This window comes from Ambystoma mexicanum, chromosome 6p (assembly GCF_040938575.1).
Source record: "Ambystoma mexicanum isolate Mex_15411 chromosome 6p, UKY_AmexF1_1, whole genome shotgun sequence".
Lineage (NCBI taxonomy): Eukaryota > Metazoa > Chordata > Amphibia > Caudata > Ambystomatidae > Ambystoma > Ambystoma mexicanum.
This window is the reverse complement of record NC_090935.1, coordinates 986735279-986807367: the sequence shown is the minus strand read 5'-3', so window position 1 is coordinate 986807367 and position 72089 is coordinate 986735279.

Sequence of the window (72089 nt, the reverse complement as noted above, 5' to 3'; positions counted from 1 at the left end):
ATTGGGCTCCAGACTTACGCATACTTCCTACCACCACACTAACACTATTAGGCATACCATCATGTCTCCACCCACTACAACAGCCCATGCCACCTCACCATACTCACCCACAACAAACAGCAACCCATCCACTAACACACCACCTACCCCTATGATCCAGGGGGATTTGATTAATGCCAGGTCACTTAGTGTACATGCACTCGACATGGCTGACCTTATCCTTACAAACAATCTTGACTTTATTGCCATCACAGAAACTTGGCTCTACCCTGCCTCAGGACCACTCCTATCTCCAGCTATCCCTACAGACTATACCATCATTAGAAACAATTGCAATACCAATCAAACTAAAGGAGGTGGTACTGCATTAATTCATAAAAGTTTTATTAATCTTCACATCGCCAACTCAATGCAAATCTCGTCAGCTGAAATTCTCACAGCCAAATTAACTCTAACCCCTAGTCAGACTATCACACTCCATTTAATCTACAGGCCTCCTGGCTCCATCTCCACATTTGCTGAAGACCTATCTCACATTATTGCCACCAACACTAAAACAAATCCCAAATCATAGTACTAATGTCAATCTGGGTCTTCAATGATTCCCCAGCACACGACATTCCAAACTTGCTTACCAACATAGGCTTTACACAACACATTAACGAGCCAACACATTCCAAGGGCAGAATCCTCAACTGGGTATCTGGCCTCAACTGTGAAATAAATGTTGGTTCTAACCAACCGTGCGTCTGGACAGACCACCATCTAATCACGTTTAGCATCTCTGCCAAAATTACCCGTACCAAGCCTGAGATCGCACCTGCTATCTTCACTAGACATAAGAGAGATATAACATGTGCTAAACTGCTCCCACTTATCCTCCCCACTCACAATGATCATGTCTCTAGCTACACTGACCCCACTGTCATGGTAGATCTGTTTAACCAGACTATACCAAAAGCACTAAACCAAATTGCACCCATCAACCTTAGAAAACCGAAACCACGGGCCCACTTCAACTCTTGGTTCACACCTCAGTTGAGAGTCCTACGCAAGGACAAACGTAATCTAGAAGCACGATGGAAAAGCAATCCCACCGAAAGGAACAAAGCAAGTCTAGCTTTAGCCACCTTGAATTACAAAGAGGGTATACTTCAGGCGAAAAAAGATACTTATAACAAGCGCATTGAACAAGCCAAATCTAAACCCAAGGAGATTTTCATAATAATAAAAGAATTGGAATCACCGGTCCCTCCTCCTGACACCTGTATCAAAGACAGCTCCTGGTGTGTCAACATACAAAAGGCACTCCTTGGTAAAATAGCCACTCTCTAAACCAAAATCAATAACAAAAAAATTAGCTTGCAGTTCGACCCTCTTGACAAATCTCACCAGATTATCAGAAACTCCAACCTCCATCCCCAGAAACCATTTAACTTCTCTCCCCTCACTATCTCTGAAGTCGAAAATACTATCAACAATCTTAAACCCTCTAATTGTCAAGGAGACGCTTGTCTGGCTACTATTATCAAGGAGGCTTTTCATAAGCTAGCACCTTTCTTTTTTTTTTTTTTTTTTTTTTTTTTTTTATTTATTTATATTGCGCACCAGACCCTTAGGTTACCGGGCGCAGCAACAAGTATATGCGAAGCTTACAATGTTACAATGTTATATAAATGAATTTACAATATTACACCATATTACACAAATTACTAGAATGTACAGATAAAGAATTGCCGTATTTACATGAATGTACAGTTAACAATATACTTTCATCACTGCATTTAAAACTCCTCCTTCAGCTCCGGGACTGTCCCTGACAATGTCAAGGACGCCTGGGTCATGCCGCTCCTTAAAAAACCGTTGTTGGTTGCCAACATACCCACCAATTACAGGCCTATCACCACTGTGCCTTTCCTGCTAAAAATCCTGGATCGAGCGGCCTATCTGCAGATCCAAGACTACTTGGAAACTAACAAACTCTTAGGACTCAGACAATCGGGGTTCTGGCCGCGTCATGGTACCAAAACCGCCCTGATTGATCTTAAAATACAGATTGAGGGCCTAAAAGACAGGGGCAAACTTGCCCTCTTACTCCTACTCGATTTATCTGCTGTGTTTGACCTAGTAAATTGCCAAATCCTTTGCCGACACCTTAAACTAACAGCCCATTTCTCTGACAAAGCTACAGCTTGGATTAGCTCCTTTCTGGACAACAGGTCTATGAGAGTCTTTTCCCTGTCCACGTCTGCTGAACCTTCACCTGTCACATGTGGAGTACCGCAAGGATCATACGTTTCACCTACACTTTATAATGTGTTTACAAAGCCACAGTTCGATATCTTGGATTATCTGGGTGTCATCTATACTAACTATGCGGATGACACCCAGATACTCATACCCATCACTGGAGACCATACAGCTGACTCTTTCGCTGTTAACTCAATCTACGAAATCACCCAAGCCTGGATGGCGCAACATGAAATCTGTCTGAATGATGAAAAGACAGAGCTTCTCATCCTAGGCACTCATCAAAGGCTCAACAAACTTGATCCTGCCTTCAAATCATTCACTATTGACGGAAATATCATTAAAGTTACAAAGGACACTAAAACTCTAGGCATCTACATCGATTCCACTCTCTCTCTCTCTCTCTCTCTAGGCAAACCAACGCAGTATCTTCCACTGCAGCCTACACATGCAAGCTCATTACAGCCTGGCGACCCTTTTTATCCCCAGCCAACTGTACCACACTAGCTAGGACCTGGTAATGTCCAAAAATGACTACTGCAATGCTTTCTACCATGGCACTAACCATTGTAAAATTAACAAGTTACAAATTATACAGAACAATGCCATCAGAGCTGCATTAAACATCATTAGGAATCACCACATCACTGACACCAGACAAAGTCTCCGCTTGTTATCCACTGGTTATCAGTAACTCAAAGAATATCACTAATAACCCTTGTTCTTACTCTTACTCTTACTCATAAATGCATCACTAATCAAGCTCCTAGCTACCTCGCAAACAGATTTACTATCCCTACTTCTAACAGACCCCTCAGAAATGCCCAGTCCAATTGTCTAGCCATTCCCCACTTCAACCTTCAGAGATCAGGGGGAACCAGCTTCCCTGTCCTCGCGGCGAAACTATGGAACCCACTACCCAACCCCCTCCTTCCATGAGTTTAAGAGGCAAGTCAAAGCCTGGCTATCTGGCCGGAACCTCCGCTGAGCTAGACTACTAACCAACCACATGTCTAGACAAACCGTTGTACATTTGAAGTGCTGCTCTCTATTTTAATGTATAACTATTGTTTAACTATTGTTTATTTAAATTTTTTTTTTTACTTGTGTTAAATTGTATTACAATTTTTACAAGGTCTTTCCGTCACTTCCAAACAAGTTCCCTTTGATTATTTGTTTGTTTATATCATCCGATAGTCTTCTATTATATACTTTTCTTCTTGAGAGTCAGCAGTTTTTCTATTTGTTTCCGGTTATCCTTTCTTCCAACTTCAGGCTTTCCAGGAATATTGCTGTTGCTACAGTCAAAGTTGTGGAATCTCCACACATTAGATTATTCCACCAAATTTCTTCGCTTGCAGTCAAATCTGTGTGGACGGAGGTAAATTTGTCTGAGTTTGTCCGTTCCTGTACAGTGAAGAAGTAGGTTATTGTTCTTCGTCTGCTTTCTGAGGAAAAGGATCTCGTTCGTCTTCAATATGTTTAGACGTGCTCTCAGAAAGATTGTTGGCAGTCTTTCATCTGGGAACTTTTTTAGGTAGTTTCTTACTTCGTCTATCTTTTGTGTATTCGTTGTGTGATGGGTCGAGACTGTGTGTTCTTCTGCTTTTTCTAGCGTCTTGATCCAGTCTTGTACTTTTAGTTTTTTCTTTAGTTTTCCTTGGATACGTTCTATGTCCCATTCGGAGCATCCCATTTTTTCTGCTTGTTCCAGTAGGCTGTTGTACCAAGTTGTTATCATGAGGTTTTTTTCCCTCTTCATTTCTTTAAAAATGATGTCCAAGATTTTTGGTCGAGGCTGTCTTAAGATTTTTCCTAAGAGCAGTAGACTGTTTCTCTCTACCACTGATGTTAGTGATTGCAAACTCAGTTCCCGTCTGATGTTTGCCATGGGAGTGGAGTTCTGCAGTCGTAACACCCTGCGCCAAAATATGCCTTCCAATTTTGTCCACAACGTCTTCGGGAGGTATGGCATTGCCTCTGCTCCATAGGTCAAGGCTGGGGTGGCTTTTGCTTTAAAGAATTTTATTGTCTGTAGAATTGAAAATTTACCAAATTTTCTTTCCAAAGATAGTGCTTGGGCTGCTAATGTTTTTGCCTTAGAGAAAAGGTGCTCTTGCATCGTTATTTCGGTTCTGCTGCAAGATAGTTTCACCCCCAAGTATGTAAAACTCTTTACTGTGTCTAATTTTTCTGAGTTTGCGAACCACTGTGATCTTTTACTTGGTCTTGATGATTTTGGTCTTTGAAGTATTCAGTTCCAGATCATTTTTCTTTAGGTAGGTTGTGAGACTATCTATTTGTCTCTGAAGTCCAATGGCCGTTTGGTCCAGCAGTAGAATGTCGTCCGCGTATAGCAGGCGTGTCACGTTCATCTCTCCTATTTGGGGAGGAAATGAACGGGTGTCGTTTTCTGTGTTCACTATGTCTGCCATATATTCCTTTTACAGCGCCGGGGCCAGGGACAGCCTTGTTTGACCCCTCTGGCCGTCTTTATGATTTTTGATAAAAAGCCAGCTTCATTAAGCCGGACTCTGATTGAAGTGTCGCTGTACAAGGCCTTCAGAGGTTCTAGGAGGAATGATGGACATTTTGGTTTTTCCAATTTTCTCCATAGTTTTCATCTGTTTACGCGGTCAAACGCTTGGACCAAATCAATCGTGGCAATGAATATTGTTGGGTGTCCCTCGAAGACTTTTGATTTCAAATGCTGATCAGCATAATATTGACAGAGGTGCCTAGGTTCTTTTCGAATCCTGATTGTAGTGGATCCGCTGTTTTTGCCTCCTTCTGCCATGTCTGAAATTCGTCCAACACCAAGGAGCTGAAGAGTTTACCGAGTACATCCAATAATGCGATTGGCCTATAATTTTTTGTATCGTCCCTCGGGCCCTTCTTGTAAATTGGAACGATGTTTGCTGTTTTCCACGTGTCCGGAATAGATCTTGAAATCCTGCATCTTCGTAAAATTTCCGTTATTAACGGTGCCCAAGTTTTCGCGTCCTGTTTGAGGTGGGCATTGGAAATTCCGTCTGGACTAGGGGCACGAGAATTGTTTGACTTCTTGATCTTTTCCAGAATGGCCTGCTCAGAGCATACTATCCATTTGGATGTATCTCGTTTGACCATTTTGTTTTCTATTGGCGTTGGTTCTTTAAAAAAGTCAGTGAAATGTTCCACCCATTTCTCTTCTGAAACACTGTTGGTAATTGTCATGTCTGTGACTGATAGTTTGTTCTTTATTATCGTCCAGAAATCTTGCAAGTTCTTTCTGCACACTGCTCTCAACATGGTCTCTGCATCTTCTTGATACAGTTCCCAATGAACTGATTGGAGCCATGCTTTATAACCTTTTTTCTGTGTGGTTGCCAATTTAAGGTTTTCTTGTGTTGGATTTGTTTGTGCCTGCTGTGGAGCTTTTCGTAAATTGGATTTCTTTATCCTCAGTTCTTCGTTGTATTTATGCAGGTGGGTTTTTTCCCGTCTTTTTTTGTGTCTTGGACATAAGTAAGGAATGAGAAGAGGGCGGTAATCCAGTTTTCTTGTGGAATCGTTTGCACTGATTTGTCCATTGTAAATTGCTGTAATGGAAATTAAGGCGTCTGTTGTCCTTTTCAGCCGGTTCCCTTGTGAGTTTGTTTCTATCTTTTGTGACATTGTCACCGGCAAGTGTTTCATTGCAGACCATGTCGCGATCGCTGCGGGTGGTTTTCACTACCTCAAAACTCTCAATTATTGAATATAGCGATTTGGAAGCAAAGATGTAGTCAATAGTACTTTTGTTTCCTTCACTTTCCCATGTTGGGATCCTGGGTTTGGCAGTTTCTAAGGAATTCAGGTTGTGCAGGTCACGCGATTTCATCAGCTCATGCCATGCTAGGCCTCTTGCTATTGATTGTGAGCTAGCCTTGTTTCGAAATGTCTTTTTCACATTGGAAGTAGGACAAGTAGCGTTCAGATCACCACATATTAAAATGTGGTCCACGTCGTAAGTTTCAGAGACGTCTGTTGATATTTTTTCCGTGTTGTTCACAAATTCATTCGTTTTGGTTGTCGTTGGGTTCCAATAAATGTTCAATAGGAGGATAAGGTCATGGTTAGGTTTTTTCTGTGGTGTTTCACCTTTCTCCCATTCCAACAATGTTGCCTGAATTGCCAAGGATGATATCAGGTTATGTGCTATGCGCAAGGTTCCACAGCTGTTAAAAGGCCTGATGTAGGGCGACCTCTTTCCCCTTTTTGGGCGGGAGAAAGTAGAACCTCAAAGCCATCTAAACTGGGCAGAAGAAGCAACCAAGTCTCTTGTAAACTTATTAAGTCAAATCGGCCGAGGTTTATCTCGCCTGGTTGAGTCAGGTGAATGTGGCCTCTGGTGTTCCATGAGCCGATGATGATGTTTTGTTCCGGCTTCTGTACACAGTGTTTCTCCTTTGATGTGTCCCTTCCGTAACTCGCAAAGGGACGATTTGATTGCTATTTCCTGACGTAGCGCGTCAGTACCGACGGGATCCATGCCCGTTTTTTAGGGTCTTTTTCAGCCTTGACTACTTGTTTCAGAGTCGAAGGCTTCTCTCGCTCAATGCGTGTTTCTTTTCCTCTTGCGGACTGCGTACAAATTACGCCCTTTGGTTTTCTAGTTGACACTCTTTCTGTATCCTCCTCATTTGTTTTCCAATGACCTTTAATGGAAAAGTTTTCTTCAGTCTTTACTCTTTCTTTATCTCTTCTGGTGTATGACGAGGTTAAGCCTGTGGTTTCCCGAGATCCTCGTCTTTCATCTGTTTCTTTTCGCTCATCTTTCTCTGATGTTTGGTTATATTTTCTCTTCGTTCTAGATGAGTCTTTCATATTTGGCGTTCTCTGTGTCAATTTCCATCTTTCTTTTTCATTGGTCTCATTGTTACGTTCTTGTTTTGTTGTGTTTAAGTTGTCTCTCCTATGACCTCTTTCTTCTGATGTTGTTTCTCTTAAGAGGTTCCCTCTTTTTGACAATTCTCCAGCCGCCAAGAGCAGACGTTTTTTCACTGTTTGTGACGTAATGTGCAGAAAGATGCTGTCCGTCCGGGCTATATGTGCGAACTCCACTATGTTTATAACCACACTTCTGATTTAGTCTCCTTTGTGGATTCTTTCTAGAAGCTTCATTGTAGCTCTTCTATTTAGGACAATTTTTTCTCCCGTACTATCATGTCTTTCTAATTTCAACGTACGTGATGCGTTACTCTTGTGACTAAAAATTGCAGATGTTCGAGACGGGTTTTGCTGTGAAGATGAGTCAGAAAATCTTCGGTTTGATCTGGTTGTCGTTTCCAAGAATTTATCTCTTCGTCTATTTTCTTCTGTCCAATGGCTGGTTTTTCTGTCTGTTGGTGTATTGATCTTTTTTCGGTTAGCTCTTTGGCTAGACAGATGGTTTTGTCTGTACCGAGTTTCGCTGTTTGGCGTTTCTTCGGCCTTTCAACCTCTAGCTTTTTCTTAAAGCTCTTTGAGCGATCGTCTTTGTTTCCTCCATGTTAAAATTCTGTTTTGTTTATCCTTGTATTGGCCAATCGGAACAGCATTTTCCTCTCTGAAGTAATCCGGCATCTTCTATCGCTTATGTCTTCTGCTTTGCCTGTCTCTTTTGTTGAGGTTGTGTTTTGGTTCTGATGAGGTATTTCTGACTCCGTGTTTTCAATAGAATAGACACTTAAGTTTGATATATCGAGCGAAGTGTCCTCCCAGCCTTGACTCGACTCTATTATTTCGTTATTCTGTTGAGGATCGTTCTCCATAGGTTTTGATTTTTGATCAATCACAGTTATCCACTTTGTCATAAGCTTGTTTGCATTACTTTCAGTTGTCGTTTTTTTCTGTGTTTGTTGTGCTTTTGTGCTTTGTTTTTCTTTCAATGATGAGCTGTTTTTTATAATCTTTTGTCTCGGTTGTTGTTGGTTCCTCTCGTTGTTATAAGGTTTGGACTGAACTTCTTCCTTTCGGTCTTTTGTATTCTTTTCCGTTTCATGTGACTTTGCATTTAAGCTCTTGTTGCTTTTTGTAGTGCGTAATTGTCATGAATACTCCTCAAGTTCTTCTTTGTTAGAAGTAGATGTCGGTCCCGCACTGGTTTTAGCTGAAGTCGCAAGTTGGTCTTCTTCGTTGTTTTTTTCATCGTTCTCAGTCTGGTCAGTTTGAGAACTGATAGTCACTGTTTTTTTTTTAAACTGGAACACCTCTGGATTTTCAGTCATGGTGCCTTGCTCTTTTGTATTTGCCTTCCATGCTTCTAAGGCCGTTATATATCATTCAAGATGGGTTAGCTTCAAGTTACACACCGCTAATAATGAAGTATGGTCCTTCAGTGTGTCATTGATGGTTTCATATAGCTTCCCGAATGGTGCAAGAGCGATGGTCACGGCTGACATGACAGGTAATATATCAGCATTTTTAACAGGTGTATTTTTTTGTTTTCTCATTTGGGTCTCATTTTCCATCTTAATTTTATGTGGAGCAGAGAGAAGTAATCATAGTGCATCCACTGAAGCGTCATCCTTTCTTTGCTGAGGAGTGGCCTTCCAACCTGAAGTTATCTCTCTATCTTTTAACATGTTTTTATAGTTTAATATTGCCTCCGCCAATTTGATTTCTTCCTGATTCCTCTGATGGTTTGGTTGGTGCTTCATTGAGCTGTCTTCTCTTTTTTTCTCCTTTGCAATTTTAATTTCGTTGTATGATTCATCTTTGTTCGTTTCATCTGACAATTCTAGTTGTATTGGCGGTGGTTTTTGGTTTGAGGTAAATTCTGCCGCTTTTGTTTCTTCATGATTTCTTTCATCAGTAGAATCTGACTTTGATACAGTTTCTTGTTTATTCCCTTCCCCTTCTGTAGCTACAGCTGTTTTTTCCAGTACGTTTTTTCTCTCTTTGTCATGGCTCTCCAACCTTTGCTCCATGGTTCTGAAATCTGTACTAAGTTTAGTTGATTCTGTTTTCAGTTGAGGAATAGATTGGTTGAAGTGCCCGCGTATTTGAGGTAGAAAACCGCCATTTTTAGATGGATGTACTGAAACCGGTTGTTTGAATACGTTTCTTTGGGGGGATGATGGAATCCCTTCCAAAATTTCCAAATCGGAAAGTTCAAATCGGTTCACTGTGGGCGTCTTCCCTAATTTTTCAAAGAACCTTCCAATCGGATTTTTGGTCGGAGCTGTCAATTTGCCTGTTTTTTTCATTTGTAGCTTTGGTGGTAACCTATTGTTAGGTGTCGATGAGCCAGTTGGATTAGATTTTTTGATTCCTTGTCTTTTTGGGTTTTGGTTAAGAGGAGTTTCATTTGGTTTGAACTCAAGGATATTTTCTTTTTCCTCATTGTCTTTTTGGACATTAAGTAAGTGATTTACTTCTGTTTTGCGCTGGTTCCCACCTTGAGTTTCTGTTGTTGAGTAAGTGTGTGTTGAAACCCAATTGTGTTCTCTCAGGATGTTTAATTCATCTGTTTCTTCTTCGTCCTGTTCCTCCGAATATGACAGAGTTTTGTTAAAGCAGTTGTTGTCTCTGCTGTCCGTTAAGTTCAAATCAGGGCTTGGTAAATCAGCTCTTATTGTCACTGGATGGATCTCACTTTCGAATTTCAATTTTTGGAGGGGTACGTTTATTTCTGCCCCAGTGTCTTTATTTAAAAGAATTTTATCTAAAAACTCTTTTAATCCTTTTTCAGTGGTTAGGTTTTGGTCATTTACTTTGACTGTGTTAGTCATTTCACGTGGCGTCTCTCTCATGCCACCAGAGGGCGAACCACAGCCGCGTTCTTTCTCGGGCTCTCCCTCTCTCCCTTCCTGGAGCGCCGAGCTCTGCCCCGGATGCTTTTTGATGTGGCCCACCCTCGTCTCCTTCTCCTCCTCACCTCGGTCTTCGGCTCGAAAGCTGCCGAGGATCCCAATGGAGTCCAGCTCGGAGGGCGGCGAGACAGTCCCTGTCCCTTCCAGAGACCCCCCGTCCACTCCCGCAGTCAATTTCGCGGCAAGGAGCCAGTGGCGGCACGCCGTCCCAGGAGGGAGTGCTCCCGCCAGAAGTCCGTGGTGCACCGTTGCCGGCAGGTTCGACCTCCGATGGCGCAACTTTCCTCCAAGGTAGGCCGTACTGATGGGGGGATCTGAGGGGCGGATTGAGGGTGAATATTTGGAGTTTCCTGATTGCTGCGTGTCAATTGTTTTGTTTGTACACGTGTTTTCTTGTTTTATGCGTGCGTGGGATTCAGTTGGCATTTTCGTTTTGAGAATGCCACTTCTTAGCACACAGCCAGTTTCTTCGGAATCAGTTGGCCAAAGCCCTTCTACCAGGGGGGGCCCTCCATGAACACGCAATTAACAGATGTTGTTAAGATGTTTCTGTGTTGTCCCCACAGCTGTTTATACATAGTTTCTCACACAAGTTTTAAGTCTTAAGTTTCTTGGGCTTAGTGGACTTAATGAACTTTGCGGGGTGCAGTCATCCAGTCACCCAGCACGCCAGCAGCCGGACTGCCAGACTGCACCTCCTCGCAGCTCTCCGCGGCCGCTCCGTGGCCAAAATGGGGTTTTAAATCCTATGCCTCAATGAAAGGCAAAAAAAGACTTCAGGAAGCAGAAGAAAAGTTCTGGACTCTCTGCCAGACTGCACCTCCTCGCAGCTCTCCATTTATTTGTCACTTGATGACCTCTTCTGTATATTATATGTAAATGCCTCTTGTATATTATTTGCAATGTCTATCTTTTCTGTATTCCAAGTTATGCGCCCGGATGCCTTTGGGACAGGTGCGCTTTACAAATAAATAAAATACAAAAAATACAAATAAGGATGCATTAGAGCTAGAAGATCTTATCAAAAGTTCAAAGTTCTCCATCCTAAATACCGAACCTACACACTCAGGTGGCAACATATTAGATTGGGAGCATCCATAAACATTCTGATGGGCATCCTAAATACCAAGGGTTTGTGCCTGGTCTGACCACAACTTTGTGAAGTGTTGTGTACATCTCCCCAGCAAACACATAATTAGACATAATTAGAAGTACATCATTTGCCAAAGAAAATAGCAGAAATTTTAATAATAAAATCAACTCTGCTGATTTAAACCACTGTCTCAAACTTGTTATGGAAAATACTCTAGACACAGATCCTCCTGAAACACTGGTAAATTTCTATACTGTAAAGTTAAACAAGCTATTAGACAGAGATGCCCCTTTAAATCCTAAATCGGTCAGGGACAGAACATGCCAACATTCTTTGTTCTCCCCGATCCTGACTAACTTAAGAGATAAAAGGAAGGCCATACAGATCTGGAAAAAAAATGGATTAAAATTCCATTTGTAAATTGCAAAAAAAAAATATATATATATATATATATATATATATATATATATACAGTTCTGGAGACCAAAAGACATTTTTATAATGATGAAATTAAAAGGGCAGGTAATTGGCCCAAGAACTTATTTGAGACCCACAAAAATCTTGAGAAACCTATGCCCAGAGCCCAAATGTTCCTGCCCCCCAGGGAAGATTGCATTTTGGTCCAAGAAGCCTTTGCTAAGAGGGCTAGAATTGCCAATGTATCCGAGTATGATACCAATTGTGAAGATTTGTCTTCCTTAGGTATTGGATAGTGAAATGCATTTTATGCTCAGTACAAGGCATCCTACTAACTGCCCAGGTGAAACTCTTCCATCCAAGATTATTTTGATTTATCCTTCCATCCAGGGGCTATAGCCCCTGATCTTTTGGTTGTAGCCCCGGATAGAATCTCAGGAGCTACAGCCAAAAGCCTAGTTAGCCCCCAGTCCCAACAGTTCTGACATCAGCTTAGCCCCGGGTCTTTTCCAGACTTAGCAACTCCCCTGCTTCCATCTTTGTTCCTTTCCAGGTGCGCTTTGTAAATTCCTCCTTCACCCATGGAATCATTTTAGATGCCATCAAACAAGTTCTGGTCTTCCCTTTGCCGAAAAAGCCAAATCTCAGTCTAAAGGATCCCAGTTACTTGTGACCTATCACTAATGCATTGTTTCTTTTAAAGGTCACTGATAAAATAGCCACATACCAGTTACAAAATGATCTAGAAAGCTTGGGCATTCTACATCCGATATAATCCAGCGCTCTTTTACACCTTCAATCTCATATGTTAGAGATTCTAGAAAAGGGCAAATCTGGCATGTTGATACTCTTGGACCTATCGGCGGCCTTTGATCTGCTCGATCCTAGGAGACTCTTAGACACCACAATGATTATTGGTGAGTGCTCTAGCAAAGCCACATATCGGATTAGCTCCTTCTTGAGCAACAGGCAATCCTCTGTGTGTTGGGGAAATACTGCATCGAACACTGAGCTGATACTTTATGGAATTCCACAGGGAGCTTGTCTGTCACCATCTCTGTTCAGCCTATATGTAAAATCCTTTTCCGATCTTCTAGACACCCTTGGTGTTTATTTTACTAACTATGCTGATGACACGCAGGTCCTGGTGGAAAAGAGTGGGGACTACAGTGCAGACTCGACCAGACTGGCCGACATCTATGGTGCCATAAAGGATGGATGTACCAAACTGGATGTGTTTAAATTCTATCTCATGAGTTTTGGCTCTTCCCAAGCCAGAGTCACACTCAGCTCTGAATATACAAAGTAGAAGATAGATGGCCACTGCCTGAGTGTCCTAAATAATGTGAAGACATTGGGTGTCAATGAGGATGCCTTCCTTAATGCGATGCCCATGTAGGGAGCAGTGATAAACAGCTCACAATACCATCTAAATGTGCTGAGACATATCGAGCCTTTCCTATCTCAGAAAAACCGGGGAGTGCTAGTTCATTATCCCCCGTTTGGATTACTGTACCACCCTCCTTTTGGGTGCCAGTAAAAAAAACATAAATCAACTCCAAATGTTACAAAACAAGGCTGTCTAGACTATTTTTGAAATTCCAAAATGTGAACATATTTTGCAGGCAAGAAGAAGGCTGCATTGGCTCCCTATCTCAGCAAGACTAAAATTCAAAGCTCTTTCAATAATACAAAGGTGCATCCATGGCAATGCTCTTTCCTATCTTAAGGAACACTTGAGGCCACATAATCACTCAAGGTTTGCTAACCATTCCGAAGGCCAGATTATCCCGGGGCCTAACACGATCGTTTGTTGTTCTAGCGGCTCAGGCTCTATCTACCAAGCTGCGCCTGGAGCCTTGTTATCTGGTGTTTAGAAAGCAACTGAAAACCCTGTTATTTTATTAACAGTTGTATTTTTCAGCCTCTTGTTGTTGAATTTAAGGATTAGGTATCTGTTGTCCCGTCACTCGCAGTCGCTGTGTTTTTGTTCAAGTGCCCTGGTGCCTTTGGGCTTTTGGCGCTATATAAATAAATGAATACATAAATAAATGAATGAATGTACTGGGTGTGGATCTTGTTCTTCAATATCGTCCTATGTTATTCAGGTGTGTGCTTCCTAGCATATGTGTACAGCTTGCTCATTTTAATTTTAAATGCACTGTAAACGTATCAGTATCTTTGCCTCCAATGTGCTTCATGTTTTCACGATTTATCTGATGTCCTATATTCGGCGGACAGAAAGTTTCTGCTTGGTATTATAGTAGGGGTGTCCCGGTATTAGTTTTATGACGGTACGATAACCTTCTTGCCAAATGACGGTATATCATAGTTATCACGGTATAGCAGGTGGAGTTGACTAACCTTAACAAATATTTTCTAAAAGGTCATAAATTGCCAGATTTATCATCACAAACAAAACCAGACACCCAGGGACAGAATTGGGGTTTTCAACATACTTTCCATTGAAATGCTAACCTTAACAAATATTTTCTAAAAGGTCATAAATTGTCAGATTAATCATCACAAACACCAGACACCCAGGGACAGAATTGGGGTTTTCAACATACTTTCCACTGAAATGCCACCCCTTGCTTCCACCAAACACAAACACACGTGTGGAGAGGAGGGGGGGGGAGCCCTGTGACGACTGGCAAAGCAAACTGAATTGCTTTTCTTAAGTGGTAATTTAGGCTCGGGCCAAAAGGTGTTAAGTAATCATAGACATGTTACCCTTTGGTATGGCAGCAGGGAATACCCACAGAGATTAGTGAATTTCGCAGTGTGACTTATTATATGTAAATTCAATGATAGAACCAGGGAAATCCCCTATTGTCATATGTTTAGAGAACATTATCCATTATAAATATATAAACCCCAAAGCCGGCAACCCAAAGTAAACCCTTTTCCTTCTTGACACTGTATCTATTCTTCCTATTGCTAACATATTGATTTTGTGTCAGGCACGTGTGGTTTATGGAATGGCATTAAGAACTGCTCCAACTGAAACTACTTGGCAGATGGCACATCCAACAGTGCAAGACCAAGACTGCGCAGCACTTGCTTACTGCAGCCTTTCCAAATCAGATTGAAAAGCACACTTAACGGTATAAACGGTATAACAGTATAAACAATGTGACGGTTATTATTGTTCAATTAAGTGGTTCACGGTATTGTTAACGGTATACCGTTATACTGTTACATCCCTATATTATAGTGGTATTCCCTCTCCTTGAATACCACACCACACTGTTATTTCTTGTTGCAAATAGTTTAGACATCATAAGAACAGCACCAGTAGTCAACTGGAAAAGTATTTTTACCATTCATTTGTGGTATTGTACCACTTGTTTTTGCCACATCTAGCATAAGGAAGCATTGGCAATGCCAACAGTTTGGGCTTTTGTGCAGGCATGTGAAAGGCACTTCCAGGCACTGCCGTAGTTGTACTAACTGAATACAGAACAAAAATAGAATGAGGATGTTATTATAATACAACAATTATGTCATTAAAATGTTATTTGTTTTTTAAAGCCGCGATAGGAGACTTTTAGTTCCTTGGATACACATAATAAACACAATAAATTACCAATAAAAACATCACAGTATACATACACACAAAAAACCTCAAGGTGCAATGTGCAAGAAGGTGCTAGTGTTAACCACAGAAATCCTCAGCTTAAATACCTTTACGTAAGTGTCTTAGTGAATCAAAGAAACCACAGTCTACTAGGCCAGAAGGCTATTCAGACAACTGTCTTCCAAATTCTAATGGATCTCTTCTGAAGGTGGTGATTATTTTCCTCTTCGTCCTAGTTTCAACATCTCTCCTGCGCTAGGAAATGTTTTCACCAGGACATGTTTTACATTATTGATTAAATTGCAAAAAGTGTATGGATCCAGTTGGTTGTCATAAATCACTCAACCGAACCAGCGCCTCCAAAACATCATGGAATGTGTTCTCACTTTCATAGCTCATCACAGATTATAATTTCTACAGGCGCTGAAAATCACTGTATAGTAGGTCCACCAATTAGAAAAAGATGCAAAGTTATGTTTCTTTATTTGTGTAGGTAATTCCTGGAAGAATCCTATGGACACAAAGATGAAATATCTAAAATAAATTATGTAGGTCATCTTCTACACATATAAACATTCTAGTACATCCCCTGAGGAATGACTTTCATATTAGGGCCCTACGACAGAACATGTTCATAAATATATCATGAAGGAGTGTACAGAGATATCCATGACCATTAGGGTTAGCTCTGACATTCCAGTTTTTAAAGTTCTAAGCGAGAACTATATACCTTGAGTACTTATATATATGGAAGGTACATTGTATGTGTACTTTGATTTAAATTTGTATGATTTGTTTTACTGTATTTGTGGTTTTAATACATTTTAAGATTTTTTATGATGTTCCCATGAACTCTAAAAGTACTTCGTGTTTGAATTCATATGTACCAGAGGTTAGGTCAGGAATTGTTAAACGTGTGTCGACTTTCTGGGTTTAAATAAATAAATAAATAAACATAACTTAGTTTCTTTTTCTACTTTTTGCCCCTTGTCAACAATTGGAAATATACATAGTTACATTTCTCTCTTATTGGTGTACCTGGATGAAATTTCTCAGATAACCATCAACTGTTAATGTTGTCAAAAAATACCTTCATTACTTTGTGTGGTTCAATCCCACACCATACTGCTACTCTGAAATACAAAAAAAAACACACAACCACAAATCCCTTAAGTAAAGTGATGTCTGAGTGAATGGTAATTTACAAATCGTAACTCCTTTGGGCTTACCTATTCCAATGGTTAAGGGGTCGCTCATATAAAAGTTGTGCCCATCTCCTGGTATTCTGTTCTATCTCTTGCAGCATCTCTGCCAACTATTATCTGAAAATGGATGAGAAAAGAAAAGTGGGTATGCAATGTTCTCAGACTAACACATATAGTCCCACTATATGCATTTAAAAGGCAAACGGTATCGGCCTCTGTCGTCCCCACCAAACGTACTTGCAATGGCTGGTTCTCAGGGCTCCTCTTGTGAAAATATGGAGAGAAAAAACGTGTCTCCAAATGTGCTTATAATGGCGGCTCACAGGGTTACTCTTATGAGAATATAGAGAAAAAACATGTCCCCAAATGACCTACAAATTACAAAAATGTGCTGTGCACATTACTATTAGGCATGTAATCCCGTTTCTTGAATAAAAGTGGGTCCTGGGTAAGGTAGAAACTATCCCAACTTACTGTCAGAACATTGACGAGTAGCAAACACGATTGTGACCGTTGCTTGGCTAAAAACCACATCTTACAACATTCTAAATAATATTCTTGGTGTGCTCCAACGTGATGATGACATCCCAAGGCACGTATCAGTGACGCAGGAAGAACCGCTAAAATAAATAAAGGGTCCCAATTGTGTTCTGCCCAATATTTACAGTGATAGTGGTGTGGGGGGGCCCTAATTTTACAGCAACGAGGCTGCCCAAGCTGTTCATAAAAGCTCCTGCTATATATGCCAAATGAAATAAATAGAAAAATAAATCGGTAAGTAAAAATATCCCATCAATCAACAGATTTCACATTACCCTCTCTTCTTCATGATATAACTGACAGATTGCAGTAAGGAGACTATAGTGTCTATGCGCATGCTGTTTTACCTTTCGACTCACAGCCTCCTGAGGGACCAGAGAAAATAGATTACCAAATAATGTATGTATAGGGGCAATAAAGATCCTGTATGCATCTATCTATATGAACTACCACAGAACATGCTAAAAAGAGCCTTTTTCTGATAACACTGTGTATTATATAATCTCGCTGGACTAGGTATGGAAATTGACGCGACCCATATAACACAGGAAATGTTCAAACTCATAAATGTGACACATTACGCCACTCCACACTTTCATTCAGTCGTATAATGTGACTTCTAGTTTCAAATATAAGTTTTTGTTCCAAATTCAGAAGCTTTCAATTAATATCATCCTGATTTTTCCATTTAACTTTTTTGAGAATCACACATTTTAAATCGCTAAACTGGTGATTCTGTTCCATTCACTGTTTTACCAACGGGGCTTTTTCTATTTTGTTTTTGCTGCTACTCCTATATTCGATAAGTCATGTCTTACACTTCCTGCTGATCTTGCCAAGGTAGTGGCGGTTGCATGCAAGTAATAAGGTTAATTACATTTTCGGTATTGTAATTCGTGAGTTAAACAATTTTACCAACTTTGACATCGTGTTTTAGTTGTAAAAGGACACATTACACAATTGCCACAAGGATGCTGGCCCACCACCCAAGGACGACCCCACAACGTTGTCTGTGTGGGAACTGTTTTTATTTTCTTAGTAATGTCATTTCTCATGATCATATTTCTTATGTTAGTAGTCTTTTTAAAAGCTGCTAAAGGAGCTTTTATCGATTAGGGAAAGCCTTTCTTCCAATATCTACTCAATATGTTCTTAATTTTGTATGACAGATTGCTGAATGAACTAACAAACACTAGCATGTCGTTCTTTCTTTTTCGATCATTCTGTTCTATTAGTGCATCTCTATTGTTATTGTATGCTCTTTTAGGCAGAGTTTTTCACCACTTTAGTAGGATACACCTGTGCTCCAAGTTTGTTAATCAGCATGCTTGCCTCATCTTCGTATGATTCTCTTGTGGAACTGTTGCGTTTACTACGCAAGAATTGCGCGAAAGGGAGATTACCTTTTATGTGTTTTGCATGATGAGTGTAACGGGATGTTCTTATTTGTACCTTTCGTGTATGATTTGACCAATAGGTCCCCTTCTGCATGATATGGAGATTTCTAAATTGTTGACTTTCAATTTGCTCATTGCTTCAGTGAATTTGAGATATTTGTTTTGGGTATTGAGCCAGAGTATATATTCTTTGATTTCTCCTTGTGTGTCATCTCAAAGTACAAAGATATCATCAATATACCTAAATCATTGTGTTATATGGTTTTTGAAATGATTAGATTCTGCAATTCTGTCCCCTCAGTCTGTATGTAGAACTGTCCATCCAAAAGGAAAACATTCAAAAATGTGCTTTTCGCTATGAGCATTGGCACTTCTTATAAATCACTAACTTGGATGTGAATGATGCTTCTAAGTTGAAAACAATAAATGTACCTGAAAGCGTTTTGAATGTCTTAATAAATGGAATCAATGTGTGGATTTTGACCCCTTAAACAAGATATCTTTTGTTAAAACAGCTGGTTCCCTGTTAAGATGTTGGTTAACAAGGTACCGGCAGTGTCTGGAAGGATTAAATGTAGCCAAACACATGTCACTGGCCAAGTGACATCACATGATTGTAATGTTAATGTGACGTCACTCTTTTTGAGTCGCTAAAAAGGTGTTGCTTAACAGATTGGTGCCAGCGTGTGGACATATTAAACGTATTGAAGCTTGTGGTGCAAGTGTGGCAGCAAAATCATACTGGCACTATGTACATTGATGTGGTAAAGACAATAGCGCAATTAATAGAAAATCTATTGGATATTCATAAATCAAACGAAATATGTCAAAAAGAATGACTTAACATTAAAGTACAATGATCGGACGAAGTGAAATTAGGAAAACAGAAAGTAGTATCATTAATAATTCTGAAATTGTTCAAAGATACAATTGCTAAATGTATGTTAAAAATGGTTGGAATTAATGAGAATAAAATTGAATATATGGGAAAGATGCAGCAAATAGCAATCAATTCAAAAATATTAAAGTGTCCGTTTTGAAGTGTTATCAACAAATATTCAATGACATCAAATACATCTTGAAATGTTAAATACATACAGAGAAATCAATACTTTGATTCATTCCATGAGAATTTGTCAACTCGTATTTACCCAAATCATCTCTCATTCTATCAGCCTTTTAAGTATCAATTTCAATGCTTAGTATGTATGGGAATATGTCTATGGCAACACATCTGAGCTTGCCAATGTGTGTTCAACACATAAACAATTGCTGCACTTAATGTCCTGCAGCACTATCTGAAATGTCATCAGGCCTAGTACGATAGTTGCTTGTTTTGTTCCTCCCCTCCCTTTCTGCACCCCTCTCCCTCACCTTTTGTTTTCTCTGGCTCTACCAGAAATGTCAGCAGGCCTAGTATGGTAGTCGCCTGTCTTCCTTATCTATGTCTTAGCTCTTGCACTATCTGAAATGTTGTCTGGCCGAGTACGATATTTAAATTCACATTCTTACTGTTCATCTGTTCATGGCTTTTAAGAATGTCATTGTATTTTCCATTGTTCCCTCCCTTGCCTTGAAGCGCTTTGAAACACATTGTGTATAGGTAATATATAAATAAACTATCATATCATGTCATATCAATACTAATATCAGATGTATGTTTGATTATTTTCTCATTTCATTTTCTGGAGGTTTTTCCTTTTAAAATGTGGCTGTATGGGTACTTCAATGCATAAATCACATAATGGCTGAGACATTAAATATATTGGCATATTGTCATGTTCTTACCAGTGAGTGGATGTGATATGGTTTTGGTTTTAATGATATTATAACAATCTCAGCAAATAATACAGGGAAATAATGCCATTTGCTTTGTGGTTTGGGAATAATATAGGTACATTTGCTGGTCAGCCCTCCAAATGTTAATACACAATAAATCCTTGGATTTGCTTGCTATTGAGTAACTTTGTTTTGTTATAACATATTGGAATACATTTCCTTTTCAAAAAGTGGCATGATTTAGTCACAATTGACCTTTGTGTTTCACGCTCCAAAATCGGAAATATGGTAAATAATTTTTCATATGTTGAGTATGCCTACAGAAGACAACTTCTGTCAGTTGGTTTCTAATAGATGTACAGATGTACAGAACTAGAATGCTCTTTTCTATACTATCATGTTTAAAAAACATCACACTTTAGGGAAAATATCAAAAGTTTATTTTATGGTGCAGAAATTGAAATAGTGGCCTACAAAACAACTATACAATATAAATAATGAATCAGAGCCACTTGTCTCCTCCTTGTTGCCATTCAGTCAAAGAAAGAATTAAGTTGTGTTCCACCCACTGCATATACATATTTTCATATCAAAGCATGAACTGTGCACCTATAGATGTTGCTTGGAACTGTTGATAGAAATAGCAGTCACATCAAAAATTATTTTGGTTTAGTCATGAACATAAAGTGTGAATGAGAATACATGATGGGCACCTTACAAAGAGGTGTGTATCATTGCATCTCGTATTGATATGATACAGTAATTGTGAAAGATATTAAAACAAAGTTTAACAAAATCTACTGGGGTTCTGATGGCCTCATGCTGACAATCTTGAAAAGTGTGTATTGTCTTAATGAAATCTTTCTTGTCAATGACATTATGTTATGCATCAGGTCTTTGTGCCATGAATTTAGTGACAAGTTGACAAAGGAAATAATCATTGTAAGAAGCAAATGGCTCAAAAACAGAATCAGCATTGTGAGTTGAAAATGTGGGTTTGGGGAGACTATTCTGCTCGATATGCTGCAGCAGGTATGGAAATGTATCCATGCTGAAGTCTTATTTTAAGGATGACTTTAATCAATGTTCTAATCATATCAATTGGGTCAATTTCTAATTTTTGAGAAGAGGAATGATCATTTTACTGTCACATAACTTCATTATTATATGCCGAACGATCCCTGATCACCATGTTACCTACCTTAAATGCCCTTTAAATGTTTATATTTTTGTCCTGTGACAAAGTTTTTAATGATAATCGTTCACCTATAGGGCGCTTCTTATAAGTAATTTTGAAGCTCAGACCAAAGGGAGCTGTGCAGAAGTGCTCTACAGTACAACTGATGTGTTGGAAGCCTGGGGACTGAGGGTACTTTGCACTTTCTATTGTTTTAAGATGGCCGGTGGCCCCTCTGAGTGTGCAGACCATTCACATTTCCAGGCACTACCCATCACATGGAATGGAAATTAAGTGCTGCCTGCTCTGAGTATAGAAACTGCGCGGAGCTCACGTAGGTTGAAGCCTGCACCGCTGCAGCATGTTTTATTTTTTCGCTGCCAGTGTGCTTAAAACATCGGCAGACGTCAATCGCTACTTTTTTTGTGCGGGCTTGACTGGAGCATCTCGATTGCGTGGAGGATCATTGGTGAAGAATTGCTTTGCTGCCTAAGTGACTCCGCTGAGTTGGCCCTTCAAAGGAAGAGCTGCCCAGTCCCCTTGCAGCAATCGTCTTCCCAGACCTGTTCACTTGGCCTTTCAGTTCCCCCTCCAGCTACCTGAAACAGCTGCTCCCAGGGGCTTGGAGCATCCTTGGCTGTCGGCGGCAGCCTGACTGAACCAACACCCACTCTACCCCCAAGCAACTATAAGCTTCATGTTTTCTCGGCAGGCATGCTGAAGGCCTTCTTAAGTATTTGAAATACATATGCACGTTTTCCATGTACAGTGTGCTGGCAAAAGCTCTATATAAATAACGTATCATTTTTATAATTGGTATAATTGATAATAATAACAAGAAAGACATATAGCTTTAACAAAACTGTTTACTGCATTCTCCTTTTGTCACTGTTTTGACATGGGTCTCACTGGACGTAAGTAAGAGTTTTACGGTTAGTCTTACTTGCAACGCTTATTTAATTGTTCCCCTCTGAGCCTCCTACCTTATTAGTCATGTGTCCTCTTACTAATCACTTTCCTTGTTCTTTCAAAAAAACGCATTTGGAATGCCTGCCACAAAGTTGCAGGCCTTGAGGGAATTTCGTTTTTAAGGGGCTTAACGCCCAAATCTGAAATGAGTTCCTACCACAATCTACTCTCAGGACCAGATATTTAATCTTTATGTAAAAATATCAAATCCCTCCAATTTGATGTTTGTATCTTTTCTTTCATTATTGTGCCAAGAGAATGCTTACATTATTGTGAGTGCTATTTTTTAACAACCTAACACATATTGACACTTAATCAGAAAATACCATCATCTGCCAACAAATATGAGGAAGTAAATTGAAAGGACAAGAGTGGGTGCACATAGTGTTAACTGTTCTACTTAGTGCTAGAGGCAAGAAACAGGGCCTCGCTAAAAAAAAAAAAAAGGTTGGTATCAATAACCCTGGTGATTATTAGCAGTTACCAACGTTGGTAAAATACCAACTATTACAGAAAGGGAAGGTATCACTGGCCAGTAAAGTTTACTCTGGTGGCTTAAAGTTCAAATCCATAACCAGCACTTGCACTATGAAGTGTTTGAGAACATACAGTCATAGTTTACGATGGAAGAGCCGATTTTGCTGCTAGGGTGTGACATCTGCCGCTACATTTAAATTGTTGCGGCCTGGGATTTTGTTTTACCTGTGGCAGTTTATTCTTACCCCCAATCGTATTTATAGATCAATTGTAAAAGTAGGAAATTGCATTTTGCTGACTGAATTCTTACAAGCAGTGATACTAATCACTGGCATGATTTACCGTTGGCAGTAATGCTTAACTAGATGTATGGCGTACACATTGTACAGTACTTTTCTAAAAATGCTGCATAAATATAGCAAAATAAATATATAATACGCAAACCACTCAGAGCACTACGCAAACCACTCAGAGCACTGCCATGTGCAGTGGTACACTCAGCAGGGCTGTCATTTACGTCAGGCAGCATTTCTTTCATAATAAGGTCTATAGAGTTCCTCCTGATGAGTAACTTATTTTACATGTTTGATGTCATGGGTATAAGTCTTAGTAGTGCACGGCGGTGGCGCCAGTTATGGTTGCTTAGCTTACCATAACTGGCGAATTTCTAGGGTTTTTCGGTTTTACTTAAAACCATAACATCCATTTAACAAAGTTTTTTCACTGAATTTCATAGGTTTTAGTAGCGCAACTTAACCATAACATCCTCTTAAAAAATATTTTTTCACTGAATATAGATATCATGAATTTGATAGGTTTTTAGTAGGATTCCCTTAGTTTATATACATGTACTATACAACATATTGAACCCCCTGTCCTACGCTGGTGGTTCTGATGTCTGCGGACTGTGTGCATGTCCGCGGATGGACTCGGTCAACATCAACACAATCCAAAAACTCAGGGGGTATCTTACATTGTTCTATCATGCAATAAAAACACTGAACATATTCAAAGAGCAGCATATACATAAATTACATTAAAAATAAATAAGAAGTGCAAACTGTATATGTAAGACACCAACAGTCCAATAACATAGCATATGAAACATAATGGAACATACCAAAAAATAAAATAACATATGCCTCCAGCAGAATTACCTCACAGAAATTGCACAGCAAATATCAACAGCACATCTACAAAGCAGTAACAGGAAAACTAAAAAACAAAGTGGTAAGTACACTATATTCATTCCTATATTTATAAACATTCTCTAGTAGGATACACTGAAAAAGAATGTTCTTTTTTTTACACAGAAATGTCTATTACTTTGGAATGGCTAGAAAAAAATGTTCCTCAGGACGAAATGAGTGAAAACAGTGATACTAATGGTAGACACTACACTTCTCTAAATAAGCCAATTAATAAACATTAATTTACGTGTACTTAACATATTTTTTTAACAGAACATACAGACAATAAGAATAATACTGTAACAGACACCTTGGAAAATCATCTGCAGCGTTTAGAGCAAAAAATGGATCAATTAATGACCAATTTCATTATTTTGAAAAACTTTGTAGAGAACCATATCAAGGAAAAAAATAAATGTCACTGTTCCACATGTATCTGTACCTGTACCCCTTCTCCTTGTCCTAGCCAACCATCCCCAAAAAATCCCCATCACGAAATATGTTATGATGAAACTTCAATCCCTTCCTCCCCTACCATCCAACATGTACAAACCCCTAATTGCCATGTATTTGTATTAATTTCTGCTTCCCCCTCTCTTTCATAATTTGTATATTTTTACACAATAATATTATGTATGCGGTTACTATATTCCTCTGTGTTTTTTTTTAAGTTTTTATAAGGCGGATGGCATGACTGTTCGGGATGTCCGAAATTAACCATAATGGGGGTGTCCTAAGGACAGCATACCTGTCTGCACTGTTCGCAATCAAAATGGAGGTGTCCGCAATACACAAAATCCATCTGCATGTCCGCAATTATTCAAAATAAGGTGTCCTAAGAACATACCCCTTGTCTTCGCATTGTCCGCAACCAGAATTAATATGTCCGTAGAACACATAGCCTGTCCGCCTGTCTGCAAAGTTGTGATGCACATTTAATTGGTTCGGGGACTTGAACACTGTCCGTAGAACACCTGCATGCTTGCGTATCACACCCTTGGGTCCTACGAACATCGGAACTGATGTTGACTGTCCGCCGCACGTGTGTCTCACTTTTAATTAGCACGGGGACATGAACACTGTCCGTAGAACACCCTCACGCATGCGTACACCCGAACCCGTGCATTTGGTGTCGGACACCAAATCCATTCGCAAAAGTGTCCACAACGTCATCAAGTGACCGTACCCACGCTAAGCGTGGGTCCTTGTTCGTGAATACAGTCCGGGCCCCTGGACACCAAAAAGTGCTTTTTTGAGCAATGCAAGGTATTTTCCTGTGAAACTTCACCCTTTCACATATTCCAGACCATGTCACTAGCAATCTGCATACTTTTTGGAACTTTTTGAGCCCTCTTTGGCGTTCGAAGTATTCACGGACAGTGCGGGTGTCCGTGAAGCGCCTACCAGCACCCCTATAAAAGGCCACACCCCAGACCCGCTTCTCATTCTGTTTTTGGAGTTCCAGGACAGACACTGCTGAATTTGATATTCTGCACATTTCTGCCTTTTCTGTGCTTCCTGACACCATTGAAGATGGCAATCCTGGCTGCTGCTGCTCCTGCTTGTGCTACTTCTGCATCAACACCACCCCCAACTCCTCCACTACCTTCCCAAGGGCCTGCAGAGGGGAACAGGAATGAGGATGCAGAGGAGGATGAAGAGGATGATGAGTATGACATAGTGGAAGTCCCTACTACTAGCACTCACTGTGAATCTTGAGTGTGAAGGTTGTTTGCCACTCTTGATGGAGTACCGAAAGCTTGTGCAAACAAGATGCGCTGCACTCAGTGCCAGTTGGTGCTGAGTCATGGCAAACCAGGTTTGTACAGCTACAGTACTACCTCAATAAAGCGACACCTAAGGTCGTTCTACGGTGGGGCTATTCGTAAGCTTGTACCCTGCGATAACCGTAGTAGGTTGAGTTCTTCTGCAGCATCCTCCGTTTCTGCTCCTGCCACCACAAGAGGCACTCCTGTGGGGCAGCGCATCCCTCCAGCTGCCTCGCAGGCCATACGTGATGCTGTAGACCCTTACCTTTCAAAGGTCACATTATTGTGTATGTACTGTGATGCAGTACTCTGCAGGGGGAGACCCTTCGAAGTGCTTTCCAGGCTGCGGTTCGGGAGCATGAGAAGGACTGCCAACTACCTGATTAAGGCCCACCCTACATCTTCCTCCCTCCACCTGCCCTTTCTTATCCCCGTGGCAGTGACCCTTCCTTACCCTCCCTTCCCTTCTTTTCCTTATGTGCCATGTCTTAAAATCCAAAAAAATATACAAGACAACAAAAACCAAAAAAGGCTCTTTTCAGAGCCGCCTTTCACAGTTCAAAAATAGAAGTGCCAATGAAATGCTGCAGGGCCTTGTGCATTTTTAGAAGTCTGTGGACAGTCCGTGGACATTTAACATTTTTGGGATGCTGCCCTATCATAACCATTGCACTCTTCTCTGGGAGGAAGTGGTGGCTCTGTGTTGTTTTTTGTGTTTCAAAAACTTCAAATGGTCAACACCTACTGGAAAAGGGGTTGTTATAATTACAAAAAGGGTTGCAATGCATTTTGTATATTTCACAGAAAAATCTGATTGCCAGCATGCGTAAGATGTACTCCATCTCTGCAAAAATGTGTGTACTACGAAACATAATATTTTTATTGTGAAAAGAGGACATGTCAACATCTCTCAAAAAGGCACAAACAGCCTTTGTTGACATTGCGCCTCACTTTCTCCATTTGTGGACCAAATGAAGAAGAAAGCAGCCACATTTGTCTATACGAGAAAAAATTACTCTGGAGTTTAGAAACATGTCCATGACTTTCCCAAGTCCTTCTTTCATTGCAAATTGCAAAGAGATTCCAGAGACATGTCCTAAACTGTTCCCTCTACAATGAATAATAATAATAATGTTTGGATTAAACTTTGTCACCAAAGTAGCACAATGAGGGAATCCAAGATGTGCAGCAACTCCACAGTGATCTGCATGCACCTCCAACCAATTTATCCACGAGTCTCCCAAAATCCAATCGGCCTTCTGAAAGACACAGCCATAGCTATCTCCTCTCTCTGACTCTCAACCTCAAAATCCCTGTATGTAATATGCGCTGTCCACGGACAACTGCGGTGTCCATGGACAAATCGTAAATTCTGAGAGTGGGGAATGAAAATGTATATAGTGTTCCCCACTTCCCCTTTGAGGTTGGCTCTGAGAAGAGCCTTTTTTTTGTTTTTTGGAAACTGCTTAGAAAAAAACAGCTTTCATTTTGTCATTTTTTTCACTTATTTTCTTCCTGATGTCTTCACATTATCCTCTGTAAAGCACTCCTTATATTTTGAAATAACATGGCATTTCCCAATATGAATAAAGTAGAAATGCCATCTGATTTAAAATAGTCTCCATTGACATAGTCAATATTGTCATTGTTACAAGACAAAATTCCACTTCTCTACAAAAAAGCAACCATCCCTCTGTTCACCAAACACCTTGCACCATTTTGCTGGGGACACAAAACATTGGAATTGTCCCATAGTGCCCTAGTCAGTATTTGAGAAAAAATCACTTTCCCATGTGGGACAACCTCCATCACTGCCTGAACCACATTTTCAAGACTAGCCAACAAAGTAGGAGCACTGGTGTATCCCAAATGGACACCACCCCAATGCAGTACCACTACATCTGGACACTTCCACATGCAGAAAGCTTTACAAGCTGCAACCACTGCCTGCATATTTCAACCAGGCACAGTTGACCAGTAAACCTCCACTCCTTAAAAACTATAAACTGTCAGCCTTTTGTTTAAACATAGCATACCTCTCTAAACCATCTACAAACATATCTCCAACCACCAACACCCTAACTTTATCCATCTCTGCCATCTTCAGTACACACAACCTCTCTCAATACAAAGCATAACCTCAACACCTGATTGGCCAATCCCCAAAATAAACTCCCATGTCATGCTCAGAAGCCCCGGATGGGCCACGCCCTGTCCGCGAACTGCCACGGTGTCCACAGAGCACGTAACACTGGGGCAGCCCTTCTACCCTTTCCACTTCACTCTCTGCACCATTACCTCAGTGGCTACTGTTAAGCTGTCACACAACCATCCACCAATCACATCCAAGAACTCTACTTCTAACTCCTCCATTACAGTTCAGCACTTTAGATGTAGTGTTGATCACTCCAAGGACAATTCTGCTGTGATTGCAAAGCACCTACAGCAACAACTACTATAAAATTCTCCAAGATTTCTGCTTGCAGGTTCATGCACATCCACATGCATGAACACAAACTACAGATATGAATATGTTCTGCACAGTACATGGACAGCTCTTGTATAAATGCATATAAACAGGGTAACTGCCACTTACCCTGTATAACCTGTAAAACATTTTTACTGTCATTTCTCCCATCTGCTATAATCGAGTGTCACTTGCAAAGCTGACTGCTCTGCAAATTTGTATTTACCCATATTACTAGCTGTGATGTGCAAACGGTTATTCTCTTAATTCATTCTATCATGTTTTTAACCACTGCCACCTATTTATCCACATTTCAACCATAATAGCATTGTATGCATTATAGTGCATAGGATGTACATAACATTTCCTTTCTATACATTCTAGATATTTTACATACAATCTATCATTTGAACTTCCTTTAGGAATGATTATAATAGTAATCAGACACAACACACACAGCTGTCTAACAAAGTGTCATTTTATGTTAAAATATGGGAGAAATAACAGTATAATTGTGAGAAAAGGCTTTGTGGGGTGTTATAAAGTGACATGCAGCCAGGAGGAGTACATGCATCTTTATTTGTGCACACAGATAGAAAATATCATTGGAAAGGCTCCCAACTGAAACAACACCACTGCCTCTGCAACTGTTCTTCCAATCTAGACAGCTCTCCCATTCCAGCTGGTTGCATTCTAGAATTTACAACAGCATTCAACTATACACAGGTGCAGGCATGTCTATCACATAAAGTACAACTATGTAAAAACAGTGTAGTAAACCAACACATATAATATCTCCCCCTTCCCTTCAGTCTGCAACACAACCACCAGACCCTTCATTGCAACCCTTACTTTATTTCAGACTCTCCCATCTCCAGGCACCACAGGATCACCGAGTAGTTTGCTAATCGCCTGCAGTCTGGTAAACTCGCTTTGTCCCTTTGGCACTATTGCAGGTTTTCTTATTTAAACCTTCTCCCCTACAACTATCCTGGAGAGTAATAAGCTGCTGAACCCATCAAATCATTCTGCTTTATTTCCCACACCTTCACAAATACATACATCGCATGCTTTTCCCCACAGTTCCTGACATTTACTCTGTATAAATAGCAAGAAAAGCATACAGTTATTCCTCCTATCTCCTAACATCCAATAACACTGCTTTAAAAAGCAAAGTGTGCTCTGTGTGCTTACTATTGTGATCATTTCTAAAGGCAAGTTCAACTGACAGATTCTAAGTAAAATATACAGATTGCAAATAAACAAAGGAAACTGCATCTACATGATATGCACAGTTATCAGAAAGCACTACTACTGCAAAAACAAATTCATGTCTACATTAACAACAGTGCTATTAAAGCACACATTTACTAACATCTTTCTTTCACAATTGCAGTGAAGACCACTCTCCTGAAAACCAGCAGTGTCTGAAGCACGAACCAGAACTCTGAAGAAACCTACTCTTTCCATCTAAAAAACTAAGTCCAATACTGCCATAATGTTGTAATTGTTACGCAAACACTGTAGAATTCTAGTATTGTAGAACAAACAATTGTATTAACTCTGCAGCATTAGATTCAGTATTACTGATTGTCCCTCAGCAGGTGCACACTTTGTATTGTCATCTGAACACCAGTATAGTAACACACAAATATGAGAATAGCCTTCCCAACCTGAAGTAACAGCCCATTTCACAATCACACACCTCTACATCCATGCCTACCATCATACTCAGACACTCATGCACAAAGCACACATACATTGCACAACGTCCCAACCCACACTTCCTTTTTTCTCCAACAGACCCCAAAGAATGCCTACCAAAAAGCAACTCCGTCGGAAGCAACAAAGAAGTAGACAGAATCACAATAAAGGTGTCCAAAATAATTATCCACCCCTAGCAGAAATGAAACAAAATGTTCAAACAAAACAGCTAATATAGTCACTAAGCAAAACAAAAGCAGCTTCCAGTAAAGAAACTTTGCCTCCTCTTTCGAAAAGTAAAACTAAACAGAAAGTTATTAAAAAGACTGCAGCTACCACTAGTGCTAACACTGCACCTATAAATCTCGATGTAACCACAAGTAAGCATACCAAAAAAATTATTTTACAAAAAATGTTCCATCACAGAGTCCTTCAGAACCTTATAAAAACAGGAGAGAAATCAAGCACAACCCTTAAAACCTACCGTAGAAAATTAATCCTAGAATCTCCCATAGACTGTGCAATCCTTCTCAAAAGGAAATTATTTATTTTAGTGTTATATAGATTGAAACCACTAACAAAACTAACTACTAAACTACAAAAAAACTTCTCAATAAACGGAATATCAACAAAGATAGCTTTGCAAACATCTGTGGTGGTGAATGGAGTCACACAACCAGCACAGAACCATATTTCAATGAAGAAGCTTACAAACAAAAGCAAAGAACCCACTGCCATACATATCAGTGGACGAGGGTATGCAAAACTTAACAATACCACTATGGAACAAGAAACGCTGCTCACAAAAATATCCCCAGAAAACTTAGTATCAACTCTCCATTCCACAGAACCAATGCGTCCAGTCTATAAATGGCTGTGCACATCAATGTGTAACATAGGCAAAAAATATTTCACAGGCAAATACAAATTGAAAATAAAACTATTACAAAGTATGGACTCTTGTACAGTGCAAAAATACACAGGACTACAAGGACATTCATTAGCCTGCATTTCTGGACCTATTTGCAAATGCACCTTCCACCATATCAAAATTATATCAACACACCATTCAACTATAAGAAATCTTGTTCATAAACTGTACTATGCCAAAGTCCTGCTTTATCATTAGCCATTTTAAATAACAATCTTCTACATGGTACAGCCAAATAACTACTTCAAGAAATAGAGCATATCCAGAGAAAATATTTTGGAAAAGAAAGCCACTTACAAAATGCGATAGCTTTACAACAGACTAGCAACAACTTTACAGATGGCAACCTTCTACTACACACATACAAAAAAGAAATACTAAAGTTTAAAAGCACATCTGCTGAAGTACCAAACCATGTGTGTGTGTGTGTTGCCGCAGGACTTTTTTTTATAAGAATAGCACAAAAACTGTAGACATAATGTACAAAATAGAAGACAATGAAGATTCCAAGACGTTCCAATTAGCTCTCTATCTTATAGCAGAAAACAAATACGAAATGACTGACCCCTTAATACTTTGCAGTTACTGCACTGCAAAACTTGACAACAACCAAATACCTTCACGTGCTATGACAAATAACTTGGAATAATTCCCACTACCAAAACTCCTGCAACAACTTAATTTGTATGAGAGCATCATAATTCAAACAGTGCACCCATTTCAAATTTGGTCAGGACAGTGATGCCACTGTTTTGAAGTTCATCCAAAAATATGTCACTTGTGACATGCCTTCACAAATGACACATAGGGACTTTCATGCACACATTTTACAATTTCAAAGATACAAATGTGGGAATTATAGTTGTCGCAAGTATAAAAACAAAGGGAAATACTACACCAAATGCCGCTTTGGTTTCCCTAGATCAGTCTCAACAAAAGGTCAAGTAAACAACTTCATGTCTTCAGTTAGACATAGGGCCTCATTACGAGGTTGGAGGTAAGGGGTTAATGGCGCAGGTAAAGGTGCCAGTGCCATTAACCCCTTACCTCTGCATTACGAGGTCCTTTAGTGAGTCCTGCTAAGGGCGGCTTGTTTTACCAGGCGCCCTTAGCGGGAGCTGCTAGAGGACCAGCATTCTAATAACGGGCCTGTTTTTAACGGGCCCATTATTAGCATGCTCCCCATTCCCATTGAGCCCTATGGGGGCTCAAATGGGAATGGGGATGGGTTCCCTGAATGGGTAAATACCGGGTCCTCCAAGGTTGGAATGGCCCAGTAATGCCCCATTCAGGGAACCCGGACCCAGAATGCGGTAAGGGGGTAGCCATGGTGCTAATTGCTCAATGGCTTCCTTCCAACCTCGTAATGAGGCCCATAGTGTCAAAGGTAAATCACCTAACAACACATATTACATAAAAAGAACAGAAGGATCAAAATACATCAATGATTACAATGCAATAATTCCCTCCTATGGAATGCAAATATAGATGTGCAGTACATTGCAGACAATTCCACTGCAGTTGCATGATATGTCACAGCCTACTTAACCAAAGCAGAAGAAACAGAGCTCAAAGACCTCTGGGATGACATATCATCTGATACAATTTAGGCATAGAAATGCTCTCCAATAGAGAATGTGGCTGCTATGAAGCTGCAGACTGTTTAACCAGTACTTCTTTGTAAAATCTGAAAATATAGTATGGCTAAGCCTTGGTCCTGCTAAAGCTAGAAAAAGAGTTCTGAAATCATACGAAGACATAGAAACAATAGCCAAAAATGATTCCAACAGCCAAGACATTTTGAAAAACAACTTACTGGACATATATTACCCAAACAGAAGTACCACTTTGGAAACCATGTGTCTATACAACATAGCCCAAAACTTCACATACAAAAATAATATTAAACTAGATGAGAAGAAAGGTAGATACAGAGTGGAAAATTGTGAAGGCAGCTTAGTGAAATTTACCAAACGTACCTTAATTAATCATATCAAATTGTCATTAAGAACTCCTCAACATAAAGAACTGTATTACATGTCCCTGCTACAACTTTTTAAACCATGGAGAAAAGAAGATTTACTAGATACCTATGACTCCTATGAAGATGCTTTCAAAGCAAATGAAAGCAATACAACAGACGTAAACTTTACACATTACAAAACAATGTTGCACAATGAACAGCAACAAGAAGAAGAACTCCAGGCGCAACTAGATGAGGACACTCCTGACAGTAGTCAACCTTCTGTAACAGGAAGCCAAGAACCACTTGTATAGCCACTAATAGCAAATTCGGCAGAATTAACCATGACTGAAGTAGAAAACACATGTGTCACTATGAGCAATCTACAGAAGACTTTGCTCTACTAAAATCACAACTAAACAATAACAAAAACAAATTGAACATGGTGTGCAGCATGAAACTAAAAAGTGTACCTGCCAAGAATACAAACCTATGCTACTTTATGTCAGTGGTGAAGCTGGTTCAGGCAAAATGTTCTTAATCAAAATTATCAGCAAGTTCTTCCAACAACTGACAAACAACAAACTGTCAGCAGTTGTAACTGCCCCCACAGGTTTAGCTGCCTACAACATAGGTGGTGTCACTTTACACCTATTACTACTCCTTCCAGTAGAACACCAAAACAAATTAGACTACTACAAACTTTCTCCAGAAGCTGCAATGGAACTACGCAGAGTTTACAACCAAATGAAAATGCTGCTAATAGATGAGTTAAGCCTGGTTTCCAATCTAATGTTAGCCTTCATTCACCTCAGATTACAAGAGGTCCTAAAAACAGACTATGAAGAACTCTTTGGAGGAAAACATATTATAGTTTTCAGTGATCTTCTTCAATTAACACCAGTTAAAGGTGAACCTATTTTTAAACAAACTATGCTGTAAAACTCTTGGCAGCATAGGAAATGTCAACCTTTGGAAACATTTCCAATACAAAGAATTAACTGAAAACATGCGTCAGTCTGCAGACCTCACATATGCCAAGATTGTAAAAAGTATTAGAGTTGGTGTACTATCTCAAGAAGCACAATCTATATTAAAAACCAGGCATATCCATGCACTCTATGGCCATAAATCATGTGTGACTGATGTCATGGAAAATTAGCACACAAAAATGTAAACTGTATGTCCTTGATGCCAACTCTTGCAAGCTGTTCAGAAGTGAATGAACCAATGTTAAAGAAAGAAATGCAACCAATAGTTCAAATTTGCTGCACAGACAAACTGGATGTATATGGTATGACACTACCCATGTGTCAACAAGCCACAACAAGGCTAAATACCTTATCTCTAACACAGCTGGTAGGAGAAAATATTAATATTATCTTTAAACTGTAGAGTAATGCCTAAACGTAACCTTGACTTGGACCAAGGACTAGTTAATGGAGCACTTGGTACAGTTGTTGGCTTTCAAACATACATACGTTGCAACATTCAGTTTGTCAATATTCTCTTTGACAAACTACCAGAAGTTAAAAGGATAGGACGCTCAACAGCCCGCTTCCTTCTTTTCAAAGACATGTATGTTCTTTTCAAAGACATGTATGTATGCAGAGAACAATTTTCTCTAACTCTAGCATACGCAGTCACCATTCACAAATCACAAGGTGTAACCCTAGATAAAGCATTGATAGATATTGGTAGCACAGTGTTTAAAGAAGGCATGAGCTATGTAGCTCTATCATGTTTACGTACACTTGATGGACTAGTTCTAATCAACTTTGATGCAGGTAAAGTAAACGCTGACATTCCTTGCATTCTACAATACAGTAGACTGTGTTCACTCTACACCCCCATCTAAAGACCTATCCTGTTCCTCAAAAAGGAAAGGTTTGTAAAAGAAAACTACTTCAAACTCAAATTATACAGGATCTCATAGCAATTCCTCCAAAGAAATTAAAAGAAGCATATACTTCATCAAGGACCACAACCAAATAAGGATCTAGTGGACAAACAAAGTCAACTACCTCTTCAAAGAAACAACGCAAACTCCGAACAAATGACTTGGACACAGAACTGTCAAATACAACTGGTGTAAATTGCTATGCAAATGTAGCAATAACTATTCTATTCCAATTGCCACCAATTATTGACAACATTTACTTACACAGGACAGAAGAATGGTGTTTGCAAATGTTAGTCATTCACAGAAATGCAACCAACAATCCTGATAACACTTACAGTGTTTCTGGAATAAGGCAGGAATTGGACTACTGTGCTGGAATAATCAAATTCACTATAAACACACAAGAAGATCCACAAGAATTTCTAATGTACTTACTACAAGTACTGGAAAACAAAAACATACCTATAAATGAAATCTTCCAGATTTCATACATGTGGAAACATACATGCACTCTTTGCAGCCATGTGGCACAAGAACAAGTCCCTAATGAGCGCTTCTTGTATGTATCCATACCTAACTGTGAATCCATTCCCTTTCAGCAACTCTTACAAAATGCAAACCATAGCAGATTACATACTACATGCAATTCAGATAATTGCTCCACCTTACAAATACAGACACATACTAAATACGTAATAGTAATGCTTTTACATTACAATGCAGGTGGTACCAAAAACAACTGCAAGCTAACTGGATTCACACATGGACAAGTATCACTTGGTAAGAAAAACTTTCACAACAATAGGCATAATCTACCACGCAGTAGCCACAACCAATGCAGGTCACTACACTGCATATATAAGAAAGAATAGTGGATTGTTTGAATGTAATGATACTACCATTACTCTAAAACAGACATTACCAGCAAATCTTGTAAATGCTTACTTATTATTCTTAACACCAAAATTTAATTACTAATCTGTATATGAACATCAACAAAACTTCAACTTCAAAACTATCAACAGTTAGAAGGTATCTAACTGCCACAAGATTCTGCAACAGGCAAACAGATAAATAAATACCACTAAATGAAACAAGAAATAAACAGTTAGGATACGCCAACATGTATCTAACTGCCCCAAAATTCTGCAACAAGCAAACACATAAAATAATACTGCTGAAAAGCAACAAAAAAGAATCAATTAGAATACACCAACTGCTATCTAATTGCAACAATACTACCACCACTTTGAAATCAAAAACCGTACACCTATTCAATTCCTCCTATTGAAATCAACCAAAGAAATATATTGTACCATAACGTAGAAAGGTTTTGTTTAATCCAGCATGGATTTTATTCCCACAGACCCTATGATTTAATGAACAAACACAGGAACTGAGAAAATTGCACAGTACACTCGTTTGAACTATAGTATGTCTAAAGTACTAATTTTGAGGGTCGATAAAATACAGAAATGTCTACTATACAATGCAATAACTCATTATAAACTACTTACACTAACATCTTTTTTTATCACAGACATTGAAAAAGAATGTTTGCTCCAATTACCCATGTCATGAAAAAACTGCATACAACCACAAAAAGTCAAACAGTAAGTGGATAATGATTGGACTCTCAAACACCACAGCATAACACACCCATTCAAACACCTGACCATAGACCACAATCCAAAATGTTTGCTTCCATGTGTATGTTATGCTGGAGTGCTTGTTGACAAACCCTACAATCTTGACTGCAGGGCCTGGCCAAAACTGTACCTACAGCCTCAACAAAGGAAACAGTAACTATATAATAATTAGACTCATAAACACTGCAACATAACACAGCCACGCAAACACCTCACCAATAAATACAACCCAAAATGCCTAGTCTTCAATACCAACATTCTGAACCCAATCCAACAAACAAACACACATCATCTCACTATCCTATAAACACTATTAGACTACTGGCAATCACTACACAAACTTTTGAAAACATATCCCCTAAGCAGCCCACATACCACCGTGAAAATATTTGCTAGCATGGGTGTGTTATGCTGCAGTGGTTGTGGCCAGGGCCTAGAGTCTTGGGTGCATGACCTACAAGCAAACACCTACCAAATGACCACAACCCAAAAACATAACACATCCACCTCAAAACCTATCCAGTTCATTTAACATTCCAAAACAATAATTACAACCAACGCACAAACTCTTCAATACATACCTTCTTCACACAATGCTCTACTAACAATCCAAATCCAACATCATAGTAAAGTAAAATAGCCAGTCGAACACATCACGACCTTCTCCCACCTAAAGAAATACAACATTTGACCCATCTCTCACTCCCCAACCCTCTCCAGCCACTCCAACACACCAACACATTCCCCAAAATTAGATTTATGCTCACTTCCACGCCAAACTGTCCGCGGATGTCCACGGATCCAACATTTGGGGGCGCATCGAAAGAATGTGACGTACCTCACGCTTCACCCCAACCAATCAGCGAACACGTTGTATGTTCGCAGACATGAAGTAAGCTGATTATCCAATCGGTGTCCTGTCAGCGGATCGGACATAGATATCACTAATTTTTTAAGAACTACTTTTTGGTCGTTTTAAAAAAAACTACTGGACAAATTTCCACCAAATTTACAAAAGCACGATTTCGGGACCAAGCAGCCGCTCCTGCCACAAAATCGGTCCAGCGTTTTGGGCTGTAGGCGTGAGCAAAGTTTTTCTCCATTCAGTCTATGGGAAAACAATTAATTATGGGACCCCCCCTATAACTTTGCCCCCCCAGACCAAACCTCACCAAACTTTGCACAACAATTCAGAGTGGGCCATATACTTTTTTTGCAAAGTTTGGTGAGGATTCATCCTGGGGGAGACGCACAAAAAGTGCTCTTCCAATGGGTTTAGCAACTTAACTATAACTACATGGCCGCTACCGCAGGCCATGTAATATATTACACAGCCACGTTAGTGGCTGTGCAGTTATGGTTAAATTGCTAATCCCATAGGAAGAGCACTTTTTGGGTGAATTATAACTTTGCTCTCCCTGGACGAATCCACACCAAACTTTGCAAAAAAAAAGTATATGGGTCATATGCAAAGTTTGGTGCAGGGGGGACAAAGTTATAGGCGGGTCCCAAAGCTTCTTTTTTTCCCATAGACTGAATGGGGAAAAAACTTTGCTCATGTCTACAGCCCAAACCGCTGGACGGATTTTCACCAAATTTGGACCAGGAGCAGCGGCTTGGTCCCGAAAGCATGCTTTTGCAAATTTGGTGAAAATCTGTCCAGTAGTTTTTTTAAAATGACCAAAAAGTAGGTCACAAAAAATTAGTGATATCTATATTCGGTCCGCAGACACACTTCCCTGTTCGCTCCGCGGACAGCGCCCTGATAGGCTGGACGATGCGCGTCATGTCTGCGGACATTGGACGTGCTTGCTGATTGGGTGGTTGAGAGCGTGTGGTGCGTCAGATTTTCTGGGCACGCCCGCCATCTTGTATTCGCGGACATCCATGGACAGCACGTGAAACTTGGTGGGAAAATACTATTTAGTCAAGTGTGTTGGCATGTAAGACTGTTTGGGGAGGGTGGGGGAGTAGAGATGGGTTAAATGTTGTATTTATTTAGGTGGCAGGCACCCCTGTTGTGTTCGTTCTGACCGCGGACAAGACGGGTGTCCTGAAATGTTCGTAAATAAATGAAATGGGGGTGTCCTGAGGACACTAGGCCTGTCCGTATGGTTCGTAGGCAAGTTGAAACTGTTCTAAGAACACATCAAGTGTCCTGGGATGTTTGTCAATAAACAAAATGGGGGTGTTCTGAGGACGCTATGCCTGTCCGTATTGTTCGCAAGCAAGTTGAAACTGTCCTAAGAACACACACGGTGTCCTGAAATGTTCGTAAATAAATGAAATGGGTGTGTCTTGAGGATGCTGTCCGTATTGTTTGTGGGCAAGTTGAAATTGTTCTAAGAACTCATTAAGTGTCCTGGGATGTTTGTAAATAAACAAAATGGGGGTGTCCTGAGGACGCTATACCTGTCCGTACTGTATGTAGGCAAGTTGAAACTGTTCTAAGAACACAGGCAGTGTCCTTAAATTTTCGTAAATAAACGAAATGGGGGTGTCCTGAGGTCGCTGTCCGTATTGTTTGTGGGCAAGTTGAAATTGTTCTAAGAACTCATTAAGTGTCCTGGGATGTTTGTAAATAAACAAAATGGGGGTGTCCTGAGGACGCTATACCTGTCCGTACTGTTTGTAGGCAAGTTGAAACTGTTCTAAGAACACATCAAGTGTCCTGGGATGTTCGTAAATAAACAAAATGGGGGTGTCCTGAGGACGCTATACCTGTCCGTATTGTCCGTAGGCAGGTTGAAACTGTTCTTAGAACATACGCGGTGTCCTGAAATATATTCGTAAATAAACAAAACGGGTGTGTCCTGAGGATGCTATGCCTGTCCGTATTGTTCGCAGGCAAGTTGAAACTGTTCTAAGAACACAGGCGGTGTCCTGAAATGTTCGCAAATAAACAAAATGGGGGTGTCCTGACGACGATGTCCGTATTGTTCGTGGGCAAGTTGAAATTGTTCTAAGAACTCATCAGTGTCCTGGGATGTTCGTAAATAAACAAAATGGGGGTGTCCTGAGGACACTATACCTGTCCGTACTGTTCGTAGGCAAGTTGAAATTGTTCTAAGAACACTCATATTGTTCGGGGACATTAAAAGTGCCCATATGGCATAGTTAAAATGTTTGATTCTATGGGTGTGGTCTATGGGTGTGATATGCTGCGGTGGTTTTGGCCAGGGCCTAGAGTCTTGGGTGCATGGCCGTACGGCCATGCACCCAAGACTCTAGGCCCTGGCCACACCACCGCAGCATATCACACCCATAGTGGCTTATAACTTTGGCACCCATGAACAAATTTATAAGCACTGAAGTTATAAGCCACTATGGGAGTAATATGCTGTAGTGGTTGTGGCTGGGGCCTAGAGTCTTGGGTGCATGGCCAAGACCAAATTTATAAGCACCAAAGTTATAAGCTACTATGGGTGTGATATGCTGTGGTGGTTGTGGCCAGGGCCTAGAGTCTTGGGTGCATGGCCAAGACCAAATTTATAAGCAACGAAGTTATAAACCACTATGGGTGTGATTTGCTGCAATGGTTGTGGCCAGGGCCTAAAGTCTTGGGTGCATGGCCAAGACCAAATTTATAAGCACCAAAGCTATAAGCCACTATGGGTGTGATTTGCTGCGATGGTTGTACTTATTATAATATACTTACTGTTTGGTTTAGTAACTGGAGTACATATATTCCTTGTTAATTTCTGTGATAAAAGAAAAGATCATGTTACTATTGGTAGTTTGTAACGACTTATAACATTGAATAATCAACATTTTTTTTTTTTTACCCTCATATTTAGTAGATTACAAACCACTGTACTGTGCAATTTGCTCAGTTTCTGTGTTTGTTGCTAAAATCATTGGGTCTGTGGGAAAAGAAAATCCATGTTGGATAAAAAAACACCTTTTTTTGTTATGCTACAGTCTATATGTTTGTTTGTTTTCAGTGTTCACTTGTTGTTTCTGGCTAATGATCTATATGTTGGCCTGTTGCAGATTCTTGGAGCAGTTACATACCTGTTGGCATATTCTAACTGTGTATTTTTTTTTAATAATGAAGTGGTATTGATTTATCTGTTTGGATATTGTAAAATCTTGGGGCAGTTAGATACCAGTTGGCGTATTCGAACTGTCTATTTTTTGTTATAATGTAGTGGTATTAATTTATCTGTTTGGTTATTGCAAAATCTTGGGGCAGTTAGATACCAGTTGGCGTATTCTAACTGTTTATTTTTTTATATAATTTAGTGGTATTCATTTATCTGTTTAGTTGTTGTAGAATCTTGGGCCAGTTAGATACCTGTTGGCATATTCTAACTGTCTATTTTATGTTATAATAAAGTGGTATTGATTTATCTGTTTGGATATTGTAAAATCTTGGGGCAGTTAGATACCAGTTGGTGTATTCTAACTGTCTATTTTTTGTTAAAATGTAGTGGTATTGATTTATCTGTTTGGTTATTGCAAAATCTTGGGACGGTTAGATACCAGTTGGTGTATTCCAACTGTTTATTTTTTTATATAATTTAGTGGTATTCATTTATCTGTTTTGTTGTTGTAGAATCTTGGGCCAGGTAGATACCTGTTGGCATATTCTAACTGTCTATTTTTTGTTATAATAAAGTGGTATTGATTTATCTGTTTGGATATTGTAGAATCTTGGGGTGGTTAGATACCAGTTGGTGTATTCTAACTGTTTATTTTTTTATATAATTTAGTGGTATTCATTTATCTGTTTAGTTATTGTAGAATCTTGGGGCAGTTAGACACTTGTTGGCATATTCTAACAGTTTATAGTTTTTAAATTGAAGTTTTGTTAATGTTTAAGTACAGATTAGTTAATACATTTTGGTTTTAAGAAGATTAAATAAGCGTTTGTAAGTTTTGCTGGTAATCTCTGTTTTAGAGTAATGGTACTATCATTATATTCGAGCCATCCACATTTTTTTTATATATGCAGTATAGTGACCTGCATTGCTTGTGGCTCCTGTGTGGTAGATTATATCTATTGTTGTGAAGGTTTTCTTACCAAGTGATACTTGACCATGGGTGAATCCAGTCAGCTTGCAGTTGTTTTTGGTACCACCTGCATTGTAGCGTAGAAGCATTAGTATTACGTATTTACTATGTGTTTGTATTAGTAAGGTGGAGCGATATTCCGAATTGCAGGTAGTACATAATCTACGATGGTTTGCATTTTGTATAAATTGCTGAAATGGAACAGATTCACAATTGGGTATGGATACATACACAAAGCGCTCATTAGGGATTTGTTCCTGTGTCAAATTGTTGCAGAGAGTGCATGTATGTTTCCACATGTATGAAACCGTATAGGTATGTTTTTGTTTTCCAGTACTTGTAGTAGGTACATTAGAAATTCTTGTGGATCTTCCTGTGAATTTATAGTGAATTTCACCATTCCAGCACAGTAGTCCAATTCTTGTCTTATTCCATGAACACTATGTGTTGTCAGGATTGTTTGTTGCGTTTCTATGAAGTACTAACATTTGCAAATACAATTGGTCTGTACTGTGTAAGTAAATGTTGTCAACAATTGGTGGCAATTGAAATAGAATATTCATTGCTACATTTGCATAGCAACTTACACCAGTTATACTTGAACATTTCAATGGACCAGATAAATCTGTGTCCAAGTCATTTTTTCGGAATGTGTGTTGTTTCTTTGAAGAAGTACTTGAGTTACTTTGAGTGATAGGTTCTTCTTTGGTTGTGGTAATTGATGAAGTATTAGTTTCTTTTACTCTCTTTGGAGGATTTGCAGTGACATCCTGTTGCATGTTCTGTTTGATTTAGTTTTCTTTTACAACGTTTTACTTTTTGTGGAATAGGATATGTTTTTAGATGGGGGCCGTATAGTGAACAAAGTCTATTGTATTCTAAAATGCAAGGAATATCAGCGTTTACTTTACTTGCATCAAAGTTGATTAGAAATAGACCATCAAGTGTACATATGCGTGATAGTGCTACGTAGCTCATGCCTTCTTTAAAGACTGTGTTACCAATATCTATCAATGCTTTGTCTAGGGTAAGACCTTGTGATTTATGAATGGTGACTGTGTATGCAAGAGTTAGAGAAAATTGTTCTCTGCGTACATACATGTCTTTGAAGAGAAGGAATCGAGCTGTTGAGCATCCTATCCTTTTCACTTCTGAAAGTGTGTCAAAGAGAATATTGACAAACTGAATGTTGTTGTCACGTGGGTATGTTTGAAAGCCAACAACTGTACCCAGTGCTCCATTAACTAGTCCTTGATCCACGTCGAGGTTACGTTTAAACATTACTCTACAGTTTAAGGATCATTTTAATATTTTTTCCAACCCAGCTGTGTTGGAGATTGAATTTTCTAAACTATTTAGTCTTGTTGTGGCTTTCTCACCCATGGGTAGTGTCATACCATGTACGTCTAGTTTGTCTGTGGCGCTAATTTCAATTATTGGTTGCATTTCTTTTTTCAACATTGTTTCATTGAATTTGGACAGCTTGCAAGAGTTGGCATTAAGGCCATACAATTGACATTTTTGTGTGCTAATTGTTCCATAACATCCGTAGCACATGCATTATCGCCATAAAGTGCATGAATGTGCCGGGTTTTCAATATTGCTTGTACTTCTTGAGATAGTACACCAACCCTAATACTTTTTAAGATGTTGGCATAAGTGAGATCTGCAGATTGCTGCATGTTTTCCGTTAATTCTCTGTATTGGAAATGTTGCCAAAGGTTGACATTTCCTATGCTGCCAACAGTTTTACGGCAGAGTTTGTGTCCTAAGGGTTTAAAAATAGGCTCACCTTTCACTGGTGTCAATTGAAGAAGATCTTCGAAAACAATAATATGTTTTCCTCCAATGAGCTCTTCTTAGTTTGTTTTGAGTACTTCTTGTAATCTGAGGTGAATCAAAGCCAACATTAGGTTGGAGACCATGCTCACTTCATCTATAAGTAGCATTTTCATTTGTTTTAATACTCTGCGTAGTTCCTTTGCAGCTTCTGTAGAAAGTTTGTAATAGTCTAATTTGTTTTGGTGTTCTACTGGCAGGAGTAGTAATCGGTGTAAAGTGACACCGCCTATGTTGTAGGCAGTTAAACCTGTGGGGGCAGTGACAACAGCTGACAGTTTGTTGTTTGTCAATTGTTGAAGGATTTTGCTGATGATTTTGATTAAGAATATTTTGCCAGAACCAGCTCCACCACTGACGTACAGTAGTATAGTTTTGTAATTTTGGCAGGTGCATTCTTTATTTTCATGTTGTACACTATGTGCAATTTCTTTTGTTACTTCTTGAAAAATGCTACGCTGCTCATTGTTTAGTTTTGATTGTAGTATAGTTAAGTCTTCTTTATCTTCATAAGGCCTCATTACGACCCTGGCGCTAAGTGTTTAACGGTGCAGTAAAAGGCTGCGGCGCTGTTAAACACTTAGTGCCTTACTACGAGGTCCCTTTGCGGGACCCACTAGGGACCTTGGTGCCAAGTACGGTATGCAAATTGTGGTACCGTACTTAGCGCCTTCCCCATTCCCACAGAGCCCTATGGGGTGAAAATGGGAATGGGGAAGGGCCATGGTTCAATGGGGAATTACCGCCCCACCAACCTTGGAATGGGGTGGTAATTCCCCATTGAACCATGATGGACCCGTTACAACACTGGTACCAACCATGGTGCTAATAGCGCCATGGTTTAGCGCCGGTGTTGTAATGAGGGCCATGGTGTTTTCTACTTCTGTCATAGCTAATTCTGCCTCATTTGCTATTAGTGGCTGTCCCAGTGGTTCTTGGCTTCCTGTTACAGAAGGTTGACTATTGTCAGGAGTGTCCTTATCTAGTTGGGCCTGGAGTGTCCTTATCTGGTTGGGCCTGGAGTTCTTCTTCGTGTTGCTGTTCATTGTGCAACATTGTTTTGTAGTCTGTAAAGTTTACATTGGTTATAGTGCTTTCATTTGCTTTGAAAGCATTTTCGTAGGAGTCATAGTTATGTAGTATTTCTTCTTCTTTTCTCCATGGTTTAGAGAGTTGTAGCAGGGACATGTAATATAGTTTTTTATGTTGAGGAGTCTTTAATGACAATTTCATATGATTAATTAAACTTGGTTTGGTGAGTTTTACTAAACTGCCTTCACAATTTGTCACTCTGTATCTACCTTTTTTTTCATCAGGTTTTATATTATTTTTGTATGTGAAGTTTTGGGCTATGTGGTATAGACACATGGTTTCCAAAGTGGTACTTCTGTTTGGGTAGTATGTGTCCAGCAAATTGTTTTCAAAATGTCTTGGCTGTTGGGATCATTTTTGGCTATTGTTTCTATGTGGTTGTATGATTTGAGAACTCTTTTTCTAGATTTAGCAGGACCAAGACTTAGCCATACTATGTTGTCTGATTTTCCATACAAAGAGTACCGGTTAAACGATCTGCCGCTTCATAGGCACCACATTCTCTATAAGAGAGCATTTTTATGCCTAGAATGTACAATTCTGAGATAGTGTTTTGTCTGATGATAGGTCATCCCAGAGGTCTTGAAGCTCTGTCTTTTCTGCTTTTGTTAAGTAGGCTGTAACATATCATGCAACAGCAGTGGAATTGTCTGCAATGTACTGCACATCTATGTTTGCATTCCATAAGAGGGCAATGATTGCATTGTAATCATTGATATATTTTGATTCTTCTGTTCTTTTCATGTAATACGTGTTCTTAGGTGATTTACCCCTAACACTATGTCGAACTGAAGACATGAAGCTGTTCACTTCACCTGTTTCTGTAACTGGTCTAGGGAAAACAAAGACAATGTTTGCCACATTTGTGTCTTTGAAATTGTAAAATCTGCCCATGCAAGTTACTATGTGTCCGTTGTGAAGGGATTTCACAAGTGACATATATTTGGGTGAACTGCAAAACAGTGGCATCAGTGTCTTGACCAAATTTAGGTGCACCTTTGATCCATAAAAGCATGTGAATATGTGGTGCTCTTCTCGCTTGGTATTCTTTTCTCCAATAGAAATGTTGCACTTCTCCGAGAGGAGGGACAGTTTTATTGCAAATAAAGTGTAGCATAGCAATTGTGTTTGAATTTGTTTGTATGCTTCTTCATTAAAATATGGTTCTGTGGTTGTTGTGTGATTCCATTCACCTCCACAAATATGTAAGAATGTATTTTTGTTCACATTCCGTTTATTGATAAGTTTGTTTTGTAGTTTGGTACTTAGTTTTGTTAGTGGTTTCATCCTATTTAACACTAATATAAATAACTTCCTTTTGAGAAGGATTGCACTGTCCACGAGAGCTTGTAGGATTAATTTTCTACAGTAGGTTTTAAGGGTTGAGGATGATTTTGGTCCTCTTCTTATTACATTCTGAAGGACTGTGTGGCGAAACCTTTTTGCTAAAATACTTTTTTTTACTATAGGTTCTTGTTACTATATCAGGATTAATAGCAGCATTGTTAGCAGTACTGGTAGCCGATTTTTTGTGAAGAGTTTTGTTTTTCATGACACATTTTGTTGGAGGAGGTAAAGTTTCGGTAGTTGAACCTTCCTTTGTTTTGCTAAACGACTGTATTAGCTGGTTTGTTCCAACGTTCTCTACAAACTCTGCTACACATGGATGCTTAGGTTGAACACTTTTATTTTTATTTGCTCTACTTCTGCGTTCCTTTCTACAGGCTTTCTTTTTGTTAGGCATTATTTGGGGTCTGTTGAAAAAAAGAAGGCAGGGTTTGGTCTGTTGTAAAATGTATGTGTGCTGTGTGCATGAGTGCATAAGTTTGATGGGGAAGCTCTTTGTGGTGTTGTGTGAATGTGCATTGGCCTCTTACAATGATTTGGGAAGGCTATTTTTCTGTTTGTGCACTACTATAATGTGCTTATGATGAGAGCACATAGTGGGCTAGTGGTGAGGAGAAGCATTAATAGTAAACGTAATGGCATTAAATTGAAACAGCTATTTGTTTTCTAGTACTAACAATCCAAGGCTTCTGTATGTTATTTGAGTTCCAAACACACAGGGATTTGTGAGCCATTCTGCCTGTTATTGTTTGTTTAATAAATGGGGATTTGTGGGTAGAATGGTTCAGAAATCACTGTTTGCTTTGGTGCGCAAATTAAATACATAACCCACACAGTCTCTTTGAGGAACAGTTAGAATATAAAGAAAGTACTGTACTTACTTTTTTTGCAGAATGACCAGGTTTATTCGGATATGTTGTTTGCAGTGTAGATGCTGTTGATTTTCAGGAAAGTAGTCTTCACTGCGATTGTAAAAAGAAGACGTTAGTAACTTTGTGTGTTTAAAGCAGTGACGTTACTGTACACGTTAATTTTGCATCTTTCGTCAGAGTCTTTTCCTTTGATATTTCAACACAGTGCATATGTGCATTTCACTTCACTATGTGATGCCTTTGTATGTTACTTGCAGTATGTTAGTTGCACGTGCTTCAGAAATTAGTATAATTATTAGGTTATGAAAATGCCTTTTTTCTTTTAAGCTGTGTTATCTATAGCAGAGAGGTTTGTAAGCGATAGGTCATTATAGTAGATGGGAAAAATGTTTCTACTTTATATTATAAGTACGATTTCGAAAAATCGGGAGACCCTCAGAGGGAGATGTCACCACAGCAATCGGGAGCGTTCATTTTTCTCATACAATCGCATTGGAAGTAGCATTAATGTAGGCGGTATACAGTAAAAAATGGTGCCATTTTCTAATGGAAAATCGAGTTTCGTGCTAAATAAGGAGGGTTGTAACGTATGTATAGGTTATGTGGGAGACAGTAAGAAATAGTGCGGTTTGTCAATGAAAAATCGGACATCTTGCACTTAAGGGGGGAGCGTTGGTATGTATTGGCTATGCAGATTTAGTGGCATTTATTTGTTTAAATGAAATCATAAGAGTTGCACATGTTCTCTAATTGAAATATACATACCTGTACTTTATACTCATGCATGTGTGCATGCATGGAGCTGTATGTAGAAATCCGCGACACTTGCACAGTAGTTTTTGAAGTAGGTGCTTTGCAATGATATGCGACTTGCATTCAGAGTGATCAATAGTACATTTGAATTGCGAAATTTTGATGACAGAGTTAGATGTAGAGATGTTGAATGTGGTTGGAGGATGGTTGTGTGACTGCTTAGCTGTGTCCAATGAGGGAATGGATTTGCGAGTGATGTGGAAAGGTTAGAAGGACTGGCTAAGAGTTACGTGCTGCACGTAGACAACGCTTGTCCGCGGGTAGGGCGTGTCACATACGGGTTTCTACAGCAAATCCAGCATGGAAAGGGGACTGTAGGCATCAGCCAATCAGATGTTCACATTGCTGTTTTGTGTCAAAAGACGGTGCATATACTGAAGATGGCAGAGGTGCAGAGGGTCAGGGTTTTGGTCCTTGGAGATATTTTGTCCATGGCTTACAGCACTATGCCGAAAGTAGGCATGTGGCACAGAATTTCGATGTGAGAGGAGTGGAGGTGGTGTGGAGTGCAGAGACTGATCGCAATGTTGCAGCAATTCTCCAAGTTTGCACAGACATGCGTACGATGACCACTCCTCATGTGGTACTTTTGCACTACTGTGCTTGCCATTTGGGCTACATGAGTTCACGTACTTTGTTGGAAGATTTGGAACCGTTGGTTCAAGCAGTCATGAACATCTTTCCAACTGCGAAATTCATTTTTTCTGGGTTACTCCCTAGAGGAAAATGGGACAACAGTTCTGTTTTCTGTCCTGATCAAAGTATTGGGAGGCTTTTATGTTACAAGCTGGTATGTTTTTCTGCAGCCACGAGAACATTGTTTCCAGTAATGCAGCTTATTTTGAAGTAGATGGTGTTGCGTTATCTTCTTTGGGAAATGCCATGTTCTTTTGAAATGTGAGGCTTGCTTTGGAGAAGGTTCTGTAATTGTTGTAGGAGTAAAGTAAGAATAAAAAATATTTTAAAAAAACAAAATAACAGACCTCTGTAAGGCATCTGCCCAAAAAAAGAAAAACGGCTCTTTTCAGAGCCCACCTTAAAGGGGAAAAGGGGAATAACATTTAAATGTACAGTCGTCACACTCTGATCGTGTACGTGTCCGCGGACATGGCGGTTGTTTGCAAGCAGCGCGTATTACCAACAGGGATTCTGGGGTGGAGACGCATGCAAATGAGAATGTGGGAAGGTAGGGATTGGTTAGTAAAGTTCAGTGGGTGTGTTCTGAACAGAGAAAGTTAGTGAGAAGGTCTTCTCCCTGACAGGAGACCAGACAGCCATGGCTCTGTGTGCTCGAAAACAGATGAGCTGGATTTTGGGAGACTCATGGATACATTGGTTGAAGGTGCATGCAGAAAGTTGCGGTCTATGTGCAGATCTTGATTTCCTCATGTGGAAGTGCACTGGCATGTCGTGCGTGGAATGAAGGGGCTGGACTTGGCACCTCTCTGTGCAACTTTACAGACAGAGCATCATCCTGATATACTTATAATTCATTGTGGAGGAAACAGTTTAGGCCATGTCTCTGGAATTTCTTTGCAATTCACAATGAAGGAAGGACTTGCGAAGGTCATGGACATGTTTCCAAATTGCCAAATAGTTTTCTCCTGTATTGCACAAAGACAAATATGGCTGGTTTCTTCTACATTTGGTCCACAAATGGAGAAAGCAAGGCACAATGTGAATAAGGCTGTTTGTGCCTTTCTAAGAGATGTTGGCATGTCCTCATTCCACAATGAAAATGTTTTGTTTCACAGCTCTTTCATTTTTCGCAGAGATGGAGTCCATCTCACATATGCTGGCAATCAGATTTTTCTTCGCAATGTACAAAATGCATTGCGACTTTTTTTGGATTCATAGTCACCTATTTGGCAATCCGTTTTTTCCAACCTACAGTTTTTCAAGCACACAAAACACCACCGAAAGGCTCTTTTCAGAGCCAACACTTACTCCCAGCGAAAAGTCCATTGGTTTTGCTATGCTTGCACCCTCCATTTTTGTGTGTGCTACGACTGTCCGCTGACTTTTTCAAAAATGCACGGGGGCCTACAACAGTCACTTGATAGTTTTATTGTTAAACTGAGAAAGGCGGCTCTGAAAAGAGCCTTTTTGGTAATTTTTGTTATTTTCCAGTTTACTGCTTTTGAGCACACAACACACTAGGAGAGGAGGGAAAAGGAGGGTAAGGAAGGGACACCAACCATGGGGATAAGAAGGGGCAGGTGGAGAGAGAAAGATATAGGGTGGCAGTTCTTTTGGTGCTCCGTGACCATAGCCTCAAAAGCATTTCAAAGACTCTCCCCCCTGCAGAGTACTGCGTCGCAACACATACACAATATTGTGACCTTCGAAAGGTAAGGGTCAACAGCATCGCAAATGGCTTGTGAGGCAGCTGGAGGGATGCGCTCCCCCACAGGAGTGTCTCTTGTGGTGAGAGGATCAGACACGGAGGATGATGTGGAGGAACTCAATCTACTACGTTCTTCACATGGCACCATCTTGCGAATGTCCGCACTGTGGAACGAAGTTAGGTGTCGCTTCATGGTTGTCGTACCAACGCTGTATGCACCAGGTCTCCCGCGACTCAACACCAACTGGCACTGGTTACACCTGACCAGGTTTGCACGTGCTTTTGGTACGTTCCCAAAAACAGAAAACAACTGCCACACCCATGACTCCCGGCGAGTGCTTGTAGTGCAGAGTTCCTCCACCTCATTCCCTTCTTCCTCTTCTTCCTCGATCTCTACATCTCACCCGTATATCCTCTGCAGGCCCTTGGGGAGGTGGTGGCGGTGGAGGGTTTGGGGGTGGTGCTGAGGCTAATGAAGCAACAGTAGCCATGGATGCCATAAGGATTACTTGCCTAATGGTTGCTACAGCAGTAAAGGCAGCACAACTCACTCTGCTATAGCCAGAATCACAATGAAAATGAGCTTGAGGGTGTGGCCATTTATAGGGGTGGAGGGGTGCGCCTCATGACCATATTGATCATTCAAAAGTGCTGCAAAAAATTCTAAACAACACGTTCACAGGTAGAGCTATTATATGGGACATGTGAAATGGTGATTTTATACTGTAAAATAATTTCCCATGTGTGTATAAGTTCTTTTTCAATGTTGCGGAAGCTGAAAAACTGTCCAAATTAGTCCACACGCTCAGCGTGGGTGCAGTCACATGATGACGTCCTGAACACATCCGCGAGGGAAATGCAGACTAACAAACGTGCACATGCACCCAAGTGTTCTACGGACAGTGTTTGGGTCTTGAAACTAATTAAAAGTGCGACACAAGTGAGACGGACAGTTACGGACAGACACAATGTTCGCAGTATTTATGGGTGTACTGCGCATGTGCGTACATGATATGCTGACTGTACGGCCAGGTCCAGTGTCCTTAGGAAACCTCCATTTTGTTTGACTACGAACATGTCGGCCACGTCGCCTGTTCTACGGACGGTTCCATCTTGGCTGCAGACGGTACGGACAGGTATAGTGTCCTTAGGACACTCCCATTTTGCTCATTTACAGGCATCCTGGACACCTGGTGTGTTCTAAGAACATGTTTTATCTCGTTAGTGAGCGGTACGGAGAAGCATAATGTCCTTAGGATGTCCCATTCTGGTAATTTACGCACAACTTGAACAGATGGTGCGTTCTAAGATCAGTTCCATCTCGGTTGGCATTGGTACGGGTAGGTGTATTGCCGTTAGAACATCCAGATTCTATTGCTTACAGCTAGCTCGTACAGGCGCGCTGTCTGCAGACATTTTAAGTCTTTTTTAAAAAAATAATCCTCAAACCCTTCGACTACAACTAATATAAAAAAAACTTCAATCGACAGAAATACAGGGGAAAGCAGATATTGACACGAATATAGGGGAATTAGGGTTCAACACGGGCTGGTTGTGAGGGGATGATTTGAGAGGGGATGAAGGGATGGATGTTTCATCAAAAGGTTTATTTTCTTCTTGAAGGTTTGGGGATGGTTCACTAGGAAATGGAGAAGGGGGAGAGGTACAGGTGGGACAGTGATAATGTATTTTTCCTCTCACACATTCCTCCACAAATTGTCTTAAACTGTTAAAATTGTCATTTAGTGTGTCCATTTTCAGTTCTATCCTTTTCAGCCTGTCTTCCTCTGTGTCGGTTTTTGGCCTTTCTTCTTTTTTTTCCTGGTCTGTTAATAATAAATATATATGTTAAATGCCCATACAATACTGACCATTATTTTGCCTATGCAGAGCAGAGTGTACCATTATTATCGCTATCTTCGGACATTTCCCCATGCGGAAAATTCTCCTCCAGCCACTCCAAAGTACTGCACATTTCTGTCAAAACAACAGAAAGAAAATATTTTTTCTGCCCCTCGTCCCAAAAAAAGTACACACACATATAAGAAAAATGAAGTTCACTTACTGTTTTGTTGTAATTTGTCTTCATTGTAGTGCGTGCGTCTACTGTCGGTCCTGGCTGCAGAGTTTCTGTGAGGAAAATACGTTGGAGGCATACTTTTTTTTTTTTGTTATGGTATAATCCATTTCATTCTACATGGTCATTAAATGCATGGTTTTTGTTTCAGACGTTTAGGTTTCCCTATTTATTAGTACTTATAATGTCTTTATGTGTCCTTTTTCAAAGGTAAGCATTTTTTGTGTAACACAATAGTACAATTTCAGATACCCCCTGGCTGTTTGGGTAGTGTTGACCTCGTCCCCGCCCGTTCACAGACAGGCGCTCAGTCGTGCCTTTCAAATATCAATAGCGAGGGGGTTCTGTATGTTCTATGTTACATGTATATAGAGTAAGCAACATATCTACCAAGATCACATGTTGATAGTGTATATGTGATGTCGTCATTGATGTCATCAATGACATTTGTGATGCTATCTTTCATGTCCTGGGTGTTAATGTTAGCAGAGCACAGTGGTGCGGGCAGTTATTTGGACCAGGAGCAGCAGCTTGGTCCCGAAAGCGTGCTTTTGCAAATTTGGTGAAAATCCGTCCAGTAGTTTTTTTTAAATGACCAAAAAGTAGGTAGGAAAAAATGTGTGATATCTGTGTTCGCTTCGCGGACACACTTCCCTGTTCGCTCCGCGGACAGGACGGTGATTGGGCAAGCAGCTTGCGCGATGTCCACGGACATCTGACGTGCTTTTCTATTGGCTGCTGTGAAGCGTGCAGTGCGTCTATTTTCAGAGATGCCCACCATCTTTGTTTATCGGCGCGGAATCTGCTGCCTGCACAGTGTAGATGTGGGCTGCGTTGGCCACGAAAAGGCAGTGAGGCACAGGCCCTCATGTCTCTCTCTTGTTCCTCCATCCCCCGCTCATGGCCCGTGTCTCCCATGTTCCCACCCCCTCGCTGATTCTCCGTGTGTTCCTCCCACCCACCGCTCATGCTCCGTTTCTCTTTCCCGTTCCCCCTGCTCTTGTCCCGTGTCTCCCCCCTTCCCCCAACCCCCCACTCATGCCCCGTGTCTCCCTACTGTTCCCCCACCCCCCGCTCATACCCTGTGTGTTTCTCTCCCCTTTCCTCCACCCCCGCTCAAGCCCCTTGTCTCTCTCCCCTTCCCCCCACCCCCCCACTCATGCCCCGTGTGTCTCTCCCCTTCCCCCCACCCCCTGCTCATGCCCCATGTGTCTCTCCCCTTCCGCCCACCCCCTGCTCATACCCCGTGTGTCTCTCCCCTTCCCCCCACCCCCCGCTCATACCCCGTTTCTCCCTACTGTTCCCCCACCCCCCGCTCATGCCCCGTGTGTCTCTCCCCTTCCCCCCACCCCCCACTCATGCCCCATGTGTCTCTCCCCTTCCCCCCCACCCCCCGCTCATACCCTGTGTCTCCCTACTGTTCCCCCCACCCCTCGCTCATGCCCCGTGTCTCTCTCCCCTTCCCCTCCACCTCTCGCTCATGCCCCGTGTCTCTCTCCCCTTCCCCCCCACCCCCTGCTCATGCCCCGTGTGTCTCTCCCCTTCTCCCCCACCCCCGCTCATGCCCCGTGTGTCTCTCCCCTCCCCCCACCCCCGCTAATGCCCTGTGTCTCTCCCATCCCCCCCACCCCGCTCATGCCCTGTGTGTCTCTCCCCTTCCCCCCCACCCCCGGTCATACCCCGTGTCTTCCTACTGGTCCCCCACCCCTTGCTCATGCCCTGTGTCTCTCCCCTTCCCCCACCCCCCGCTCCTGCCCCGTGTGTCTATCCCCTTCCCCCCCACCCCCCACTCATGCACCGCGTGTCTCTCTCCCCTTCCCCCCACCCCCCTGCTCATGCCCCGTGTGTCTGGCCCCTTCCCCACCACCCCCGCTCATGCCCCATGTCTCCCTCCTTTCCTCCCACCCCCCGCTCATGCACTGTGTGTCTCTCCCCTCCCCCCACCCCCTGCTCATGCCCCGTGTGTCTCTCCCCTTCCCCCCACCCCCCACTTATGCCCCGTGTGTCTCTCCCCTTAGCTCATGCCCCGTGACTCTTCCCTTCCCCCCACCCCCTGCTCATGCCACGTGTCTCCCTACTGTTCCCCCACCCACCGCTCATGCCCTGTGTGTCTCTCCCCTTCCCCCCACCCCCCGCTCATGTCCCGTGTCTCCCTACTGTTCCCCCAACCCTCGCTCATGCCCCGTGTCTCTCTCCCCTGTTCCCCCCACCCCCTGCTCATGACCTGTGTCCCCTGTTCCCCCCACACCCTGCTCATGCCCCGTGTCTCCCTTGTGTTACCCCCCACCCCCAGCTCATGCCCCGTGTCTCCCTTGTGTTACCCTCCATCCCCCGCTCATGCCCCGTGTCTCCCTTGTGTTACCCCCTACCCCACGCTCATGCCCCGTGTCTCCCTCGTGTTACCCCCACCCCCGCTCATGCCCCGTGTCTCCCTTGTGTTAGCCCCCCAACCCCCGCTCATGCCCCGTGTGTCCCGTTACCCCCACCCCCGCTCATGCCCTGTGTCTCCCTTGTGTTACCCCCCACCCCCTGCTCATGCCCCGTGTCTCTCCCCTTCCCCCCACCCCCCGCTCATGCCCCGTGTCTCTCCCCTTCCCCCCACCCCCTGCTCATGCCTCGTGTCTCCCTCCTTTCCCCCCGCACATGCCCCGTGTCTCTCTCCCCTTCCCCCCACCATCCGCTCATGCCCGTGTCTATCTCCCCTTCCCCCCGCTCATGTCCCGTGTCTCTCTCCCCTTCCCCCCTACCCCCGCTCATTCCCCATGTCTCTCTCCCCTTCCCCCCACCCCCAGTTCATGCCCCGTGTCTCTCTCCCCTTCCCCCCCACCCCCCGCTCATACCCGTGTGTCTCTCCCCTTCCCCCCACCCCCTGGTCATGCCCTGTGTCTCTCTCCCCTTCCCCCCACCCCCCAGTTCATGCCCCGTGTGTCTCTCCCCTTCCCCCCACCCCCTGGTCATGCCCTGTGTCTCTCTCCCCTTCCCCCCACCCCCCGCTCATTCCCCGTGTGTCTCTCCCCTTCCCCCCTACCCCCCGCTCATGCCCCGTGTCTCTCTCCTTTCCCCCCACCCCCCGCGTGTCTCTTCCCCCCCACCCCCGCTAATGCCCCGTGTCTCTCCCCTTCCCCCCCACCCCCACTCATGCCTCGTATGTCTCTCCCCTTCCCCCCACCCCCCGCTCATGCCCCGTGTCTCCCTACTGATCCCCCCGCTCATGCCCCGTGTCTCTCTCCCCTTCCCCCACCCCCGCTCATGCCCCGTGTGTCTCTCCCCTTCCCCCCTCCCCCGCTCATGCCCCGTGTGTCTCTCCCCTTCCCCCGGCCCCCGCTCATGCCCTGTGTCTCTCTCCCCTTCCCCCCTCCCCCCGCTCATGCGCTGTGTGTCTCTCCCCTTCCCCCCAACCCCTCTCATGCCCCATGTCTCCCTCCTTTCCCCCAACCCCTCTCATGACCCGTGTCTCCCTCCTTCCCCCCACCCCCTGGCCATGCCCTGTGTGTCTCTCCCTTCACTCCCACCCCCCGCTCATGCCCCATGTGTCGCTCCCCTTCCCCCCACCCCCCCGCTCATGCCCCGTGTGTCTCTCCCCCCCCCACCCCCCACTCATGCCCCGTGTGTCTCTCCCCTTCCCCCCACCCCCTGCTCACGCCCTATGTGTCTCTCCCCTCCCCCCACCCCCTGCTCATGCCCCGTGTCTCTCTCCACCTCCCCCCACCCCCGCTCATGCCCCGTGTCTCCCCTGTTCCCCCCACCCCCGCTCATGACCTGTCTCCCCTGTTACCCCCGCCCCTGCTCATGTCCCGTGTCCCCCTTGTGTTACCCCCCACCCCCAGCTCATGCCCCGTGTCTCCCTTGTGTTACCCCTCACCCCCCTGCTCATGCCCTGTGTCTCCCTTGTGTTATCCCCCACCCCCCGCTCATGCCCCGTGTCTCTCCCCTTCCCCCCACCCCCCGCTCATGCCCCGTGTCTCCCTCCTTTCCCCCCACCCCCGCTCATGCCCCATGTGTCTCTCCCCTCCCCCCACCCCCTGCTCATGCCCCGTGTCTCCCTCCTTTCCCCCCACCCCCTGCTCATGCCCTGTGTGTCTCTCCCCTTCCCCCCCAACCCCCACTCATGCCCTGTGTGTCTCGCCCCTTCCCCCCCACCTTTGGGTGAACTGCAAAACAGTGGCATCAGTGTCTTGACCAAATTTAGGTGCACCTTTGATCCATAAAAGCATGTGAATATGTGGTGCTCTTCTCGCTGGGTATTCTTTTCTCCAAAAGAAATGTTGCACTTCTCCGAGTGGAGGGACAGTTTTATTGCAAATAAAGTGTAGCATAGCAATGAAACGATGATGGAAATATCTTGACATATTAACTGGATCTAGAGAGCAAAGTTCTCCAGGTGTTAATAAATCTATGTTGGTTTTGTTGTTGTTTGACATGCATATTCTGCACAATTTAGTGTAACAAACCAAGTCGGTGGTCCAAGGTTTCTGATCATACAGCGTACGTCTCTGTGCCGTCGGAACCAGTATTTTTTTGTAGCACGCATGTTTGCAAACAAATTTGTTATACTTGATTGTAAAACCTAATCTTTTTCTTGTACTTTTTGTATTAATTGCGTAGCTTCAAAAAATGGGCTCCTGGTTATGGACCTATTCTAGCCAGGAGGGTTACTTTAAGACAAAAATTACAATTGAATAGGTACAAAGATGAGTGCTCTAATGAAAACACACTGTTTCACCCCTTATTACCCTCTGCATTAAAGGAGAAAAAGAAAGAAACTCACTTTTTTTGTTGTTTGGAGAAAATAATAGTTTGTTTATCTATGCAGTTGTAAAAATCAACATAGAGTGAATAGTTCTCCAAACAACATAACATCACACGGTTTAATGAAACCAACCGTACAGGCTTATAGGATATATTTACAAACACATGGGGTCACATAGTTTGACACAACAGTCGTGTAAGTAACACAAACTCAATCAAAATACATAGTTTGTTATGGTGATTCATATACTTCAGTATAAAACAACACAATTAGACAAAGTAAGCAACAACAGACAAAAAAAGGGGTTCGTGAATTGACAATTGGTAGTGGACAGTGACAATGCACTGTTGTTCGGGGTGCGTCTACACCAAGGTGTTTCGGCCGTTTAGGTGGACCAATTATGTCCCAGCATATGTACGGCCTTCATCAGGACGAAGTGCTGCACGGGGTGGAATAGGTGCTGCAGGGGAAAGGGAAAAACTCGTCAGGGGAGTGTGTTCGAGCGTGTATCATTTAAACAAAGGAATAAATCCAATACTGTGAGGCCACAGCTTACCTGTGGATAATTATTTCCACTGGCACGAATTTCTAGTATTACGCCAGGCGTGGGAAGGATCTTAGTGTAATCCTATTAAAAAGCAAAGAAGGGCACTCAATAGTGATCTGGTGTCTTACAGATACTTAAATAACAAATGAGTTATAGGTCAACCAATCTTACCTCACTTGTGAGGATCTTGGAGTGGGATGGACTCTGATTTAAATATGCGGTCCTCGCGCGGGAACCTGAACACATAAATGAATAAGGGGCATATTAGTGGGGGTTCCACTCGAGGAACAAAATGCCTGACCTAATGGTGGTGTGTCTACAAAGATCTTACCTTTGTGCATGAATCACAAATAGCGGGCCAGTGGAGAGCGCTGTAGGAATGTGCTGACTCACTCTGGGGCTCGAAAGGGGCCTGGCGGCATAGCGTTAGTAACGCTGTTGCTAGGAGCCTTTTCTATTTATACGGCGGCCATTTTGGATCGAGTGCGTCCGAAAATGACAGATAACTCAACCATTAGGGCTCGGACTGGAAAAATACACTATTATCAGTCTTGGCCATGGTATGGCCAATCTAAAAACGTAATTTAGAATGTAAATTTGAAAAATGATATCTACGTCGGCCATGTTGGATCGAGTGCGTCCGAAAAAGACAGATAACTCCACCATTAGGGTTCGGACTGGAAACTGATATTAGTGTATTTTTCCAGTCCGAACCCTAATGGTGGAGTTATCTGTCTTTTGTCTAGTTTTGTAGTGCAGTAACTGCAACATATTAGGGGTTCACTTATTTGATATTTGTTTTCTGCTAAAAGGTAGAGAGCTAATTCAAACCATTTGGAATCTTCATTGTCTTCTATTTTGTATGCTATGTCTATATTTTTGTGTTCCTTTTGTAAAACCTTCTGCGGCAACACACACGCACAAGGTTTGGTATTTCAGCCGATGCACTTTGAAATTTTAGTATTTCTTTTTTTGTATGTGCGTAATAGAAGGTTGCTATGTGTAGAATTGTTGCTAGTCTGTTCTAAAACTATTGCATTTTGTAAGTGGCTTTCACTTCCAAAATATTTTCTCTGGATATGATCAATTTCTTCTTGTAGGTATTTGGGTGTACCATGCAGAAGAGTGTTATTTAAATTGGCTAATTCTGAAGCTGGATTTTTAGCATATTATATTTTATACACTAGATTTCTTACATTTGAATGATGTATTGATATCCTTTTGATATCATGAAAGGTGCTTTTGCAAATAGGTCCAGAAATGCAGGCTAATGAATGTCCTTGTAGTCATGTGTATTTGCGAACTGGACAGAGATCCATATTTTGCAGCACTTTCATTTTAATTTTGTCTTTACCTTTCACATACTGATTGAGGAACTGACGTAAAGATTTGAAAGATTTGTTAAGAATGGCACACATTGACGTGCACGGCCATTTGTATAATGGACAGTCTGGTTCAGTCGAATCGAGAGGTTATTCTGAGTTTTCAGGGGATACTTTTCTAAGCAGTGTTTCTTGTTCCATTATAGTATTATTGATTCTTTCATACCCTCGTCCACTGCTATGGATGGCAATTGTGTTTGAATTTGTTTGTATGCTTCTTCATTAAAATATGGTTCTGTGGTTGTTGTGTGATTCCATTCACCTCCACAAATATGTAAGAATTTATTTTTGTTCACATTCCGTTTATTGATAAGTTTGTTTTGTAGTTTGGTACTTAGTTTTGTTATTGGTTTCATCCTATTTAACACTAATACAAATAACTTCCTTTTGAGAAGGATTGCACTGTCCACGAGAGCTTGTAGGATTAATTTTCTACGGTAGGTTTTAAGGGTTGAGGATGATTTTGGTCCTCTTCTTATTACATTCTGAAGGACTGTGTGGCGAAACATTTTTGCTAAAATACTTTTTTTACTATAGGTTCTTGATACTATATCAGGATTAATGGGAGCATTGTTAGCAGTACTGGTAGCCGATTTTTTGTGAAGAGTTTTGTTTTTCATGACACATTTTGTTGGAGGAGGTAAAGTTTCGGTAGTTGAACCTTCCTTTGTTTCGCTAAACGACTGTATTAGCTGGTTTGTTCAAACGTTCTCTACAAACTCTGCTACACATGGATGCTTAGGTTGAACACTTTTATTTTTATTTGCTCTACTTCTGCGTTCCTTTCTACAGACTTGCTTTTTGTTAGGCATTATTTGGGGTCTGTTGAAAAAAGAAGGCAGGGTTTGGTCTATTGTAAAATGTATGTGTGCTGTGTGCATGAGTGCATAAGTTTGATGGGGAAGCTCTTTGTGGTGTTGTGTGAATGTGCATTGGCCTCTTACAATGATTTGGGAAGGCTATTTTTCTGTTTGTGTACTACTATAATGTGCTTATGATGAGAGCACATGGTGGGCTAGTGGTGAGGAGAAGCATTAATAGTAAACGTAATGGCATAAAATTGAAACAGCTATTTGTTTTCTAGTACTAACAATCCAAGGCTTCTGTATGTTATTTGAGTTCCAAACACACAGGGATTTGTGAGCCATTCTGCCTGTTATTGTTTGTTTAATAAATGGGGATTTGTAGGTAGAATGGTTCAGAAATCACTGTTTGCTTTGGTGCGCAAATTAAATACATAACCCACACCGTCTCTTTGAGGAACAGTTAGAATATAAAGGAAGTACTATACTTACTTTTTTTGCAGAATGACCAGGTTTATTCGGATATGTTGTTTGCAGTGTAGATGCTGTTGATTTTCAGGAGAGTAGTCTTAACTGCGATTGTAAAAAGAAGACGTTAGTAACTTTGTGTGTTTAAAGCAGTGACGTTACTGTACACGTTAATTTTGCATCTTTCGTCAGAGTCTTTTCCTTTGATATTTCAACACAGTGCATATGTGCATTTCACTTCACTATGTGATGCCTTTGTATGTTACTTGCAGTATGTTAGTTGCACGTGCTTCAGAAATTAGTATAATTTTTAGGTTATGAAAATGCCTTGTTTCTTTTAAGCTGTGTTATCTATAGCAGAGAGGTTTGTAAGCGATAGGTCATTATAGTAGATGGGAAAAATGTCTCTACTTTATATTATAAGTACGATTTCGAGAAATCGAGAGACCCTCAGAGGGAGATGTCACCACAGCAATCGGGAGCGTTCATTTTTCTCATACAATCGCATTGGAAGTAGCATTAATGTAGGCGGTATACAGTAAAAAATTGTGCCATTTTCTAATGGAAAATTGAGTTTCGTGCTAAATAAGGAGGGTTGTAACGTATGTATAGGTTATGCGGGAGACAGTAAGAAATAGTGCGGTTTGTCAATGAAAAATCAGACATCTTGCACTTAAGGGGGGAGCGTTGGTATGTATTGGCTATGCAGATTTAGTGGCATTAATTTGTTTAAATGAAATCATAAGGGTTGCACATGTTCTCTAATCGAAATATACATACCTGTACTTTATACTCATGCATGTGTGCATGCATGGAGCTGTATGTAGAAATCTGCGACACTTGCACAGTAGTTTTGAAGTAGGTGCTTTGCAATGATATGCGACTTGCATTCAGAGTGATCAATAGTACATTTGAATTGCGAAATTTTGATGACGGAGTTAGATGTAGAGATGTTGAATATGATTGGAGGATGGTTGTGTGACTGCTTAGCTGTGTCCAATGAGGGAATGGATTCGCAAGTGATGTGGAAAGGTTAGAAGGACTGGCTAAGAGTTACGTGCTGCACGTAGACAACGCTTGTCCGCGGGTAGGGCGTGTCACATACGGGTTTCTACAGCAAATCCAGCATGGAAAGGGGACTGTAGGCATCAGCCAATCAGATGTTCACATTGCTGTTTTGTGTCAAAAGACGGTGCATATACTGAAGATGGCAGAGGTGCAGAGGGTCAGGGTTTTGGTCCTTGGAGATATTTTGTACCATGGCTTACAGCACTATGCCGAAAGTAGGCATGTGGCACAGAATTTCGATGTGAGAGGAGTGGAGATGGTGTGGAGTGCTGAGACTGATCGCAATGTTGCAGCAATTCTCCAAGTTTGCACAGACATGCGTACGATGACCACTCCTCATGTGGTACTTTTGCACTACTTTGCTTGCCATTTGGGCTACATGAGTTCACGTACTTTGTTGGAAGATTTGGAACCGTTGGTTCAAGCAGTCATGAACATCTTTCCAACTGCGAAATTCATTTTTTCTGGGTTACTCCCTAGAGGAAAATGGGACAACAGTTCTGTTTTCTGTCCTGATCAAAGTATTGGGAGGCTTTTATGTTACAAGCTGGTATGTTTTTCTGCAGCCACGAGAACATTGTTTCCAGTAATGCAGCTTATTTTGAAGTAGATGGTGTTGCGTTATCTTCTTTGGGAAATGCCATGTTCTTTTGAAATGTGAGGCTTGCTTTGGAGAAGGTTCTGTAATGGTTGTAGGAGTAAAGTAAGAATAAAAAATATTTTAAAAAAACAAAATAACAGACCTCTGTAAGGCATCTGCCCAAAAAAAGAAAAACGGCTCTTTTCAGGGCCCACCTTAAAGGGGAAAAGGGGAATAACATTTAAATGTACAGTTGTCACACTCTGATTGTGTACGTGTCCGCGGACATGGCGGTAGTTTGCAAGCAGCGCGTATTACCAACAGGGATTCTGGGGTGGAGACGCATGCAAATGAGAATGTGGGAAGGTAGGGATTGGTTAGTAAAGTTCAGTGGGTGTGTTCTGAACAGAGAAAATTAGTGAGAAGGTCTTCTCCCTGACAGGAGACAAGACAGCCATGGCTCTGTGTGCTCGAAAACAGATTAGCTGGATTTTGGGAGACTCATGGATACATTGGTTGAAGGTGCATGCAGAAAGTTGTGGTCTATGTGCAGATCTTGATTTCCTCATGTGGAAGTGCATTGGCATGTCGTGCGTGGAATTAAGTGGCTGGACTTGGTACCTCTCTGTGCAACTTTACAGACAGAGCATCATCCTGATATACTTATAATTCATTGTGGAGGAAACAGTTTAGGCCATGTCTCTGGAATTTCTTTGCAATTCACAATGAAGGAAGGACTTGCGAAGGTCATGGACATGTTTCCAAATTGCCAAATAGTTTTCTCCTGTATTGCACAAAGACAAATATGGCTGCTTTCTTCTACATTTGGTCCACAAATGGAGAAAGCAAGGCACAATGTGAATAAGGCTGTTTGTGCCTTTCTAAGAGATGTTGGCATGTCCTCATTCCACAATGAAAATGTTTTGTTTCACAGCTCTTTCATTTTTCGCAGAGATGGAGTCCATCTCACATATGCTGGCAATCAGATTTTTCTTCGCAATGTACAAAATGCATTGCGACTTTTTTTGGATTCATAGTCACCTATTTGGCAATTTGTTTTTTCTAACCTACAGTTTTTCAAGCACACAAAACACCACCGAAAGGCTCTTTTCAGAGCCACAACTTACTCCCAGCGAAAAGTCCATTGGTTTTGCTATGCTTGCACCCTCCATTTTTGTGTGTGCTACGACTGTCCGCTGACTTTTTCAAAAATGCACGGGGGCCTACAGCAGTCACTTGATAGTTTTATTGTCAAACTGAGAAAGGCGGCTCTGAAAAGAGCCTTTTTTGTAATTTTTGTTATTTTCCAGTTTACTGCTTTTGAGCACACAACACACTAGGAGAGGAGGGTAAAGGAGGGTAAGGAAGGGACACCAACCATGGGGATAAGAAGGGGCAGGTGGAGAGAGAAAGATATAGGGTGGACTTTACTTAGGTAGGGGGCAGTTCTTTTGGTGCTCCGTGACCGTAGCCTCAAAAGTACTTCGAAGACTCTCCCCCTGCAGAGTACTGCGTCGCAGTACATACACAATATTGTGACCTTCGAAAGGTAAGGGTCAACAGCATCGCAAATGGCTTGTGAGGCAGCTGGAGGGATGCGCTCCCCCACAGGAATGTCTCTTGTGGTGAGAGGATCAGACACGGAGGATGATGTGGAGGAACTCAATCTACTACGTTCTTCACATGGCACCATCTTGCGAATGTCCGCACTGTGGAACGAAGTTAGGTGTCGCTTCATGGTTGTCGTACCAGAGCTGTACACACCAGGTCTCCCGCGACTCAACACCAACTGGCACTGGTTACACCTGACCAGGTTTGCACGTGCTTTTGGTACGTTCCCAAAAACAGAAAACAACTGCCACACCCATGACTCCCGGCGAGTGCTTGTAGTGCAGAGTTCCTCCACCTCATTCCCTTCTTCCTCTTCTTCCTCGATCTCTACATCTCACCCGTATATCCTCTGCAGGCCCTTGGGGAGGTGGTGGCGGTGGAGGGTTTGGGGGTGGTGCTGAGGCTAATGAAGCAACAGTAGCCATGGATGCCATAAGGATTACTTGCCTAATGGTTGCTACAGCAGTAAAGGCAGCACAACTCACTCTGCTATAGCCAGAATCACAATGAAGATGAGCTTGAGGGTGTGGCCATTTATAGGGGTGGAGGGGTGCGCCTCATGACCATATTGATCATTCAAAAGTGCTGCAAAAATTCTAAACAACACGTTCACAGGTAGAGCTATTATATGGGACATGTGAAATGGTGATTTTATACTGTAAAATAATTTCCCATGTGTGTATAAGTTCTTTTGCAATGTTGCGGAAGCTGAAAAACTGCGCAAATTAGTCCACACGCTCAGCGTAGGTGCAGTCACATGATGACGTCCTGAACACATCCGCGAGGGAAATGCAGACTAACAAACGTGCACATGCGCCCAAGTGTTCTACGGACAGTGTTTGGGTCTTGAAACTAATTAAAAGTGCGACACAAGTGAGACGGACAGTTACGGACAGGCACAATGTTCGCAGTATTTATGGGTGTACTGCGCATGTGCCTACATGATCTGCTGACTGTACGGCCAGGTCCAGTGTCCTTAGGAAACCTCCATTTTGTTTGACTACGAACATGCCGGCCACGTCGCCTGTTCTATGGACGGTTCCATCTTGGCTGCAGACGGTACGGACAGGTATAGTGTCCTTAGGACACTCCCATTTTGCTCATTTACAGGCATCCTGGACACCTGGTGTGTTCTAAGAACATGTTTTATCTAGTTAGTGAGCGGTACGGAGAAATATAATGTCCTTAGGATGTCCCATTCTGGTAATTTAAGCACAACTTGAACAGATGGTGCGTTCTAAGATCAGTTCCATCTCGGTTGGCATTGGTACGGGTAGGTGTATTGCAGTTAGAACATCCATATTCTATTGCTTACGGCTAGCTCGAACAGGCGCGCTGTCCGCAGACATTTTAAGTCTTTTTTAAAAAAATAATCCTCAAACCCTTCGACTACAACTAATACAAAAAAAACTTCAATCGACAGAAATACAGGGGAAATCAGATATTGACACGAATATAGGGGAATTAGGGTTCAACACGGGCTGGTTGTGAGGGGATGATTTGAGAGGGGATGAAGGGATGGATGTTTCATCAAAAGGTTTATTTTCTTCTTGAAGGTTTGGGGATGGTTCACTAGGAAATGGAGAAGGGGGACAGGTACAGGTGGGACAGTGATAATGTATTTTTCCCCTCACACATTCCTCCACAAATTGTCTTAAACTGTTAAAATTGTCATTTAGTGTGTCCATTTTCAGTTCTATCCTTTTCAGCCTGTCTTCCTCTGTGTCGTTTGTTGGCCTTTCTTCTTTTTTTCCTGGTCTGTTAATAATAAATACATATGTTAAATGCCCATAAAATACTGACCATTATTTCGCCTATGCAGAGCAGAGTGTACCATTATTATCGCTATCTTCGGACATTTCCCCATGCGGAAAATTCTCCTCCAGCCACTCCAAAGTACTGCACATTTCTGTCAAAACAACAGAAAGAAAATATTTTTTCTGCCCCTCGTCCCAAAAAAAGTACACACACATATAAGAAAAATGAAGTTCACTTACTATTTTGTTGTAATTTGTCTTCATTGTAGTGCGTGCGTCTACTGTCGGTCCTGGCTGCAGAGTTTCTGTGAGGAAAATACGTTGGAGGCATACTTTTTTTTGTTATGGTATAATCCATTTCATTCTACATGGTCATTAAATGCATGGTTTTTGTTTCAGACGTTTAGGTTTCCCTATTTATTAGTACTTATAATGTCTTTATGTGTCCTTTTTCAAAGGTAAGCATTTTTTGTGTAACACAATAGTACAATTTCAGATACCCCCTGGCTGTTTGGGTAGTGTTGACCTCGTCCGCGCCCGTTCACAGACAGACGCTCAGTCGTGCCTTTCAAATATCAATAGCGAGGGGGTTCTGTATGTTCTATGTTACATGTATATAGAGTAAGCAACATATCTCCCAAGATCACATGATGATAGTGTATATGTGATGTCGTCATTGATGTCATCAATGACATTTGTGATGCTATCTTTCATGTCCTGGGTGTTAATGTTAGCAGAGCACAGTGGTGCGGGCAGTTATGGTCCCTTAGCCTACCATAACTGGTGAATTTCAGGGGTTTTTCGGTTTTACTTTGAACAATAATGGCACGTTTGAAAAGATTTTTTAGTGAAGACACAGGCTTTTGGAAGGGCAACTTAACCATAACGTCCCCTTAACAATGTTTTTTTTAGTATATATATATATACACGGTAGTGGCCATGTAGTTATGGTTAAGTTGGTGTTTCCATAAGAAGAGCACTTTATGGGTGGCTTATAACTTCGCTTCCCCTGGACGAATCCTCACCAAACTTTGCAAAAAAAAGTATATGGCCCACTCTGAATAGTTGTCCAAAGTTTGGTGAGGTTTGGTCTAGGGGGGGAAAAGTTATAGGGGGGTCCCAAAACTTAATGGGAAAAATTCTTTGCTTGTGCCTACAGCCAAACCGCTGGACGGATTTTCACCAAATTTGGACCAGGAGCAGCAGCTTGGTCCCGAAAGCGTGCTTTTGCAAATTTGGTGAAAATCCGTCCAGTAGTTTTTTTTAAATGACCAAAAAGTAGGTCAGAAAATATTTGTGATATCTGTGTTCGCTTCGCGGACACACTTCCCTGTTCGCTCCGCGGACAGGACGGTGATTGGGCAAGCAGCTTGCGCGATGTCCAAGGACATCTGACGTGCTTTTCTATTGGCTGCTGTAAAGCGTGCAGTGCGTCTATTTTCAGAGATGCCCACCATCTTTGTTTATCAGCGCGGGATCTGCTGCCTGCACAGTGTAGATGTGGGCTGCGTTGGCCACGAAAAGGCGGTGAGGCACAGGCCCTCATGTCTCTCTCTTGTTCCTCCATCCCCCGCTCATGGCCCGTGTCTCCCATGTTCCCACCCCCTCGCTGATTCTCTGTGTGATCCTCCCACCCACCGCTCATGCTCCGTTTCTCTTTCCCGTTCCCCCTGCTCATGTCCCGTGTCTCCCCCCTTCCCCCAACCCCCCACTCATGCCCCGTGTCTCCCTACTGTTCCCCCACTCCCTGCTCATACCCCGTGTGTCTCTCTCCCCTTTCCCCCACCCCCGCTCAAGCCCCTTGTCTCTCTCCCCTTCCCCCCACCCCCCGCTCATGCCCCGTGTGTCTCTCCCCTTCCCCCCACCCCCTGCTCATGCCCCGTGTGTCTCTCCCCTTCCGCCCACCCCCTGCTCATACCCCGTGTGTCTCTCCCTTTCCCCCCACCCCCCGCTCATACCCCGTTTCTCCCTACTGTTCCCCCACCCCCCGCTCATGCCCCGTGTGTCTCTCCCCTCCCCCCACCCCCCACTCATGCCCCATGTGTCTCTCCCCTTCCCCCCCACCCCCGCTCATACCCTGTGTCTCCCTACTGTTCCCCCCACCCCTCGCTCATGCCCATGTCTCTCTCCCCTTCCCCTCCACCTCTCGCTAATGCCCTTGTCTCTCTCCCCTTCCCCCCCACCCCCTGCTCATGCCCCATGTGTCTCTCCCCTTCTCCCCCACCCCCGCTCATGCGCCGTGTGTCTCTCCCCTCCCCCACCCCCGCTAATGCCCTGTGTCTCTCCCATCCCCACCACCCCGCTCATGCCCTGTGTGTCTCTCCCCTTCCCCCCACCCCCCCTCATACCCCGTGTCTCCCTACTGGTCCCCCCACCCCCCCGCTCATGCCCTGTGTGTCTCTCCCCTTCCCCCACCCCCCGCTCCTGCCCCGTGTGTCTATCCCCTTCCCCCCCACCCCCCACTCATGCCCCTTGTGTCTCTCTCCCCTTCCCCCCCACCCCCCCGCTCATGCCCCGTGTGTCTGGCCCCTTCCCCACCACCCCCGCTCATGCCCCATGTCTCCCTCCTTTCCTCCCACCCCCCGCTCATGCCCTGTGTGTCTCTCCCCTCCCCCCACCCCCTGCTCATGTCCTGTGTGTCTCTCCCCTTCCCCCCACCCCCCACTCATGCCCCGTGTGTTATTTTTGTTCACATTCCGTTTATTGATAAGTTTGTTTTGTAGTTTGGTACTTAGTTTTGTTAGTGGTTTCATCCTATTTAACACTAATATAAATAACTTCCTTTTGAGAAGGATTGCACTGTCCATGAGAGCTTGTAGGATTAATTTTCTACGGTAGGTTTTAAGGGTTGAGGATGATTTTGGTCCTCTTCTTATTACATTCTGAAGGACTGTGTGGCGAAACATTTTTGCTAAAATACTTTTTTTACTATAGGTTATTGTTACTATATCAGGATTAATGGGAGCATTGTTAGCAGTACTGGTAGCCGATTTTTTGTGAAGAGTTTTGTTTTTCATGACACATTTTATTGGAGGAGGTAAAGTTTCGGTAGTTGAACCTTCCTTTATTTCGCTAAACGACTGTATTAGCTGGTTTGTTCAAACGTTCTCTACAAACTCTGCTACACATGGATGCTTAGGTTGAACACTTTTATTTTTATTTGCTCTACTTCTGCGTTCCTTTCTACAGACTTGCTTTTTGGTAGGCATTATTTGGGGTCTGTTGAAAAAAAGAAGGCAGGGTTTGGTCTGTTGTAAAATGTATGTGTGCTGTGTGCATGAGTGCATAAGTTTGATGAGGAAGCTCTTTGTGGTGTTGTGTGAATGTGCATTGGCCTCTTACAATGATTTGGGAAGGCTATTTTTCTGTTTGTGTACTACTATAATGTGCTTATGATGAGAGCACATAGTGGGCTAGTGGTGAGGAGAAGCATTAATAGTAAACGTAATGGCATAAAATTGAAACAGCTATTTGTTTTCTAGTACTAACAATCCAAGGCTTCTGTATGTTATTTGAGTTCCAAACACACAGGGATTTGTGAGCCATTCTGCCTGTTATTGTTTGTTTAATAAATGGGGATTTGTGGGTAGAATGGTTCAGAAATCACTGTTTGCTTTGGTGCGCAAATTAAATACATAACCCATACAGTCTCTTTGAGGAACAGTTAGAATATAAAGGAAGTACTATACTTACTTTTTTTGCAGAATGACCAGGTTTATTCGGATATGTTGTTTGCAGTGTAGATGCTGTTGATTTTCAGGAGAGTAGTCTTAACTGCGATTGTAAAAAGAAGACGTTAGTAACTTTGTGTGTTTAAAGCAGTGACGTTACTGTACACGTTAATTTTGCATCTTTCGTCAGAGTCCTTTTCCTTTGATATTTCAACACAGTGCATATGTGCATTTCACTTCACTATGTGATGCCTTTGTATGTTACTTGCAGTATGTTAGTTGCACGTGCTTCAGAAATTAGTATAATTTTTAGGTTATGAAAATGCCTTGTTTCTTTTAAGCTGTGTTATCTATAGCAGAGAGGTTTGTAAGCGATAGGTCATTATAGTAGATGGGAAAAATGTCTCTACTTTATATTATAAGTACGGTTTCGAAAAATCGGGAGACCCTCAGAGGGAGATGTCACCACAGCAATCGGGAGCGTTCATTTTTCTCATACAATCGCATTGGAAGTAGCATTAATGTAGGCGGTATACAGTAAAAAATTGTGCCATTTTCTAATGGAAAATCGAGTTTCGTGCTAAATAAGGAGGGTTGTAACGTATGTATAGGTTATGCGGGAGACAGTAAGAAATAGTGCGGTTTGTCAATGAAAAATCGGACATCTTGCACTTAAGGGGGAGCGTTGGTATGTATTGGCTATGCAGATTTAGTGGCATTAATTTGTTTAAATGAAATCATAAGGGTTGCACATGTTCTCTAATTGAAATATACATACCTGTACTTTATACTCATGCATGTGTGCATGCATGGAGCTGTATGTAGAAATCTGCGACACTTGCACAGTAGTTTTTGAAGTAGGTGCTTTGCAATGATATGCGACTTGCATTCAGAGTGATCAATAGTACATTTGAATTGCGAAATTTTGATGACGGAGTTAGATGTAGAGATGTTGAATGTGATTGGAGGATGGTTGTGTGACTGCTTAGCTGTGTCCAATGAGGGAATGGATTCGCGCGTGATGTGGAAAGGTTAGAAGGACTGGCTAAGAGTTATGTGCTGCACATAGACAACGCTTGTCCGCGGGTAGGGCGTGTCACATACGGGTTTCTACAGCAAATCCAGCATGGAAAGGGGACTGTAGGCATCAGCCAATCAGATGTTCACATTGCTATTTTGTGTCAAAAGACGGTGCATATACTGAAGATGGCAGAGGTGCAGAGGGTCAGGGTTTTGGTCCTTGGAGATATTTTGACAATGGCTTACAGCACTATGCCGAAAGTCGGCATGTGGCACAGAATTTCGATGTGAGAGGAGTGGAGATGGTGTGGAGTGCTGAGACTGATCGCAATGTTGCAGCAATTCTCCAAGTTTGCACAGACATGCGTACGATGACCACTCCTCATGTGGTACTTTTGCACTACTGTGCTTGCCATTTGGGCTACATAAGTTCACGTACTTTGTTGGAAGATTTGAAACCGTTGGTTCAAGCAGTCATGAACATATTTCCAACTGCGAAATTCATTTTTTCTGGGTTACTCCCTAGAGGAAAATGGGACAACAGTTCTGTTTTCTGTCCTGATCAAAGTATTGGGAGGCTTTTATGTTACAAGCTGGTATGTTTTTCTGCAGCCACGAGAACATTGTTTCCAGTAATGCAGCTTATTTTGAAGTAGAGGGTGTTGCGTTATCTTCTTTGGGAAATGCCATGTTCTTTTGAAATGTGATGCTTGCTTTGGAGAAGGTTCTGTAATGGTTGTAGGAGTAAAGTAAGAATAAAAAATATTTTAAAAAAACAAAATAACAGACCTCTGTAAGGCATCTGCCCAAATAAAGAAAAACGGCTCTTTTCAGAGCCCACCTTAAAGGGGAAAAGGGGAATAACATTTAAATGTACAGTCGTCACACTCTGATCGTGTACGTGTCCGCGGACATGGCGGTAGTTTGCAAGCAGCGCGTATTACCAACAGGGATTCTGGGGTGGAGACGCATGCAAATGAGAATGTGGGAAGATAGGGATTGGTTAGTAAAGTTCAGTGGGTGTGTTCTGAACAGAGAAAGTTAGTGAGAAGGTCTTCTCCCTGACAGGAGACCAGACAGCCATGGCTCTGTGTGCTCGAAAACAGATTAGCTGGATTTTGGGAGACTCATGGATACATTGGTTGAACGTGCATGCAGAAAGTTGTGGTCTATGTGCAGATCTTGATTTCCTCATGTGGAAGTGCACTGGCATGTCGTGCGTGGAATGAAGTGGCTGGACTTGGTACCTCTCTGTGCAACTTTACAGACAGAGCATCATCCTGATATACTTATAATTTATTGTGGAGGAAACAGTTTAGGCCATGTCTCTGGAATTTCTTTGCAATTCACAATGAAGGAAGGACTTGCAAAGGTCATGGACATGTTTACAAATTGCCAAATAGTTTTCTCCTGTATTGCACAAAGACAAATATGGCTGCTTTCTTCTACATTTGGTCCACAAATGGAGAAAGCAAGGCACAATGTGAATAAGGCTGTTTGTGCCTTTCTAAGAGATGTTGGCATGTCCTCATTCCACAATGAAAATGTTTTGTTTCACAGCTCTTTCATTTTTCTCAGAGATGGAGTCCATCTCACATATGCTGGCAATCAGATTTTTCTTTGCAATGTACAAAATGCATTGCGACTTTTTTTGGATTCATAGTCACCTATTTGGCAATCCGTTTTTTCCAACCTACAGTTTTTCAAGCACACAAAACACCACCGAAAGGCTCTTTTCAGAGCCACCACTTACTCCCAGCGAAAAGTCCATTGGTTTTGCTATGCTTGCACCGTCCATTTTTGTGTGTGCTACGACTGTCCGCTGACTTTTTCAAAAATGCACGGGGGCCTACAACAGTCACTTGATAGTTTTATTGTTAAACTGAGAAAGGCGGCTCTGAAAAGAGCCTTTTTTGTAATTTTTGTTATTTTCCAGTTTACTGCTTTTGAGCACACAACACACTAGGAGAGGAGGGTAAAGGAGGGTAAGGCAGGGACACCAACCATGGGGATAAGAAGGGACAGGTGGAGAGAGAAAGATATAGGGTGGACTTTACTTAGGTAGGGGGCAGTTCTTTTGGTGCTCCGTGACCGTAGCCTCAAAAGTACTTCGATGACTCTCCCCCCTGCAGAGTACTGCGTCGCAGTACATACACAATATTGTGACCTTCGAAAGGTAAGGGTCAACAGCATCGCAAATGGCTTGTGAGGCAGCTGGAGGGATGCGCTCCCCCACAGGAGTGTCTCTTGTGGTGAGAGGATCAGACACGGAGGATGATGTGGAGGAACTCAATCTACTACGTTCTTCACATGGCACCATCTTGCGAATGTCCGCACTGTGGAACGAAGTTAGGTGTCGCTTCATGGTTGTCGTACCAAAGCTGTACGCACCAGGTCTCCCGCGACTCAACACCAACTGGCACTGGTTACACCTGACCAGGTTTGCACGTGCTTTTGGTACGTTCCCAAAAACGGAAAACAACTGCCACACCCATGACTCCCGGCGAGTGCTTGTAGTGCAGAGTTCCTCCACCTCATTCCCTTCTTCCTCTTCTTCCTCGATCTCTACATCTCACCCGTATATCCCTCTGCAGGCCCTTGGGGAGGTGGTGGCGGTGGAGGGTTTGGGGGTGGTGCTGAGGCTAATGAAGCAACAGTAGCCATGGATGCCATAAGGATTACTTGCCTAATGGTTGCTACAGCGGTAAAGGCAGCACAACTCACTCTGCTATAGCCAGAATCAAAATGAAGA